At 41.0% G+C, this 72,089-nt stretch overlaps 1 long non-coding RNA gene across 1 annotated transcript; it reads left to right on the top strand.

The window, feature by feature from the left end:
- The first annotated feature begins 929 nt into the window (after positions 1-929).
- LOC131273931 (uncharacterized) lies at positions 930-43,825 on the top strand. The gene is made up of 4 exons (XR_009181097.2): positions 930-1,406; positions 3,654-3,843; positions 28,555-28,794; positions 43,144-43,825. It is a non-coding gene; the product is annotated as an uncharacterized lncRNA (long non-coding RNA).
- Positions 43,826-72,089: the final 28,264 nt, after the last annotated feature.

The raw sequence follows: 72,089 nt of genomic DNA on the forward strand, positions 1-72,089 counted from the left end.
CCCTTGTGTGTCCTCTGGCTTAGTGGTGTCAGCTGGATGTAATGTCTTATTGCCAATGAACAGCAGAAATGGTGAGATGCGACTTCTGAGATTAAGTTATACAAAGAATGTGGCTTCTGTTTTCGCTTCTGTCTTTCTCTCTCTGACTACTTGCGTCCCGGCTGCCACGTCCTGAGAAGCTCCGAGGGGAGGCCTTTGTGAATGAATTTGGAAGCCATTCTTCAGAAGCCTCCCGCAGCCAGCTGAACCCAGAGGCGGATCTTCTCCCAGTTGAGCCTAGAAATGACTGCAGAAGGCCAGGCAGGCCTCTGACTGCTTGAGTCAGAACCATACAGGTGAGCTAGTCCTGATTTTTTGTGTCATAAAAACTCTATGATAATAAGTGTTCATTTTTTTCTACCCACATTTTGGGGGTAATTTAAGGAGCAATGGATAACTGATACAATTTGGCTTACCGTTTGCATGTGTCCAACTCAAAAAGGTATATACATTTCAGGAAGACATGTACTTGTTTTTCACAAGGTGGGCTGTGAGTTTTCATTCATTTTAATATTTTTTTATCACTCTATTGTACTTCACTGCTTTTCTCTGCAGAGGTACTAAAGAGGTGAAATATGGCTCTTGCTCTCAAGAAATTGGTAATATAGTGAGATAAAGCCAAACTAATAGTATTTTATCATCTCAAGGGATTTCATTGCACTGCATGCCTAAAAGACATGGAGAGTTCTGTGTTTTACAAGTAATAATAATAATAAGATGCCTGGGGATATGCAGCTCAGGGCTGGTGTGGAGTCTCTGGGATGCCATAGAGAGCCCTATGATGCCACAGGGAGTCTCGGTGATGCCACAGGGAATCCTGTGATGCCGTAGGGAGTCTCCATGATGTCCTAGGGAATCTGAATGTCTTTTTAGCTCCCTTCTTGGCTATGGTCAGCTCACGGCCCTCTTCTTCATGATGGCCGGTGCGTTCTCCACCTCTGCGCATTGGTCTGGGTTCCAGGGAGGGAGAAGAGGAAAACAGTAGGACGAAAGGTGCATGTCAACTCAGTGGCCTTTCTGGAATAACAACTAAGAAACTTCCTCTCACATCTCATTGGTCAGAACTGTGTTTCATGGCCCTCTTAGTTGCACAAGATGCTGGGGAATGGCATTTTTTTTGGTGAGACCCTGCAGACTGAAACAGACCATGGTTCTGTTAAGGGATTCTGTAAGGAAGAAGGACAGAGAGAGTATTGCATAGGCAGCTGGGAAGTCCGCCAGAAAGATCATACACTGAATGCTCGTTATGTCTATTCTTCCCACCAACACTGCAAAGAGAATTCTACTGTTTATATTATAAAGAAAAGACAACGGAGCAGCAGAGGCTAAGTTACCTCCCCAAGAAGTAACAACTAGAACACGATCAGGTATGGGACTAGGTTTTAATTTCCAGAATATTATAAAGTGTTGCTTTTCTCACTATACTGCTCTAGAAACAATTAAAAAATAATATAATGCCATGTAGATTTGCAATCAAAGACAAGCAGTACAGGCAAAAATTGTTACTTGAATTCAGAGGACTGTTCAATGGGTATATGGAAAACATTGAATGTAAGAGGTCAAGCAAGATATGCCACTGTTAGGCTATCCAACACATTGAAAACGTTCCTCATTGACATATGCTGAAGATGACCATAATGCTGTTTCAGTCCACTTTACTCAGCCGTGACATTTTGAGACCTCATTTGCTTCACGTAAAAACCAGTAAACATAATAATTTGATGAGTTATATGAATATTGGGGACGGCTTTCTTGAAAATGGAAGTTATTATCTTAATAATAGGTCAAACATCAGACTGTGAAGTAATACCAGATAGATTTTATACCATTATCCCCATTGTGATATTAATGTTTTATGAAGAACTTACATGTGCACATTTTCAAAGAGTGTACAAATCTTAAACACAAATACAAACAAATAAACAAAAGTCTCAGCAACCTCTCTTTGTTATTAGCCTAATTGAATTATCTAATGTTTTGATTGCCAATAGGCATCATAAGGAAAGTCTGTTGAAGTCAGCTGAAGGAGAGAAAACTACAACTACCATCTCTGTGCAGACACAGACTCAAAGATATAAAATAACACCTTGTAATAATGTCAATATAATACTTCAAGACTATAGGATTAAAGTTTTATATATGGTGTTTATTGTATGATATCACAGGTTTGCTACATGATAATCTCTTGTTTTTCTCATTAATAATGCTGCAAAGGTGAACAGTACATTTTTTACTAAAACCCAGTATTTCCTTTCATTTGAGAAAGGTAAAATGACTATGATTGAAAACAGAAGATGATCAAACTTAGAATAGGAGATGTTAATAAACATAATTCATCTATGCACACTTGGAAAATTTTGGTCTAATAAAATTTTTACCTTTGGGAAATTTTTGCAAATTTACCAAAAGTTGGAAGTCAATTTGCATACTTACGGTGGAAAGGAAGGAATGTATAGTAAAGTTAACAATCTCATTTTAGCATATATATCTGCTTATGTTTTGGTGCACATCTCAGAAAAAATATAGAAAGATATTTACTTGTGAGATAGTAGTTTCTATACAATAAAGTGTGAATTTTGAATGGATTATTATAGATACAAGTAAATCACTTGAGCTTCCTTGCAGGTAGTTCATCCACTTCCAAAATTCAAAAGTAATTTTTATTTATGATAGCTCATTTGAATGTATTCACTTATGACAGTAATTATTATGATTTTTTAAAGCATCATCACCAAATGTGTATTTTGGAAATAGAGTATTTAGGTTGTTTTATGTATTCACTTAAACTGATTTTCTCCTTGGTCTGTTTACTTTTTAGAAGAAATTAAAAATTTTCTTCTGTATTTTCAAAAGATACAGTGTCAGGAGGAGGGAGGAAAAATAAAACTCAGCTATTTGAGTCTCTTCCAGTTAAAACAGGAGGATCTTTGTCTCCTTAATATAATATGCCTTCTGAAACCAATGAAGTGGAAAGCTTTGAATGCACCCAGGCTAATGTTGAACATTTCCTTCGGTAGCATAACTAGGGGTAATTTTTGAAACCTGATGTGGAATAGATTCAGAGATTAATTTTTCTTCAAAATCACTGCATTAAGGTCATGCCTCTATGGTACAGAAAACACTGGAATTGAGTGGATTTTATCAATAAAAAAATAGTGAAATTGGTGAATAGATATCACAGGGACAACTCAGTTGAATAAAATTTGAACAATTTTTTTCTTTCCATCTTAAAAAAAAATTATTAATTGATAATTTTGGGATCGTGCTGACCTGGTATGAATCTAAGTGTCATAGTGAATTTTAATTTTTACAGCACAGAGGTGCATTTTGATCCATCCTATGAGTCCCATATATCTATTGAAATGATCAACCTAGAGTGGTAGGGCTGGCGATGATGAGAGAATTGACTGTAGCACCGGGATGAATCCATAGCCCAAATCCTGGGGCAAATTTCTTAATTTCCAAAAGCTTCCATTCCTTCATCAGTAAAAGCAGGGTAACTACAGTCCTAGGTTATTGAGAGTAAGCAAGATTTAGGTGTACGTGACTTGCAATAACAATGACCAAAAAAATAAGGACAGGTGGTATCTGTTGTGCTCTTACCATATGCTTAGGGCCCTGGAGACTTCGCATCGTCTTCCACCCTTGGTGAGCAATGCTGCCATCCAGGTACTGTTCTCTTCTGGACCTAGTGGGGTGAGCCTGCGTGAGACTTGGGAGGGTCTCTGGATTTGCTGGTTACAAGCCAAGAGACTTCATTTCCACCTTGCTTCCATATTTTTTATTTAAATAAGACACTTACAGGTAAGTCCTGATTTTATATATATATATATATATATAAAATACTCAGGCATGCATACCCTCATGCACATCTTATTTAGTCCAAATAACAACCTGTGGGGCCAGCACTACTATAATTCCCATTTTACAGAGGAGGAAGCAAGAACTAGAGAAGTTAAGTAACTTGCCTTATGTTACATAGCAACTGGCAGGGCAGGGATTCCAAAAGACTCTCTGGGCTCGCAAAGCCCAGCGCTTAGGCCCTTCTCCTTGCTTCCTTTTGAGGCAAATCTCTGATTGGCTGCACTGCCAGGGACGGGTGTCACAGCCCTTTGCCCCAAGACCATAATGAGAATGAAGCCTGCCACCCAGAGTGTGGATAGGAGCGGGTAAGCAATGCTCCCAAAGTCAAGGGCAGCTCATGAGGTGACCCTGAGTGTTATGAACATAGCAAAGGAGTTAGATGAAGTAGAAATTGGAGCTCCTTTCTCTGTGGAAGATTTCACTAGATTATGGAAAGAAATGAAGCAAGGGTCCAATCCTTGGGCCTCACAAGGAGAGGAAGCGAAGAAATAAGGGGCAGCTGTGCTTTGGAATTTGGCATCCCTGAGCTATTTGTACATTTCTTAGCCTTTTTATCCGTGTCTCCTCTTCGAGACCACGTGTTTTCTAAACCTCCAACTTCTCTCCTCTCCCTCCCTTCTCTCTTCCACCGTCATCAATCCACAATATCACCCATGATGACAGTATATAGCACACGACTTTCCTGGAGCTTGGTGGTCAAGAAGGTTTTGAATCCTGGGAATGGTTGACCAGTGTCGCATATCCTGAGTCCACTCCTGCCTCGTCTTAACTGCAACTGGCCAGGTCTTATGACTTCACGAGGCTTGACTCCTTTACCTCTGAAAAGTCAGAGCAGGGAGTGGATGTGGCTCAAGCATTAGGGTGCCCACCGCCTACATGGGAGGTCCCAGGCTCAGTTCCCAGTGCCTCGTAAAGAAGACAAACAGACAACGAGCAGATGGGGAGTCATGTTGGGGTGGGCGAGGGGTGGGAATTTTAAAAAATCATGACAGGAGAAAGACAATCTAAAGAATGAGCGAAAATATGTGGAAGCCACATATCTGATAAGGGTTTAATACCCAGAATTTGTAAAGAAATCCTGCAACTCAACAACAGAGAGACAGCTGTCTCTTAAAAACAATTTAAAAATGGGCAAAAGCCTTCAATAGACCTTGCTTCAAAGAAAACATATAAATGGCCAATAAGCTTATGAAAAGATGTTCAACAATGTTAGCTATTAGGGAAATGCCAATCAAAACCGTGAGACACCATTTCTCACCTCTAGAATGGCTACTATTGAAAAAAATGGAGAATAAGTATAGGAGAGGATTTGGAGAAATAGGAACACTGATTCATGGCTGGTGGAAATGGTGTGGCCGCTGTCAGTGACAGTTAGGTAGTTCCTCAGAGAGCTAAGTATAGAATTGCCACCTGACCCGGCAATCCCACTTCTAGTTACATACGCAGAAGAATTGAAAGCAGTGACTCAAACCGGCATTGTCCCACTGATGTACACAGCGGCCTTGTTCACAATTGCCAGAAGACGGAGGCAACTCAAGTGTCTAGCAAAAGATGAATGGACAAGCAAGATGTGGTAAACACAAAGGAATGTCAGTCAGCTGTAAAAGGAATGAGATTCGGATACATGTGATAACTTGTGTGAACCTTGAAGACATCATGTTGAGTGAAATAAACCAGACACAAAAGGAAAAGTATTGTGTGATCTCACTGATGTGAAATAATTAGAATAAGAAAATGCATAGAGTCAGAAACCGGAATACAGGTTACTACGGGCTGGGTTAGGGTTAGGAAATGGGTAGTTAGTGCTTAATTGGTAAAGAGTTTCTGGTTGCGGTGATAGGAAAAATTTTGGTAATGGATAGTGGTGATGGTGGCACAATATTGTGCATGTACTTAACACCGGACTGTATATTTGAATATGGTTAAAAGGGGAAATTTAGGTTATATGTATGTTATAAGAAGAAAAATTTAAAAAAAATAGGGCTATACAACAAAAACAGTAAACCCTAATGTAATCTATGGATTATAGTAAGTAGGATAATTCTAATAATATTGTTTCAACACTTGTAACAAAGGTACCACACTAATGCAAAATGTAAATAATAGGGAAAATAACTTATATTAGGGGAGAAATATGGGGACTCTGTATTTTCTCTATGATTTTTCTGTAAACCTACAACTTCTCCAATAAAAAAAGAAAAGGTCGGTACTCTAGATCATTAGCAAGATCTCTTCCTGACGTAAAATCTGGTGGTTCTGTTGCCACAAAAAAATCTTAAATTATGGTGAGCAAATGAAGACTTTATATATCATTTCTGGAAGGTTTTTAACCTCTAGTGCTAGCACAGACCTAGATAGAAAATTCAAACTTTCATGTTTATTTTATATTCCTATGAGGTTTCTCCCCCCACCCCTTTTCCTTTTTTCTTAGGGAGAAGAAATGTAAAATATTTCAAATTAAAGTTCTATTAACTAAAGCTTCATTTACAGAATAAATACTTCTGCTGACATTTGACAGATTATATCAATTTTGAAGTTCAAATTTTAATAAGTTATTTCTGAGCACAAGAATAAACAAGCTAATCAGGCCCAGTTTCCTATTTCCTCCTTTGTATTAAATGATAAGTGAATTTAAAGCTATGCTTTGTCTTATTAATATCTGCTAAATATGGATGAATTACTGAATATATATTTATTCTTAAACTCATTTGGAAGCAAATATTTACAAGGCTTTTTTCTTATAATCTGATTTTAATATCTCAACTGAAACTGATTTATAACATGTGACTTCCAATGTGGTATTAGTTAAAGAGGCCAAAAATTAATTAGCTGATTCTATCAAGGGTTTCTTGAAACTGATTTTGAAAAGGGGGAAAAAGACTCCAATTTTTTATCAAATTTTAATTGAAAGAATTTTCATGGCAAATATCAGAGTCCCACATAAACAAATCTTTAATAATTTTCCACATGCATATATTTGATGTTACTGTTTTGTTAACTGAGTTCGAAACTCACTTGAATGTTTGGTGCCATCCAATGTATGTCATTTCTGGCACACAGTCAGTATCTTCATTATAAATTCTGGAATTAGTCACTAAAGAACTTGGTGAAATTTGTTCCCTGGAAATCTTTAAAATTTGCCAGGTGGGGACACGGTGGGGAGATGGTGAAAGCTGACCAAACATCTCTCCTCACCCACCTGTTTTGGTTCTCAACTAAGGAAAGTCATCCATCTGCCCATTTTGAGATTTCTGAGCTTGCCTCCACTTTGGAGGCACAAGAGGGTATTCAGACCTCTTCCTTCATTTGGGTTACAGTTATATTGTAGACAGAACAAAGCAATTTCATTATAATGCAGCAAGATAATGTAATTAATTGATAAGATTTACTCAAAAGTTCTCACTGAATGCCAGGCAGGGGACAAATCCAGTGAGTAAATCCAGTATCTTCCTCCCATAGTTTTGTACCAGTCAATTGTGTATTTAATGTCTAAATATGTTTTATTTAACAAAAAAATTGATTAAGAATTAATGTATACATTTTAATATGGTATAAGGATTGTTTAAAGATGAGCACACGTTTTTCTGAAGAGAAGTATTTTAGATACTGGCTTTTACTTGTGTCACCAATTCCCGCTTACACAAGTATACATCAACTTGATTCAATATTTTATTTAGAAATCTTTTGTTTCTCTCATGTAGTTCTCCATTTGGCCCAATATGAGAAGAGTCAAAAGGTTAAGAAAAATTGTTATGTGAAGAAATAATTCTTCAGGGGCCCACAATGTCTTCCTTCTCTTCTCTAGGGTGGACTCGGAGGATTTCATTTTAATCTGAGCTTTATTAATTTCCTTTTATCTTTCTTTGAGGATGAGGCTGCCACTCTTTGCCCAAGAAGTGACTCAATTAGATCTCTAGTGATGAGACCATTTGGAGGTGAGAGGAGGACTTGTGGGCCCCCAACAGAGGAGGAATGTGCCTTCCTTGTTGGGATTTCCACTGCTCTGAGTTCTTTAAAGTATATTTTCTGTTCGCGTACAAATCAAATTACATTTTATTTAAAAAATCACAAAGCAGTAGTCAAATTTAAGAGGGCTCCACTGAATCCCAAGGGAGGGCTCAACATTTCATGTACAGGAAGCAGAGCCCTTCAGGGCTTGGTGCCGTTGTGAGTGTCCAGGACACGTCACAGAGTGGATGTTGGTTTCCCTAGAGGTCACGGAGACAAGCTCTGTTTACAATGTGGAACTTGAAAAGTTTGGTTCCCTACATGGACCAACTTAAGCTAGTGCCAGGGGCAGGACATGGCACCTAGATTGTGTTGGTCAAGAGAACATGCCGCTCCCGTCTTTCACTGCAGGGGGCGCCACGCACTATGCCCCACGGTTACTTTGCTCTGAATCCATCACTACATGTGCACCAAGGCTAGGTCTCCCATGAGCTGCTCCCTGCTAATGACTGGACATGGCAAAATACTAAGACAGATCCACTCCTGCAAGATGCAGGACTCCTCCAATGGGTCACTTTGGCTCAAAGTCTCCCCGTGGCTTCAGCTGAAGTTGTTTAATGCACTGCAATCTAAGCCCTTCCTTCCTAATTTCCTCCCTTCCTCCCTCTGTTTCTTTCTTGGTACCATTTATTTCATGCGCAATACCTGCTTTGTGGTCTGACAAGCTCCCAGCCTCTACTGGTTTCCTCCACATTTTCCTTCAGAGGCTTTCCCCCTGATAGATTTCTTGCCGTCTAGTCACATCCTGGTGTCTGCTTTCAGAGAATTCACTCGATGCACATGTGTTGGAGCCTCAAGCCTTATAGCTGGGTGGAGGGAGAGGGAAAACCAGGATTGATCAGGGTGCTCCTGTGATGTGAGTCTCAAGTGCGAGGGCAGTCCTACAGAGGAGCAGGCTTCTAAGCATTTAGGAGAATGCCTGCAGAATCACGAGCACCTGGAGGCGTAAGGCTTTCAATCTGTCCTGCTGTAACTTCTTGCAGCATTGATTTGATGCTCTGTTTTTAAAAGCTTTAGCTTTTTTTTTTTTTGAGGAGAGTTAATAAAGCCTTAAACATCTTTTATACATTTCAGTGACAATATTTAAGGAGAAGCTACTGCAAGTAAAGTGTTGGGCAGGGTTAGGAAAGATGATTAAACTTTGCTCCTTGCCTTCATGCACGTGAGGACATATGAAAGCTTACCAGAACGAGAGGACCACTAAATGAAGAGGAGAAAAAACAAGTGTGGTGTTCTGGGAGGAAAAAAAAATCACAGCCTGCTTTGAAAACAAGGAGTTTCATGGAGAATGTGTCTTTTGAACTGGTCCTCACAGGATGGAGGTCAGGATTTGAAGGCTATTTGAAAGAGAGAAAACAGAGTGAGCTGAGACTGGGGAGCATGGGAAGTTCAGAGGCTGAGAGCTGTTTAGTCTGAGGGGAGAATATTTTATCTGAGGGGAGAAAGAGGAAGTAATGCTGGGAAGGCAGATAGCAGCCAGCCCCCAGAGGTTCCTGGTGCCAGGTGAAGGAGCTGGAGTCAATCCTTGGAGCAGTGTTTTGAGCAATGATGTGCCTGCCTATTTACTTCCTAGTGATCAATTTATAATTTTTAACTGTGGCTCAGGTATTGATCTGACTTATCCTAATGATGTGGCCTTTTGGCATGTTACTCACTCACATCATGTTAAAATGTGGCACATTGCTAATGACACAGCAAGCTTTATTGCGTTACCCTACTTATGTAAGTTTTTTTAGCTTCATTATCTGTCAAATAAGCAAGAATAAGACAAAATAGTTATAATCATGTAACTGGAGTAATGCAAATATAACTGAGTGAAAAATTCCTCTGAAAGGTAATTTGTAAAAAAAAGAAAAAAAAAAAAGACAGGGGGAGATTGATAGTGAATAGAAGGCTAAGAAATCACCCGTGGCAAATAGATGCCTATAGACTATATTTCATAAATTCCCAAAGACAAACATTTGGCAAATGTACCCAAGAAGAAAGTTCTATACTAAAAATGAATAGCAAGTTAAGTAGCAACTACTTCCTACTTTGATCTTAATAAAGCAAAGCATTTTTTTCACTTTAATTAGCCTATGATGCCTAAGTAATCCTAGTTCACATGTGATCTTGTTAATATACGAATTGCCAGGGTGAGCGTGCTCAAGATCAAAGCAAGAGCTTGAAAGAACATAACAATAATTTGCTAACTATTAAATATTACACTAAAATCAACACAGTATTAATTCTATTGTAGTTTTAATTTTATTAATTCGTTTGTGAAGTAGTTCATGGTTCATTATTTAATTGCTTTTTAAAAAACTGAAAATATTCAAACCCACAGAAAATTTGAAAGAATAATATAATGAACTCCCTTATAACTTGTTGAAAGAAACTGCTCCCAGCAATAGCCAATAATCAATACAATGAATTTTGTAAAAGATTAACTGCTCCAGTAGGGAGATCTCGAACCAAAGTAAGAGTGTTCTCCAAATGGTCAGCGAGTTACATGGGCTTAGAAAAGCAATTAGGGGAGGCTGGAGAAATTGGTTGACATTTTGATGACTTCGTATTCTATAGGAAGGTCTTGCAAAGTGGGGTATGACCAGAGATTGGTTATTACAGCGTATTTGTCTATTTCTGATGGGTTGTCTCTGTTGGACTGAAACTAGTTTATTTCCTATTATTGCTTATACTGCAACTTGTGTAGGGTACATTCTGTTTTTTTTTCTGTTTTGGTTTGTTTTTCCCAGAAAACCCTTCCTTTAATTTTTAACTATTTTTAAAGTCCCTGACACGTCTCAGATAGGGGGCTGCTCCTGGCCCCGCCACTGCCAGTGGCCTTTTCATTTTCCTTAATGATCCCTTAACTAGATCCACCGACAGCAGCGTCTTGCCACCCCTGTCCTCTCCCTCACTCTCTACTTTTGCCGAACCATCCAAGAGTAGCTACCATATGTTATGAAAACTCACTCCAGTACATCAGAATTCCTCACCATGACCACCACCAAGAAAATTTTTATTGTAAAGACACGATCCCACACTCGGACCATACTCAAGTTTCCCAGTTGCCATTGTATCAGTTTCCAGGGTTGCTACAAAAAATTACCACACATTTGGCTTAAAAGAACAGAATTTTATTTTCTCACTGTTCTTTTCTTGGGAATGCATGTTAGGAAAATAACACCAGGATATGTCAGCTCTAGGGCAGTGTTGTCCAAAAAAAATTACAATGCAAACCAAAGGTGGGAGCCACCAATGTAATTTTAAGTTTTCTATTAGCCACTTAAAAAAAGTAAAAAGAAATAGATGAAATTGATTTTAATAGTTTATTTTATTTAGCCCATATCCCGGATGTTATTATTTCAACATCTAACTACCATTTTAAAAGTTACTTGTGAAATATTTTACTTTCTTCACTTTTGAATCCTCTGAGTGTGTGCTCTATTTACTGTACACCGCGATTTTGATTACTCACATTTCAAGCCTCAAAATAGCCACATTTGGCTCCTGTTTTCTTTGTTGAACAGCCCCACCCTAGAGCAAAGAAGAAATGTAAAATAAGGTTCCTGTTAAAGAGAATCTGCCTGGCACTCAAAATAGTACCTAATAAATATTAGCTGTTAGTGGTAATATTCCTATTAATAATTTTATTTTCCCCACCTAGGTCTTTAGGAGCTTCTTGTTCCCTGAAAGTCATAAGTATTAACTAGCTATTTTCTGTCTTTCAAAAGCCTATTTAATATTACACAATTAAACAAAAAATAGGCCATACCCCCCCCCCCCAGTAGGTGACCTACAATGACAATTATCTCACTAGGTAACTAGAGTTTATACTCAATCAGGAAAGTCTTCAGGGTGTGAGATCAGTGCAGGGACCCAGGGCCCAGGAAACAGTGATGAGGACAGTCCCGCACTCAGGGGTTAAGGCTTTGCGGTCATCACCTTGGACTTCTTAAACTCTTTGACTCTTTGTTGTGTAAGTGCTGTCGATGGGCAGTGGAGGATATCCTGGGGTGCTCCTGCCACCCCCTGCTGCCTCCCTGGGCCAGGAGGGTTCCAGGTCACTGGCCCTTCTCCATCCCACTGCCCGGCAGGGGTCCGAGAGTGGCCCAGGGACGGGCAGTGCCTCCTTGTCCAGGTTGTCTGCACACCCCATGTGTTTCCTTCCCTCGGCCTGAAGGAGTCCACCATGAAATAACAACCAAACGTACCATGGCAGGTCAAAAGAGGGACCGTGGAACTAGGAAAAAGCTTTTCGTCCTGATTCTTCAACGAGGGCCCCACCCGTTCATTTTGCACTAAGCCCTGGAACTTACGTAGTTGACCTTTGAACTCCTTGTTAGGTACGGTATCTGATTTTATTCTGATTCCTACTGCTATGAACTGTTTCACAGTCATTTCAATTGCTACCATTGTTTTATAAAGGAAAATGGGAAAACTATTTCTCAATAAAGGCAATTGGTTAGGCACACTCTTCGAAATGATAGGATTCATGTAACAAATGGGTCTTTAAGAGGGAAAATATTGGGCACTCTGCTATGGATTCGGGTTCTAAACCAACTAAATCTGGCAACTCAATAAAAAGCAGAGTCATGATGTGGATGTTCAGGGTAGGAGGATGACATTTTTAGGGGGTTTGTTTTCCATGAAATAACCAATTAATTTACTAAAAGTTTCACCATGTTGGGTATTGCTGTGGTATCTAATACACATCATCTGAGTATATAGATTTCTATTTAATGAAACTTGGTATTTTATAGATGCAGGGATTGAGTAACCGGGGCCTTTGGGGCAATCTGTTAAACTGTGATCAGTGGGAAAGAAAATAAAAACGATGAGATACTTTTAATTGATATAATTACTAACCCAACAGGGCCAGGCCTGCATTTTAAGGCCTTTGGATAAATGTGACAACTCCCACGTGTACAACTCCAAGGAGCTCCAAGCAGGCTGGTGAGCTGGGGGTTGTGTCGGGTACCCAAAGGGTCAGAGTGGACCCCAGGGGTCCTGCCCTGTGCTGTGCATCAAAGCAGACCAAGTGCGCTTCTGGCTCTGCTGCTGATGGGGCAGCGTGGAGAAGGGCTCCTTTCCTCACTTGTGATCCCCACACTGGCAACCTGTCAAGGTCCCTTTCAATTCTAAGGTGCTCTGACCCTAAATAGCATAAACAGAAATGCACGGAGATTTGGGTCGCGTTCCCAGGGCACTGATCTACCTGAGTGCAGTATCCCTGCCTGGGCCGTGGAGAAGGCACTCCCCTCCAGAAGGCTCCTGCCGTTCCCTATCTACCCGGGATTTCCGGAAAGGGAACCCTGGGGGGCTTAGTTTTCTTCTCTAGTCTCCATTTTGCTTTCTTTTCTTCTTTTTTCTTCCTCCCTCCGTCCCCCCTCCCTTCCTTCCCCCCTTTCTCCCTCCTTCCCTCCTTCCCTCCTTTCTTTCTTCGTCCCTCCCTCCCTCCTCTCCTGCTTTTCCTTCCTTCCTCCCTCCCTCCCTCTCTCCCTCAGTTTTCCTAACTTTCTCTACCTCGTTTCTCTTACTTGCTGATGAAGAGCTAACTGCCTCCCTTTATCAGCACCTTTAGCTCGCATTCCTCGCAGGGCATCCTGCAGGCGCTCGCCAGGCCGCACGCGGCGCTGCTCCCGCAGCCTGCAGGGCTGCTGTGTGAAGCCGGGGATGCTCGTTTGTTCTGGGCAGCATCTATTATTGTCAGCACAGTCTTAATACAAGCAGATTTGGGGAATCTAAGTATTTTGGTTACACTGGAGCTGAAAAATTGCTTCCCAAGCGAATGCCAGTAAACATCGGCGGGAGCTCTGGGGGGACTTTTCCAGCAGTTTTGATCAACTCGGTCTTCCTGCTGTCCCGCAGCCTTCTCCAACGTGGGCAACTCGGCAATTATTCAAGGAGCGAGTCTAGAAATTAAAGACCAGCTCTCGTTCAGGCCAGTGGAAATGACAAAAACTCAAGGGGCTTGCAGGACCAGACCCAGTGAGTTCCTGGGCGGTCCGGGGGGCCGGGCCGAGACCATTTCCTTCACAGCCTGTGAAGGCTGCAGGCCCGCAGGTACCCGGGAGCCGGGCTCAGCGCACGTTCTCGAGGTTCATGATAGACACAATCCATTTTTAATGCCTTGTGTCAGCTTGTGTCAGGCATCCCTGCTGCCCTCTAACCATTCTTAATCAGAAGACAAAAGTGATATTTTAGGGTAACAGTTAATAAATAATGTGACTTATCCAATCACACCTTTCACTAAAATATTATTATCTTTTGGCAGATTCATTACTGTAGGGACTTCAGAATCTGATGAAACATTCTCTAATTCTACCACTAGTACATTTTCCAGAGTTGTCTTTCTTTTAATTTAATTCTCCTACGCTGAAAGCATACTGTCCGTTGCAATTACTGAATGAGCATTTAATCTCACATAACTAAGGCATTTTAATCTTTTCTAATAGAAAGACGATTAAAAGGCCCTAATATTGCAGGGATGTGGATACATTTGATCCCAACCTAGTGAATACAAGTTTCCTTTGTTCTAATAACTGTAAGTTAAGATGAACCAACTCTCCAGACACTTTGCTGCTATGGTCAGACCACCTTCTCATGAGATGATAAATGTTTCGAAACACAGGCTATTGACTAGAAAGATCTCCAGATCTTTGTTGGGCAGAGGTGAGCCTTGAGGTGGAGAATTGCAAGAGAAGTTTTTAGAGTTGTTATGGTGGGTTGGTTTATAGTCCATTATATTTGTCCCATAGTGATATATCTTGGCAATTTTTAAAAGCTGTGTTGCTAAGTGACAGATGAGATCACTTTAAAACTATAAGACTTGCCTTTGTTATATGCTAACATTTCTATAGCACTAATTTCCCTTTTAAGTTGAAATATTAGTATTACACTAGTATAAAATAAAAGAAAGTTTATGATTTTTAAAAACTTTTTTGGAGAATCAATACCTTCCCCTGGTGCTTTGCTGGCACACAGCACGTAATGTTAAAAGGATTGTATGCCCTGAATGTTTACAGTGTACATAAACCCTAGCCTATTATCAACTCTAGTGAAAACACATAAATATAAATCTGCAGTGTGTTGTTTATCTAAGAAGGTAATTTCCCCAGGCATATTTTGCTTTGCCTCTAACCACTGACGCTGGTCTATTTATTTCAATTGCACTGGTCACCATTTTATTAGGAAAGCCTTCCACTGCATTATGTATTTTCATAATACCTTGGGCTTGGTTGAGAAATGCCATAGCCTCCTTCTTCAACCTCTGTTTCTCAGTCACATCCTATTCATGACCTAATTCTCCCCTTCAGAATTGTGGGGAGATAAACGGGTCACAGATGGGCAAGTTTGCATTTGAGAAACAAGGCAATCCCTGTCTCCTTTTCATTATGCATTTTGTTCCTGAAGGATCATTCCATTTATTTATGGAAAGTTGGTAAAACAATAATTCCTTCCAGACTGATAGCGATCTAGTAATCAGTGTGAAATATATTTGTAAAACAAATAAGGATTTACCTGTTTTTCCTGTGAAAAGGTTCAGATGGCAGAAATAGCCATCTTAATGGTTATATTTGAAATTTTATATTTGATACCCTTTTAAAGGGGAACATGCTTCTTTGATTCTGGTATATACTGCTTTGTTACATTTGATTATGAAGACTTTTAAAAATACATGAAAGGTTTATTAAGTAAATATTTGGGTTAATGGAGCAGACTTAAGACATAAGAAACTATCCATTGATACTTCACTTTTTTTTTTAGGCAGTGATGAATGAATCAGAAATTCATAGAAAGAATATCAAAGAAGTTCTAGCCATACATACACTCATAGGATATAGGTGTACTTTGCTTGCATATTGTTTCTTTATTAACCAAGACTGCTTTGATTATTTGGGCTGTGGTGTTGGCGGCTAGGGGTGTTCTCCTTGATTACATAGGTAAAAGAATATATGTTAAACTGAATAGAAAGCTGATAGCAATGTAGGCTAAGAGCATTTAATTAGTTGCTTATTCAAATACTCTATTCATCACTTCTCCAAAAACAAAATTGGTGTGTGTGTGTGTGTGTGTGTGTGTGAGGGTGGCAGGCAGAGGGAGTTGGTGACATTGGTCACAATTTTGGAGGGGATCCTGGTAAGGGAAGCGACACAATAACAGTTCAATATTTCCAAGGGGGATGGATCACAAGTGTTGACTCTATTTGTCTTATGGCATTTCTACACTGATCATTTAACTTTTCTAGTTTAAAATGCTTGTACTACACTAGCGTAAAATAAAGTCATCCCGATTTTAGCATGTTACTACAAAACTGGAAGAGTTTTGTTTGGGTGAATGTAGGGGTAAGCCGTTCTTGTCCTTGCTTATACAAGAGCCCCTTTAGGTGAAACAGAATTTGGGTAGCAATAGTCACTTGAGGTTTTTAGTTTAGTCTTTTGAAATGTAGAATCTTATTTCATGAGACCCTTGGCAAAAGTAAAGGAAATGACAAGGTAATGAAGATCTGAAATAATGTTGTTTTTTTTTAAATCATCCTTTTACTGAACATGACTGAGGCAGGGAAATACTTACATCATTTTGTAATCTGAGTTAGTCCACTGCAGGGATACAGTTCAGTTGCAAACAATAAAAAATTAAGATAAAGGGATTTGAAATGAAGACAGACCAGACTGAAATCACAGCTCTGTGTCTTAATAGCTGCATGACCTCTGCAAAGGTTTTTAAGTTTTCTGTCCTCTAGTGTGTAAAATAAGAATGGAAATGAAATATCTTCTTCATATGGTCACGTGAAATGGAAAGTTAACATAGGTAAAGTGCTTTGCAGAGTACTTGGTACATAATAATAAAACATGGAGCTTTAAGAAACTCAGGGTAAGAAAAAAGAAATATTTAAGAAAAACAAACAGCATTTGCCATCTCCTTCAAACAGGGCTGTTGGTTTTTATTTTGATTTTTTTGCCTTTATCAGAGAAGTTACGGGTTTGCAGAAAGAGCATGCACAAAATACAGGATTCCTATATACATCCCACCACCAACACCTTGCACTGGTGTCAAACATTTGTTGTAATTGATGATAGCACATTATTGTACTATTAACTAAAATCCATGTTTTAACTTAGAGTTAACTGTTTGCATAGCATGTTCCTTGGAGTTGAAAAAATGTTTATATTCTGTTTCATATATATATAATCTAACATTTTCACCTTTTAATCATATTCAGATATGTATTTCAGTGCTGTTGTGTTCACAGTGTTGTGCTACCATCACTGCCATCCATTACCAAAACATTTCCATCATTCCAAATAGGATCTCTATACATTTTAAGCCTTAATTTACCATTCCCAATCCCCACCCTATCCCCTGGTAACCTGTATTCCAGATTTTGACTCTGCGAATTTGTTTATCCTAATTGTTTCAAACCAGTGAGATTATACAATATTTGCTCTTTCATGTTTGGCTTATTTCACCTAACATGATGTCTTCAGGCTTCATCCGTGTGGTCACATGTATCACGACTTTATTCCTTTTTTACAGCTGAATAATATTCCATCGAATGTATATATCACATTTTATTTATCCATTTATCAGTTGAAGGACACTTGGGTTGTTTCCATCTTTTGGCAATTGTGAATAATGTTGCTATTTGTGAAAATATCTGTTGGAACCCCTGCTTACAGTTCTTTTGGGTATATAACTAGAAGCGAGGTGCTAGGTCATATGGCAGCTCTATATTTAGTTTCCTGAGGACTCGCCAAACCATTTTCCACAGCAGCTGCACCATTTTACATTGCCACCAACAGTTCCTATTCCTCCTCATCCTTGACACCATTTGCTATTTTCCTTTTTTTAAGAAAGAGCTGCCATGTTAATGGGTATGAAATGGAATCTCATCACAATTTTGATTTGTTATTTTCCTCAATGGATAATGACTTTGAGCATCTTTTCGTGTGCTTCCTGGACATTTGTGTATCTTCTTTGGAGAAATGTCTGTTAAAGTCTTTTGTTCATTTTTTTCATTTGGTTGTTTGTCTCTTTGTTGTTAAATTGAAGGATTTCTTTATACTGAGTTTTAAACCTTTATCAGATATGCAGTTTCCAAATGTTTTCTCCCATTGTGCAGGTTGTCTTTTTTTTTTTTTAAAGATTGATCAGCATTAACTTTTTTTTTTTAAGATTTATTTATTTATTTCTCTCCCCCCTCCCCAGTTGTCTGCTCTCTATGTCCATTCGCTGTGTGTTCTTCTGTGACTGCTTCTATCCTTATCAAGGGCACCGGGAATCTGTGTTTCTTTCTGTTGCGTCATCTTGTTGTGTCAGCTCTCTGTGTGTGCAGCGCCACTCCTGGGCAGGCTGCATTTTCTTTCACGCTGGGCGGCTCTCCTTACGGGGTGCACTCTTTGTGTGTGGGGCTCCCCTACGCGGGGGACACCCCTGCGTGGCAGGGCACTCCTTGCTCGCATCAGCACTGCTCATGGGCCAGCTCCACACGGGTTAAGGAGGCCAGGGGTTTGAACCGCGGACCTCCCATGTGGTAGGCGATCGCCCTATCCACTAGGCCAAGTTCGCTTTCCATGCAGGTTGTCTTTTGACTTTCGAGATAAAGTCCTTTGAGGAACAGAAGTTTTGTTTTTTTTTTTAATTTTCATGAGGTTCCACTTATCTATTTTTTCTTTTGTTGTTTGTGCTTTGGGTATAAAGACTAAGAAATCATTGCCTAACATAAAGTCTTGGAGATATTTCCCTACATTTTCTTCTAGGAATTTGGTAGTTCTAGCTCTTATATTTAGACCTTTGAATTCATTTGGAGTTGATTTTTGTATAGGGTGTGAGATAGCGGTCCAGGCTGTTGGTTTCTGCCATAGAGCTACATAGTTATTCCTCTCTAACAAAAAGAAAGGAAAAGAAAGAAAAATAAAAGTAAAGTAAAAACATTTTAGGAATCAATGACCTGTTAAAAGGACAGAAAAACCATGCCCTAACCTTGAAATAGAGTTTATAAATTCTGAAGGGGTGAAGGGAAGCATAATAATTAGGTTTATACCTGTCCAGCCAAACAGTTATTCTGGAAGTCCTGGTCCATCTGTTTTTATAACAACAGCGCCGGTTTGAGCAGGCTGTGTTGCATTTGACCGTGGCACCCAACAACCTTCAGGGAGAGACAGGCGGTGTGCAAGGCCCAAGTCAGCTGTGCACAGTATTTTTCCTTCTCATGCTTGCAGATTCAGAGTCTTTTTGAGGAAAGAAATTTCAATTGAGCTAAACTGTTTGCTTCCCTCTGAATTAGAAATTATAAAGGCTGATGGTGCAAGAATGCCTCCTTCAACCCACATTTTGGGCTTCAGGCTCTATTTAAAGCATTTTGTGATTAAAATCATGTGTATAGCAAATTTTTGCAGACTGGACTCAAGTCTACGTTTGTTTGGCTGAATTGCTGACTAATTACTATGTTCCTAATTCAGCGACTAAGATGTGGAAATAATGGAACTTGCCCAATAGTATAATTTTGTTTGTGCAGACATTATCAAATTAGGAATGATTTAAAAGAAATTCCTCTAAGCCCCACCCTGTTTCCATCAGGCCACTTTCAGGATTCCCATGCATTTACACATCACAACACTCCTTCGAATCTTTAGGAAAATCCAGTGGGCCAGGCTGTCCTCATGTAGGCGCTCATTCCCGGCTTGTTGACTGGCATTGCACTGAATTAAAATAATGTTTCATCGATAGTAGGGAGCCCCTTCAAGACTGTAAGGGAACTAGGGGTTTTTGGCATATGGAGGGAGGGCAATTGTTATCCATTAGGTTTGGGTAATGATTTTTCTCCAAAGGAAGAGTCTATGAAGACTCTTCTGCGGTGTTTACCTGGGCTGTTTTATATTATTTTTTATTTTATTACTTATGTTTTATTATTTTATTATTTATACACCAATTGTGTGTCTTTTCTATGTTTCTAGTTTTTTGGTTTTTTTCCTTTAATTGCAAATGAAGTCAGGATAGGGTTACATTGATTTTCAGCAACATATTTTCAGAGGACCCTGCATTTTCATTTAATTTTTTTCTTTTGAGGCACACATAAAATGTAGAGAAATGATTTCAGAAGGAATATATAAAATGATTTCAGAAGGAAAATATAAAAGGTCACTTTGACTCCAGAAGAAGATAAACGAAATGGACTAGGTACAACTGGTTAGAAACATTAGACCTGTCTCTAACTCTCTCTCTCTAATTAAAATGCCCTGATAATTTTAGATTAACATTGGAAAAACAAATTGATTTCTGGTTTTAGAATGATGGTTGTTATTTACATAGCTTTTCATTATTAGACACCTGATTCAGAAGACATAAAAAGCTGAGGAAAAAAAGATAAAACCTTTCCTTCAAAAGAGCATAAAATGTTAATTGAATTTAGTGCTCTAAATGGACAAATTAGACTTTACTATTCAACTTTTTACAGTATTAAAAAACTGTGTGGGACCCTTTAGGGGAACCTCTCGGTTCGGGGGAAGCAAAACCCACACTGCCGCCCCCTGCACCCACTGCGCTTGCGGGCTGCGGCGGTTTGTGCAGCGGGTGGGGTGGCTGCTGGGGAGTTTTTTGGGGGGGCCTTTGTGTCGTGCTGGAAGCCCCTCCCCATGCTCAGGGTTCTTCGAGGCCCCCCGCCCTTAGCCAGCCATGCGCGCTTTAGGGCGCGTTTCAGGTGATTCCTGGGAGTTGGGAAGAATTTGGGGATCTGGGGTCTTCTGCCTCCAGGTCCTCACCCTCCTTCCCTTTCTTTCTCTTGGCTTCTCCCTTCAAAAAAAGAGAAGCCAAAATGTAATGAAAAGTGGCTTTTCCCGAGCCGCTGGCCCATAAGGGGTCTTTGTGGGGAGGAAGAAATTCAATCCGCTTTTAAGAAAACGAGTTCTTTCTCTATACAAACACGATCCAGCGGGCTGTAGGTGTTCCAGGACAGAACAAGTACTGAAAATACTTAGAAAATCGTCTATAAAGGGCTGAACAATAACCATCAGGGTTCAGGAGATTTCCTGGGGATTAATGAGTAGCTGGGAGGAATTGTGGCCTTCAGCCGTGCTGTGGGCAGTTAACCTCAGCTAGCCAGTGCTTCCTGAGAAACGCCCTGCACCGAGGAGGAGGTGATTGCTATTGTAAGCCGCAAACACAGAAGCACACTTTTAGTGTGATTTTATTTCAATGTGCCCTTTGCTTCTGAAAGACTGTGCAGCATCGTGCCGGGCATTTGAAGGCTAATAACATAGCACTTCTTGCCGGACTATGCAGGCCTTATCACATTAACCAAACTGATTGGAATAATGTTTATGGGCAAAAAAAAATTAATATTTTCTTACGGTAAAAAAAAAAAAAAGTCTTGAAGGAAGCCCTCTCAAATGTTAAATATAAAACCAAGATTGTATTGAGACTAGAGCAAGCCAGGTGATTTTACCACGAGAGTACAATTCTAACATTTCTCTTAAGAGTATGGCTATTTTCTTCCAGAGCCACAAGAAAATTAAAAACAAACGACACTTAAACTTATAAAAAATAAACAAAACACCTTGCTGTCAATTTCTGGCTACACCTTATGTTAGTAGCAGAATAATTAATTAGCGAAAAGATTCATGACCCCAAATCGCTTCGGTTTCAATCACAAAGGGAAAATATGGAAAACTGTATTTAACCCGATGTGCACAGATTCTTCAATTCTTCCACTCACTGTGACTTTCAATTCACTGCATCTTTAGAACACTTATCCTGACAGATTAAAAACTGGCTTTGTCATTTTTGCCGTTTGCATATTAACAACACATTCCCGAGCCAGATTTGAGGTTAAATGCTGGCAGCAAAAGTCACCTAAGAGCCCAGAGGCCCCAGGCCACACATGCTCTGAAGGTTGCTGGCAGCTCTTACCATTCAGGAGAAATAGGGAGCTGGCTAACCTTGCCACTTCCTGCGACCTGGACAGCGGCTCTTCCTTTACTGCATTCCTTTGCTTTGCTTAGAGAAGCCCAGATTCAGGCTGGGAAAGAGATGGATCAGAGGCATGGTTCTTTGGTTCCATTTCCCAGTGGGACTGCCCCGTGGATGGGTCCAACTTCCGTAGGCACTGACCGTGAGAGACAAGACAGTGACTTCTTTAGCCCATCAAAAAGGAGCCTCTTCCAGTTCCAAGACAAATAAGCAGATGATGGCTCTCTGCTGGAGCAGAGGCATTGTCTCATTTTCTAATTCCATTGTGTGAAAACTAATCTGCTCCATTATTAATCAGTCAAGTTCATGTCTGAAAGAGGAGTAGAACAGAGTTATCCACAGAGATAACAGGTTTTGCAATACGTAACGCTTAAGCTGGGAGTCCAAACGCTGTCATGCAATAGATAAATATGTCATCCGAGAGCAAGTAGTATTGCTAAAATAATGCAAATGGCTAATATTAAGTTCAGCAGAAATCCAGCCTCAAATTCCAAGCAGATTTTGTTATAAACTCTTGCAATGCAGCAAAAATCCAAACTGAGCTCCCCCGATGCCTTCTGGTAGCGCTCGCCACAGGTGACAGTTCTACTTGCATTCCCCGACAGGGCAGCGATTTGTGATGGCTTAGTGCGGGGGCTCCAGAGTCAGACCCAGCGGCTACCTGTGAGTTGTGGCCCTGAGGAAATCATTAACCTCTTGCAGTTTCAAACTCCTGGCTCCCTCTGGGCCTCGGTGTCCTCTTCTTTCACTGAGGTGCTGCTTAATGATTTAAATGCCCAGGAGACTGTCAGTTTGCCCATTGATTTTGCCAGTAGTACCTGAGCCGTGGTGCTGCCATCTCTAAAATGGAGATTAAAATATCTTGCAGGGATGTTGTGAAGATTGCCAGATGGTGACGATAACCCTAGCAGCTAGAATCAATTATTTAATCATCACTCTGACAAGGCAGGTACAATTATTGTCCCTGTTCTGCAGATGTAGACACTGAGGCACAGAGACCCACTTTATTAGATGGTGAGGGGACTGAGTGAGATGCCTGTGTGGTGATCTTCTCACATAGTGAGCTTTTGATAAATATTAGCTTTATGGATTTAAGGCAAGAAAATACTCTTTTATAGGAAACATTTAGAAAAGGGCAAGGGAAAGCAGTAAGAGTGTGTAGCTTAGAGGGGCTATAACAAAGATCACAAACCTGGTGCCTTAAAACAACACATTGGTCACATCACAGTTCTGAAGGTTGGATGTCCAAAATCACGGGGTCGGCAGGGCTCCCTCGGAGACCTATAGGGGAAATTCCTTCCTCATCTCTTCCCAGCTTCTGGTGGTTGTTGGCAAACCCTGTCGTTCCCGGGCTGGCAGCCCCAGGCCTCCCATCCCTGCCTCCATCATCCTACGGCCTCCTTTCTCTCTGTCCTGTCTGTCTCTTCTTATAAGGACACCAGTCATAATAGATTAAGTGCCCACCCTACTCCAGGCCGCTTCCACCTGTAATAATCCTATATTCAAATAAAGTCCTCTTCTGAGGCACTGGGGATTAGGATTTTGTCTTACTTTCCGCTAAAACATGTCCGTACAATGGGTTGACTTAAACAATGGGAATTTTTTGGCTCATAGGTTGAGACTAAGTCTGAAATTGAGGCATCAGCTTTCTTCCCAAAGCCTGTGATAATCTGGTGCTGCTTGTGGGTGCCCCTTGGGTCCTTGGCTTTCCTGCCACATGGCAATGCCCTTAGCAGCTTCCTCTCTTCCTTCTCCAGGTACTGTTGATGTGTTCCTCCATGTGGCTTTTGTCTTCCTAAATCCTCCAGGAATAAGATGAACGCCCAACCTCATGCATTTGGCCCATACCTTAACTAAAAATGGCATCTTCCAAAGGTCTATTTCCAACGGGCTCACACTCACAGGAATGGAATAGGATTAAGGACTTCATTTTTTAATTTTTAATTCTGGTATATAATTCAAGTTACCACAGAATTCAGTGTTATCTGACACGATTTAACCCATAAGAGAGTAAGATTAATCCAGTGTGAGTGGTCTCACTTGAAGACCTTAAGCCAGAAGTCAAGCTCTCTCCAATCATGCAGTTATGTTCAGTGCTTAGGCACATAGTTAAGAATGCCGATGACACTGACCTCCCTAAATCATGCAGATGAACCAATGTTGGATGCTCCTTTCCCTCAATCAGAGGAATTTGATTCTTTGAACCTCTTTAAAAATCAAACCTTTACATTGCCCTAGGTCTTCGTTTATATTTTCAGTAATGGAGATGTGCAGGGAATTCTTATGATAAATTGGTTAAATAAAAAAGGATTATTTCTTCCCTCTTCCATCAGTCCACCCAAGACCAAAATCAGTTGTCAGTCTCCCAATTCTTTGTAAAAGGAAGAGATGGTTTGAAATTATTCCACTGCTTTTTTCATGGCCTATCCTGGTGTTCAATATTTGTAGATGCTCCTGAGAGATGAGAAAGTAATGGTTTGGAGCAGCAAATGGGTGGGAAGTCTTGAAAATCTGTAGCCAAAAATGCCTTGGTAAGAATGGAGAAATGTAAGGATGATGCTTCATTCTGTTACCCAAGTCCCTTACCGAATTTCTTCTTTGGGTTTATTGCTAGTTTGACATTCATTGTTTATTTTACTTTTATTCCTGTCCTTTTGACAGAATTTTTTTTCCTTTTGATGTTAATGCTTTCATATGTAAATAAATTCATCTTTTAAATTTTACCCTTTTGGGACACTGCACATTGGTAAAGAGGATAATTAGTCTAAATTAGCCACTCCTGCAACAGGCAGTATTGAAAGAGGTATCTAGGGAACCCAGAGTTACACTTTCCATTGAAAAACTACAAACAGACTGAATGTTAGTGGAAATTTTTAAGTGATTTTAAAAAACGGTGTGTTTCAGTGTTCTGAAGAAATTGTTTTTAATTTTTATCATTTAGCATAGCACAATGTCAAAAACATCAGTGTTGGATTTGTATTTAGTGTCTACTTGTATGGCCATGTTCAATTTTTCTATAATGTTATTCTCTAATTTTGTATCACATCATAGGACATATGAAATAAAAACTTGCTATCTTACATTATCTCCCTTTTTTGTCCCTCCCTTCAATTTACAAGCATGAAAATGTTGACCACACAGCAAGCCCAGTATTGTAAAAAAATTCCCGATCTAGATTGTACTGGTGTTTCTTGTATTACTTTAGCAGAGTTTGACTAGAAGCTTTTAATAATGAAAAATAGATAGGGATTTTGCAGAGAAAGTTTCAAATTCTTGCTTCTACATTCAAAACTTTTTTAAACTTAAGCAAATCTCTTACCTCTCTCTCGACCTTGGTGTCCTCATCTCTAAAATGGAAACTAGAAAGCCTACATCAAAAAGAAAAAAATAATAATAAGAGAACATCTGGAAATTACAACTGACACTATTAGATGCTTAGTCTGTTGTCTAATGATAAATCTTCACAATGTGAGGGTAAAATATATCCCTTCTCCACAACTTCCAGTCTCTGTTTTCTCTTTGGAACATCTTAGGAATAATTATTATGCATAATTACTAATAAAAATAACAATGACAATAAAAAACCACAACAACAATAATAAAATCTAGTATTTCCTAAGGGTTTACCATGTGCCAGGCACCAGGCTCGGGGCTTTATATGAAATCTCAGATCTTTATAATTTTTCAAATGGTAATAGGGTAGATATTATATTAGCAATTACAATTTAAATTTCACAATTTTCAAAACAATTTTGTTTTTTACAGGTATTACAGAGACACACCCTAGTTGTAAAAATAAAAAAACCTTGTTCAATTAGAGATATTTTTAATCTCTTTTGGTTTCTGGCTTGGGTCTTTTAATAGCTTAGTGTTATTGAGCCTGGGCCCTTAGGACCTGTCCAGATAGACAGGATTAAAACAAGAGCAGCCCTTTCTCTGGACAGTTGATTCTCTAAAAGAGGGGGGTTGCAGATATGCTGTGTGTGTATATATATATCTATCTAAATGGAATTAACACGGTGTTTTCTATCCTTTTGGTAATCAGTAAAAGAAAGCAAAGAGGTTCTTTTAAATATAAGGAACAGAACACATGCTGTTTAAAAGAGGGCAAATTCCTTCTTTTGACTTGTTCCCATTTCAGGAAGATTCTGGTACATTGTTGGAAGACTATTAGAGTTTCTGAATTTTGAAGAATAGTTTTTGGTTGCATGTAAACATGACAAAATTTGGATGAGGGAGCAACTGCAGCCTGGCTTGCCGTGACTTGTTGAAATTGAATTTCTTTCTTCTTCTCCTACAGAGCTCGGGGGACAGGCAGAGGTTTACTGGTAGCATCAAACAGTAATACAAATCATGTAGGTATATGCTTAGAAATTCCCTTTCTGTAAGCCATGTTACAAAATTTGATCAAACCAATATTATAGTTCTTTGGTGAGATACATAATCTGAGAATTGAATTTTCTGGTCATCATCAGATTAAGAGTGATCCTCGGGATTTAGGTATTGTATCAGTCAGTATAGGCTAAATTGCATGGTACGAACAAATATCCTTCAAATCTCAGTGGTTTATCAAAATCCAGGTGAATTTTTGACTCATGCTACTCATCCATTACAGGTCTGCTAAGGTTCTGGGACCCAGGAAAAAAGAGGAGCTCCTATCTGGAGCATGGCCAGTGTATGCCAGAGAATAAGGAGAACAGGACAGAGCCACTCATGGGTTTTTAAAGCTTTTGCTCAGAGATTGCACGTATCATTTCCAATCTTATTTCATTGGCCAAAGCATGTCATATGAATAAGACTGGTGTTGATGGGGCAGGGAAGGACATTCTAATGCACGTGGCTAAAACTGACATCAGTGAGATGAAGCTATAAAATTTTCCCACAGGGAAAGGCAGTGATTGTTTTCCACAGCAGTACAATTTATCAGAGATACATAAGAAACAATTATTAATATAGCTTTTTCCTGAACATAGTCAGTAGCTTAGCTTGCAATGGATAAATCAGCTCTATTTGGTCAGCAAAATACCAGAAATCTGTTGGCTTTTATAAAGGGTATTTATTTGGGGTAGAAGCTTACAGTTACCAGGCCATAAAGCACAAGTTACTTTCCTCACCAGTTTACTGCCATGTGTTGGAGCAAGATGGCTGCCGATATCTGCATGGATTCAAGCTTCCTGGACTCCTCTCTTCCGGGGGCTTCCCTCTCTCTGGGTTCAACTGCTCATCTTTGATCTCTGCAGCTGCAAATTCTCAGGCAAATGGCTCGGGGACTTCTTTCTTTCCTCACTACCAGGCTCCTCTCTGTACTTACTTCCCCGGGCTCTAGCTCAAAACTCCAACCTCTCTTCTCTGTGGCACAGTTTCTCTGTGAGTCCCCACCCTCCATATTCTGTGCTTAATGCTTTATACATGCTATTTTATATCATTTAATCCTTACCCACATCCTTGTCAGTATTATTTTTGCTATTTTATTGATTTTGGAAAATTACTGAGGATGAGAGCTCAGATACTATATAGAGCAGGGATTCTTTTTTTTTTTTTTAAGATTTATTTATTTATTTCTCTCCCCTTCCCTCCACCCTGGTTGTCTGTTCTCTGTGTCTATTTGTTGCGTCTTCTTTGTCCGCTTCTGTTGTTATTAGCGGCACAGGAATCTGTGTTTCTTTTTTGTTGTGTCATCTTGTGTCTGCTCTCTCTGTGGGCGGTACCATTCCTGAGCAGGCTGCACTTTCTTTCGCGCTGGGTGACTCTCCTTACAGGGCGTACTCCTTGCGCGTGGGGCTCCCCTATGCGGGGGACTACTCCCGCGTGGCAGGGCACTCCTTGCGCGCATCAGCACTGTGCATGGGCCAGCTGCACACGGGTCAAGGAGGCCTGGGGTTTGAACCGCTGACCTCCCATGTGGTAGACGGACGCCCTAACCACTGGGCCAAGTCCACCGCCTAGAGCAGGGATTCTTAACCTCTTCTGTTCCATGGACCCCTCTGCCAGTCAGATGAAAACCATGGGCTCCTTCTCAGAAGTAGCAGCAGATGGTTTTATGACACTCAACTAGTGTTGTGTCTAACAACTACTGTGATTTTGAAGTATGGATGAGCATAAGCAATTTTTTGAGCTATGCAACAGCTGTAAAGTGATATGAAACTCCACAAATACTGCACAAATACTGCTGTTTTTCTGAGTATTTTCAAAAGAAAAGTTAAAAAAATATACTAGATTGCAGTAATTGACCAAGGCATAAATTTAACTCCTTGAACACCTCCTAGCATTTTTCAATACTACATGCATTCTGACCAGTGTTTTCCAAGAGTTCCTTCTGTAGTTGAGTAAAGACATTGATATACAAGCATATAAGGTAGTTGGTGAGGAAATACCCCAGAACTTCTTTTTCAGAATTATGCAAGTGTTCTGGTTTCTCATTTTCCAGAGGTCTGTCTCATAAAATAAACAATACGTATCAATTAAAATCAAAGGTAAAATATAGTATTGAATATATTTATATGCATTTTCATATCTCTATATAATAAAGAAAATTAACTTGTTTTTTGGATCCATTGGAATTGGTAGGGCAGGTAGAGAACAGCCTCATTATTTCTTACCACAACTTCAAACAAGTTCTCACAGATTTTTCTGCCCCCACCTGGGATAATGTACCGGACAAATAACATTCCTCCTCTGCTCACTTTTCAGTATCAGCCACCAGTCCTCAGATTGAGTGTGTGACCCGAATCAAAAGTTCAGGCGCTCAGCAAGTGCAAAGCTTCTCCTCTGTCCCAAGCTCAAGTTCTACCCAAGCTTGAAAACATCAGGGGGCAGGGAGCATGGTTTGTTTTATTTTGCTCCTCCTTGTTTTCCTCAGCCTCTGTTCTTGTATTGCTCCTTCTAGCTCCTCCAGATTTGGGATGGAGAGAGGAGAGTAGACGTTCTAAGGTAAGTTCTCACCTGGCTTGGGTTTCTGTAATCAGACAGCACTACCTCCTGTGGGGTAGATGTCAAATGGTGGTATTTCCTGTTGTGGGATAATTTTGTTGGTTGTTTTTTTTTTTTCAGATGAACTGTGGGGATTTCCTCTAATCCACTGTTCACCAAGTTGTCCCCTTGGTTTTCTTTCTCACTCTCTAAGGTGCCCTCAGCCTGTGCTCTGGTGCATTGCCCCTTTCTGTGGGGATGCTTGTCCCTGGCAGGCCCGTAAGTCCTGGCATCCTTCTGAAGCTTTGCCCACCCTCAGAAGTGCATGCCTCTCCCGCGGTGGCCATAGGCAGCCTCTTACCTTTAGGTTTTTCCAGGGGCATCATCTCTGTGCTCCTCAAGCTCCAGAGACACCGATGAAACCCCCTCAAGGATTCTCATCATTTCACAGGCCACAGAATCCCTTCCTTTGACTTGGGGTGGGAGTAAATATTCTCTATACCTTCCCCTGAGGTGGCCAATACCCACCAGCCTAGATCTCGCCAAGTAAACTTTACTCTCATAGATAGACGGGGGGCTGGCGGCAGTTAAAGGGGTCACAGCACTGGGATTTGCCCATCCCTTAGCAAGACATGGATGGTGTGGTAGGCAGAATGCCCTCTCCAAAAATGCCCACCCCCTACTCCAGGGAACCTGTGCCTATGCTGCATTTTATGGCAAAAAAGAACTTTTCAGGGGTAACGAAAGTGCTGGACTTTAAGATAGAGAGATAAGCTGGGTATTTCAGTGGGCCCTTAAAAATCAAGAACTGACTCCTGTTGGAGACAGAAGACATGAGGTGGAAGAGAGGGTTGAAGTCTGAAAGGGATGCAAGCTGTTGTTGCTGCTTTGAGGACTAAGGCTGTGACGAGCCGGGAAGGCAGGTGGCCTCTCGAAGCTGAGAATGATGGGGAACTCACAGCCAGTGAGGAAATGGGAAGCTTAGTGCGACCACCCCAAGAACTAGATTCTGACAGCAACCTGCGTGATCCTGGAAGCCGAGCCTCCAGGTAGCTCAGGCCAGCTGGATCCCTGATTTCAACCTTGACAGTCCCTACCTCAGAACCCAGTCATGCCTGCTTGGACGTCTCAGCTACATAACCAAGAGCTAATAGATTCATGTTGTTTTAAGCTGCAAAATATGTGGTCATCTGTTATGGCAGCAAGAGAAAACTAAGGCCAATGGTTTGGCTGCTCTTTTGAGAATAAAGGGGGGCAATTGTCTCCATATTACTCCTCAGCTTTGGAGTCTCAGCCAGGAGCACTGAAAATCTCGTTTAATGTCATGTTGCATATTTCCTTTTCTCAGGTCGGTGCTCAGGCACTTGACAGAGACCTGGGTTTAGCATGAGCAACACTTGGGGAAATATTGGGTGAGAAGCAGGGAAGGTAGGCAGCAGGTTGATGCTTTGTGTATATTTGTTATGCTCCTAAAACCCATGGGTTTTAAATCCAACTTGGTCCACTTCACAAAAACCCTCAGCTGCCTGTATTTCTCTTCTGTCTGCAATTCCCCATTTGCCCTCTGATAAGACCTTGGAAGGCAAGTAGAGGGCATGGGAGAGTAACTACATTATAATTGTTCGATTGTCATCTGATGTAGGAAGAAGTGGTCGGATTGATATTTTAAAATCATCTTTTGGGGGTAAATCTAGACTTTTGGCCACAATATTGAGTCTGGTGGGTAGAGGCATGAGGTGTGGCTCAGGAGCACACAGCAGGTGACTTAAAGCCAGGTATAAATGTGTCTTCTAAATCAGGACTTGGAGGGTAGCAGAACCTATGCACCAGTTGCTAATCTCCCACCTTGAACCATCACCACAGTGGAGGACTACAGCCAGCACTGAAAGGATCAAAAGTAGGGTGCTTGTCTTGGTTCTTAGACATCAAGGGTGTATGGCACTTCTCAGCTCTATCAGTCAGGGTGGTCTAGGGTGTGTAACAAACATGGTATTTTCATGACTTGACCCCATAAAATATTCTATCTCACCAATGTTGTGTGTCCACTGTGGGTCAGCAAGACAGCTGTGCTCCTTGTAGTCTAACAGGGCCCCCGGTGACTTCTGCACATTTGCTTCAGGATCACCACAAATGAGAGGCAGGAAGGTGGTAGATCAGATACAGGTTCTTAAAGCTATCGGCTGTGAGTCATCATTCTGCTTTCCATTCATTAGCCAAGGCCAATCATGTGGCCCTGTCTCACTTCAGATCACGAGGGGAGTGGAATCCCATCATAAGCCTGTAAGACAAAGGGATGGAAATAATTTGGTTTATAGCACTAATTGCTTTCATGACAGAGTAGGAGAATCTTGAATCTCCTCTTGGGATGAAGGGTGGGTTTGGGCTGAAAGAATTGATTTGTTTTCCATATAAATCACAGAATCATTATAAGGTGGCTCTTCTTCATCTTTCTTTTCTTCCTAATATCTCAAGAAAAATATTATTTTGTAACAGTGAAGAGTACCAATGATATGGATTTTAATGAGAACATGGTTAGGATGTGAAGTTTATTTTCTGTCCTTTTTTATGAAAAAATATAGATGTGCTAAGAAATTCATATTTTCCTATTTTTAACCCTCATTAAAAGATACTGCATGTTATTACATATGAAAATGCTAGCAGTCCAAAAATGTACGTGCCCTATTCCCAGCCCCAGAATATTTGATTCCTTATATCTTAGTGGACCCTGATAACTGCATTTGGAAAATAATTTCTCAGGTGAGCCTGAATAGCACTCCTTTTTCAGAAACTTCATTATGTTAAAACTATCAGATCATCAAAGCTTTAACAAATTAAAATTTCAAAGGCAATTAATAATTAAAGGGATGGGGTAGGGTAAACTGCATTCTGAATTTTGATTTAATTTTATTTTTGTTTAACAGCACAGTTTGTATCTATCCTCTTAATGTGTCTCAAAGGCCTGGTCATTGCCTAACCTGTTGGTCACCAGATCTGCACACCCTGGGAGGAGCCTAGGAGGTGGCCAGGTCTCTCTGGTCTTCTGCCAGGTCTCAAGGGGAAGTGGCATTTCACCTCCTGCTAGGATGAGCTGTATATGTCGGTTTTCCTCAAGCAAGTCCTAGCGATGCTCATCAAACGCGCCATTTGTAGACTCCTGTTTCTCAATAAGCCCGTGCTCTAAACCATGCTACCAACCTCTCCTTTAACATCAGGTTCTCAGGACTCCAGAACTTTTGAAGAAGGAGCATTCATTTTGGCAGGGCTCAGGCAAGAATGGCAGCTGGCAAATATGACACGCTGCACTTGCGTGGAGACCCCCAGTGTGCCTGCCAACGTGCCTCACATCCCCACCCCCTTTATGACGTGCTCCTGTCAACTGGACATGGGATTTCCAGGAGAATTATGGGAAAAGGCTAACATCTTTTGTTTTGTAATAGATTCAACTTTTATCATCTGTTACGTAAGAATGAATTTGCCAGGGTGTTCATCTTCTCTGTTATTGGTTTTCTTCACTAGACTAGGGGCTCTAGGAACAAGGGATTGTTGTCAGTTTCATCCATGGTTGAGCTGAAGTGCTTGGCACGAAGGAGGCATCCCATGAACATCTCTTGAATGGAGTAATTTAGATTCATACCTAGGCAAATCCTGAGAAGTGGGACACAGGGCATGCTGGTAATGGTTAATATTACATGGTTTAGGGGAAAAGTGTCCTAGGTTTGCATACCCATCCTTTTCCATAATGTACCCTTAGACATTTATTTAACTTCTCTAAACTTTAGTTCCTCCTTAAAAAGTCAGAAAATCATAGTACCAAACTCACTGTTGGGAAGATTACAAGAGATAATGTCTATAAGGTAATGAGCACAATACCTGGTATGTAGCACATGCTCAACAAACTGTAGATATTATTAATATTAATACCAAGGGGAAGTGGAGAGCAGCACCCCTCTAACAGGCTGAGAATGGGAGAAGTGGGGTAAGCTGGGTTAATGGGAATGCACTGTACTAGAGCAGGGGCAAGTGTGGGAGACCTGAAAAGATCCCCACTGTGTCCAGGTGGCCTTCTGAACTTGACTTTAATGTAGTGCTGAGGCACCCTATCTGCATAGGTATATTTATAAATATCCATATGTAGATATATGTGTAAGATGGATAATGACATTTATATATAGAGACAGATAGATGCATAGAGTGAACTAAAGATATTTGCGTTTGAGCATATTTTGAGAATGCAAGGAAGCTCTTGGGATGCCAGGGGCAGGAGGCTCCCAGAACATCACAAAGCCTGACATAGAACTTGGGTGCTCTAAACCCTGGGCAGTCTCAGAATTTTAAGAATATCTTATCTTCATTCAGCCACAAAGTGAGCTGGGTATGCTGTCTCCTACTACGTTAACTGTTTACTGACCTCATGACTAGTTAATTGATCCCAAACTGAGCACTCTACCTAGAGCCACTGTAGAAAAGCACCTGTAGCTTTGGCTGTGGCTTTGGCAGAGGTCTGTGAAGTTGTTGAGCTCTTCCATATCTGTGGGGAAGGATAGCCATCTGTGCTGTGGACCTCAAAGAGAGAAAAAATGGGAGCATTCTTTCTTCCTAAACTTGTTGAGGCAAACTGGCCTTGCAAACACGCTTGAGAGAGATGACGTTTTATTGACAAGGATTTCCTCAGCGTCCTAGGGGCAAGTCAAGAAATGAGAATTCTGCTCCTGCACTTCCAGTACTGGAGGTATGACCTTTAAAAACAATTCAACCTCCAGTGTTTCACTTTCCCTCCTGGACAAATGGAAGTGATTCCTTTGATGCTGTATTAGTCAGCCAAAGGGTGCTGATGAAAAATACCAGCAATATGCTGGGCGTTATAAAGGGTATTTATTTGGGATAGGAGTTTACAGATACCAGGAAAGCCTAAGTTACTTCCCTCACCAAAGTCTATTTGGAGCAAGATGGCTGCCGACGTCTGCGAGGGTTCAGGCTTCCTGGGTTCCTACATTCTTCGGGCTTGCTTTACTCTGGGTTCAAGATTCCTTTCTTCCTGGTGCTGGCTTCTCTTTCCTCTGGGTGCTAACTTCCCAGGTCTTCAGCATCAAATTCTAACATCAGAAATCCCCAACTCTGTCCCTTACCATGCCTTTTATCTGTGAGTCCCCACCCACCAAAGGGTGGGGACGCAATGCCCTAATCATAACTCAATCAGGCCCAGGTACAGATCAGATTACAAGCATAATTCAATATTTCTTTTTGGAATTCATCAATTATATCAAACTGCTACAGGTGCTTACACCACAGATTACAGTGAGAATTAAATATAGTAATAGATTCAGAAATACATGGCCCAAAACAAAGTTGAAAGCCTTTCAGGACTGTCCTTTCTTCTGGATGCTTTCTTCCTTCCCCTTCTTCTGCCTGCCTTCTCTGTTGGTTCCTTATCCCTTGGGCTGGGGAAACTGGAGAATGTCACAGTCAGAAACCAGGGACTTCTAAAGGGATTGACCTTGCTCTTTCTACTTCAAAATGAACAGGACTGAAGGAACCCTAGAAATCAACTGGTCTGGTTATTATTTAGCTGGAAAAATCATTTTTAATCCTAAACAAATCTTATGTACAAGCTGGTATATAAAACCAATTTTCAAAATGAGAAGCCCTGTTTTAAGTGGGAATGCAGGGATAGGAAGTCAGTCTGGGACCCTCTTTATCCTAAACCTCCACAGAAAATGGCATGAAAGCAAATGATTCTTCCCCAACATCCTCATTTTATGCTTGCGGACAAAAAGATCTGAGAGGTCAGGTGACTTGAGACTAGAGGAAGAATGCCTTGGGAGCAAGCCTGCTTTGACGACTGGCATGGCCATGAACATCACGTTCAGTGGCTAGCGCCTGAGAAAACACAAGTCAGGGAAGGGTGTTTAGAATAGGGACCACATGGTATACCAGAAGGCTGTGAAATCGTCATTCTAGAACTACTTTGTCTAGAGAAACCCCATCTCTCTGAGGCTGTTTCCTCATTTGCAAAATAAAGGGGTTGATGAAATGAGCTCTAAATTCTATAATTTAGGGTGCTTTGGGTTCCCATCTGCTAAAACAAATACCATACAATGAGTTGGCTTGAACAATGGGAATGGATTGGCTCATGGTTTTGAGGCTAGAAGTTCAAAACTGAGGTATCAGCAAGGCAGTGCTTTCTCTCCGAAGGCTGTGGCATCCTAGGACTGGCTGCTGGCCCTCCGTGGTCCTTGGCCTCTCTGTCACATAGTCATGTCTTCCCCTTTCTCCTCTGTGATCACTGACTTCCAAGTTCTGGGAGCTCTCATGGCTTCTCTCTCTCCTGGCCTTCCTATAAGTCTCTGGTAATGGGATTAAGACCCATCCAGATTTAGTTGGGCCACCCCTTAACCAAAGTAACCACATCCAAAAGTCCTATTTACAATGGTTTGACACCCACAGGGATGGCTACAGAACATATTTTTCTGGGATATGTAACAATGAACCACCACACAGGTATTCCAGCTAGCTAGCTAGCCTGCTTTCTTTTCTTCCTCCTTTTCTCCCTTTCTCCCTTTCTCCCATTCTCTCTTTCTCTCCCTCCCTCCTTCCCTCCTTCTCTCTTTCCCTCCTTTTCTCTACTTTCCTTCTTCCTTCCCTGCTTCCCTCCCTTTTTCCCTTTTCCCCTTTCCCCCTTTCCCCTTCCCTCCCTTCCCTCCATTCTCTCATTCCCTCTCTTCCCTCCTTCCTTCCTTCCTTCCTTCCTTCCTTCCTTCCTTCCTTCCTTCCTTCCTTCCTTCCTTCCTTCCTTCCTTCCTTCCTTCTTCTTTCTCCCTCCCTCTCTCTCTCAATGAAGAAAGCTTAAATAGAAACAAAATGCCATGTAGCAAAAGACTTTTGGATAGTCACACCAGATTTAGTCACTGCACAAACAGATTTTGTGTGGCTACTATGTGCCAGTCATTGTTCTGGGCATTTGACATAAATCAGTGAATAAACCAGAAAGCAATTGCACTGCCTTCATGCAGTAGACATTCCAGGATCCTACCAGAGAGCAATTTTTGGTGCCAATTTGTGACAAGGAGGTGCTTTGGGCAGATCTGCCACTTCTGGGCTATTGGCAGTTCATATCTCCAGTTAAAGTAATGATGACTATTTGCTCTCCACTTTTTCCAGGTGCTTTACACATTTTACTCTGATCCTTAGAATCTTGTAAGGTGGATGGCATTGTTTCAATTTTATAGATCAGGAAACTGAGGTTTGGGAGGTTTCCACAAGCTCCTGAAGTTGCCTGACAATGCGGAGAAACTGGGATTATGCCAAAGCCCCTGACACCTCCTCTGTGCCAATGTTCTTCTCCCTCAGTGTTGGATGCCCTCTGCCCCAGAAAGGCCAGCAATATACCTGGACAGAGTCTATTTCTTCTAAAAATGCATTGAAGGAAAACACAGTTAGTTGTCTATTTAGGCTAATGCCACTGACACCATTTTAGGAAGCCTGGACCTGCTTTAGGAGTTGGGCTGAATGAATAATGTATCTTGGGGGATAAAGGAGCCTGAAGACATGGCATCACCTGGTCTTCCAATGTGACAACCTCAACCGGAAACCACTGCTGAGTTGGTCTCTAGTGATTGTACCACTAGCGTGGGATATTAGTTGCCCCAAGCCATGACTTCATCCGGCTGCCTGATGTTCCTGTCTCGTTGTCCCTGAGGTTTGCTTTTGTAGTCCTCTGTGTTTATTGATCAGACCCTGTCATCTCCGACATGGTTCTTAGATGCAATTGAGCCCTCCACCTTCCAGACCCTCCTCCTTGCTTCTCCCCCACCCCTGGGCACCCTTTCACCTGGGCTGTCAGGATAATGAAGGCTTGATTTCAATACTTTCCCTCATTTCTCTGTTCACTGCTCTGCAGGTTAATGCAGATTCCAAACTTCAACAAGCAGCTGTTAAACATGTCATTAACACTGCTTCGGCTGCAAATGAGACGCTGCTACTGGGATTACTCCACCAGCTCTAGTTTTGTGATGAGTTTTGTCAATCACAGCTGACCTGCTGTGTACCGAATGGAACTCAGATTATCTTCTTTCTTCCTCTGACTCTTGTCATTTTTTTCACAAAGAATTACTATTCTACTCCCCGAAAGATTGATTACTTGCACAAATAAGAGAGTCTGAGGCATTAATACAAAATTTACAGGCTTTTCTTTATCTCAAACCTGCAACTCCCTCTACATTTCCTCCTGGTAATTATATTAGAATTGTGTACACTAGGAATTGCCATCTGATTATTATGAAACTAGTTTTGTCATGACAAAAATGAGCTTAAGTCTTGTTTTTTTGGAAAATGATCAGTACAGCGCACTGGATGAGAGAGAAGGAGATTAAATCCAACTTGCTTTCATCCATGAATGCTTTCATCTCTTTTTCAAACACAGGAAATGATTACCACTGCTATAAGCTGCAGTTCATATGAGTGAAAAAGGATAAAAAAATATTGAAAATTCTGTAACCAACAGTAGGACATAATATAGGTCCCTGGCACCCACTGAGTGACACCTACTTTATTTTTCTATGCTGCCAATGTCAAGAGTTTCCTATTTTAAGGGGAGTCTTACCTTGAAGTGTGACCTTATGGACTGAAGAATACACAAACTGTCTTGTTTTACATTTGGACCCTTTACTTCATAGAAGACTAAACAGAAGACAGTATTTACAAATTCTAATGACTACTGTTTATAGACTAGTATTAGTTAATATTTATAATTTAAAAAGAGAGAAGACAGAGCACTTGTTTCATTATATTATATTTTCCAACATGGCATCAAGTAGATTGAAGATTTTTCAAGAGCAGGGACCACAGGCTATTCCCCTTTATATTCCTTGTGCCTAGTATGTTATAGTTACTTGATAGATAATTATACGAATGGATGAATGAATGAATGAATGAATGAACGACTGTCCTGTGGGCAAGTTATCCAATGTCATCCTTAGGTAAGAGAAAGATATGTGCTCTGTAATCATCCATGTAAAGAAACAGTGGCTGTGCCCTTTTTCTCCACTTCCTACAAACACACACTGACATGTGTGCACACACTTGCACACACACATACACGGACACACTCTAAAAATACTTACGTGCAGCTTTACTTCCCAAATGAGTCTCTACAATGAATATAATATTTAGTAAGGGTAGACAGAGAAAGTCTGCCATGTCAGTTGCCCATTGTCATTATAGTGCTGTGTAAAAAATGTGCCATGAAATTTTCAGTGGCAAACAACAAAAAGCTTACATTCCTTATACATCTAGGGTCAGTGGGAGGTTGGCTAAGCAGCTCTGCTGATCTTGGTTGGGTTCAAGCACATGTCTGGGGATGGGCTATTATTAGATGCTCTACATTGGCCTTGGCTTGAACAGATAGGGCAACTTGACATAGCTCCACATGTCTCTCAATTCAGCAGGCTAGTCTGGCTGTGCTCCCCTGGTGATGGCAGAGTTGTAAGGGTGAGAAATTGGCAACTTGCAGGATCCCAAGGCCTTTGCACAGAACTGGCACATCCAATTCATTCTATTGACTCAACCAATACATGGAAGTTAGAGAAATATCCTCTCCCTTTATGGACATAAGACAAAGGGATAGGATGGCGGGGAGGGTGAAGGACTTTGCCATTTTTGCACATTAAACCTCTGCTGTTAAATAAATCCCTTTCAAATAAAAGGGAAATTTCTCACACTAAATTGACTGCTCTTGTGCTTCCATCTACTTCTTTATGACCTCACATTTCAAAGGCAGAAAACAAAGTGGAATTGCTGTGCTCAAAAGAGGTTAAAGGAAGAAATGGGTATTTTCCTCATTGTTGGAATTAAGAGACATATTTAGTTCTAGGCTACTCGAAAACACAAACATCTCCTTCAGACTGCTGGCATTTCCACTGTCATGTAGGTGTGAATAAAAGAGCAACCCAGACAGTAGAAAAGTGAATAGAAACAGAATAAAAGCTGGATGGAGGGTGGGAGCAAAAAAGAAGTAATGGAGGAATGGAGGCCTTTACCAACTCTGAATTCTATTGGATAGAGCAGAAGAGAGGAAAAGAAGAAAGATGGCTTTCAATGGATCAATAAAATGATCACGAAACAAAGACCATGACTCAAGGTTATTTGGGTATTTCATATTTTGACTCATTTACATTTCATGAGCCCCAAATAGTGCTTCTCAGTATTGGATTTTTTTTCTCCATTGATTTTAATTAAGCTCACCATAGGCTAGCAACCCTGATGAACAGGGAGAGTATTTTCTATCAAAAACCTATCTAGTTTGTGAGGCAGGAGTTCTGGGACTCGTCCACATCTTATTCTAAATGTGTTTGCTTCCACCCTGTGGTATGGTTCTTAGAATGTGAAATAAAGACACATTCAGCTGCTGCACCATAAATATTTTCCACTCTGTAACTGTGAAAATTACCATGTCATTACTGATTCAGACATGTCATATGGAATCTGGGATCAGTGATAGCTCTGTATATCCAGGAGCTTCTGTGCAAGATGTGGTGCGGTGGGGCCCCTCAAGATGGGGCATGCTTGCCGGCCTCCAGTTAGATGTCCAATGACCTGAATCCTTTCTCACTTTCCATCATTTTCTCTTCATCTTTAAGATTCCGAATTCTGTGTGTCTGACTAGAGCAAGGCAGGTATACTTGTTTAGTATCTTGGAGTGAACCTAATACATTAATTGTGTTACTTGTTGCAAAACTGCTGCTCTGTCTTTGTGATGAGGAATCTTAACAATCAGGCAAGGTTCCTCTGTTTATGGACTCAAAAGATAGCTTCAAGGGGCAGGTTGGGCTTATTGTTAGAACTATGTAGTCCATAGGACAGAGTTTCCAGCAATACAAGGCTATTTCTTTACTTTCCCTTTTTATTTAAAAAGTGTAAACTGTAGGAACAATTCACTATGAGAAATGACAAATGAGAGTTCAATCCGAGCAGGAGGACAGGGATCCTTTGGGATCAGGCTTCCAGCATACTGTGTGATCCTGCTCAGCCACATTATTCTGGAAAGAAGGAAGGAAGAGGGGAGGGAACCAATCAGCTGGGACTTTCTTTCTGATTATAAAATTAATATGCTTAGTTTTTAAAATGAGAAAAATCCATTGTATTAGTTATCTATTGTTGCATAACAAATCACCCCAAAACTTAGAGGCTTCCAACAACAGACATTTATTATCTCCCTGCTTCTGTGGGTTGAGAACTTGAGTGTCTCTCTGAGCTTGCAGTCGAGGCTCCTCTGGCGGGGTCGGAAGGAGAGGGTGAATTTGTTGCTGAACTCACTCAGGTGAGCCTGGTCCCTCTGCACACGAGCCTCTCATTGGTTGCCTCGCAGTGTGGCATCTGGCTTCCCTAGGGCAAGGCATCAGAGGAAGAGAGGGAGAGAGCCTGAGATGGAAGCAACTGCATTTTTAAACCTAATCTCAGAAGTGGCATTCCATCACATCTGCCTTGTTCTATTCATTAGAAGCAAGTCAGTAAGCCTCCCACATACCTGAGCAGAGCAGATGCAAGGGCCTTCCAACAGGCTGGCAGGAATCACTGGGGGCCATCTTCATAGGTGCCAACCACCCATATAAAAGCACAAAGAAAAAAATGTAAATCACCTGGGAATAGTTATTGTATTTAGGAGTATATATACTTACAGGCATTTTTATATTTTTTCAATGCTTTGAAATACATTTGTATCATTTTTTCCTTATAGAATCAGCTTCATGTTATATACACCATTTGGAACCCTTCACTTAAGAATGGAGTATTTGGGGGTATTTAGTAAAAGGGAGGATTTCTTACTATTCAAGTAATGAATATTTATTTAAAAACAAAAACAAAAAACCACACAAAAAGATTCATAATCTCACTACTCTGATATAATTGCTGTTGACCTTTATAGTACTTCTATTGTTTTTTCTTCCTGCCTATTTACTTATAAATACTTACATATAAACTCAGAGGGTCCCTACTGTCACATCCTTTGGTAACCTGAGTATTTATGTTGCACTCAGTTGGTTCTTTGGCTTTCTTTGTGTCTGATTTGAATTTTATAAGTTATAAAAGGTTGTAAGTGTAAAGAATTTAGATGCACCTAAACATTTTATTATTTATAGACTTTATGATTGTGGGGACCCAGGACATCCTAAGTCTTCAGCACGTAGCCAACTGTATGACCTAGACCTAAGTTAAAGGTTAACAACCTTCCTCAGAGGGTAGATGGTATTGTAAACTATAATCTTCCCAAAGCAGTAAACGCCCTTGGTAAACATCCTTCCTACAAGCGTAGTGAAAACATCACCATACTCCACCCTAGCAGAAACTCTGTTCTCCTACCCTATGGAATGTCCTTTTTCTAAAACCCCTTATATATCACCCCTCATTTTCTCATCTCTTTGTGGTATGCTAACTTGATTCTTCCTTTGACCGACTGCTATCAGAGAGCCCTCCTGTCCGTGAGTCCCAGTAAAGCTCATGCCTGATGAAGTGTCAGGTGTGTTCTTTGGTCTCACAGCCTCACCAACTTGTGACCTTCAGGAATGGGGTTGTAACAATGATATAAAGATTTAATAATGGTTGGCCACTACAAAGCCTTTTCCCTTTAAAGGGGTTATGACGCATTACTAGTACAACGATAGGACAAGTCCTGGATCTAATAAAACATACATTCTGAAAGGGGAGGGTAGACAGACTGTGTGCACACTTGGTTTCCTTGTGTTTGTATGTGTGTTTTGGGAGTATGTGTTTTAAATACTGCTGAAAGACATTAAAATATTAGCTAGTAATAAGTTCCATGAAAAAAATAAGGCAAGTGATAGTTATAGCTGATCCAATGAGCTTTGACTATTCATTCTAGAACCCCAAATCTGTCAGAGACAGATAGACGGGGTCCTCCCGATCGGGTAAGGAGTCGGGGAGAGTAATGCTCAGTAATCTACCAGTTCTGCCATCTGGCTGCACAATGGCATCTAGAGGGCTTTAAAGAAGTCTGTGCTGGGATCCCACCCCCAGGGGTTGGGTTCTAATTGGTCTAGGATGCTCTGTCCTGGGCATTTGCATTTTCTAAATCTTCCCTGAAGCCAATTTCTTACTCAAAGATTTTAGCACTCCACAAGATGGAGTTTGTAAACTGGTTTTAGCATAAATTAGACACTGCCAATCTGTAGCTTAAAACTCTTTGGTGGCTCTCTAAGGCTCACAGTGGGGTTTCTCAACGTGCCTGATAGCAAGAGTTACCTGAGGTGTTAGTTAAACACCCAAATACCTGGGCTCTTCTCCTGATCTACCCTATCAGAATCTCCGAGAACAGACCAGTGGACCATCTCAGCTCTTTTTAAAAAGCAAACCTGGGGGAAGCAGATGTGGCTTAAGTGATTGGGCTCCTGTCTGCCATATGAGAGGTCCTAGGTTTGATTCCCAGGACCTCCTGGTGAAAATGAGCTGGCCCATGCAGCAAGCTGACCTGTGCACCGAGCTGGCCCATGTGGCGAGCTGGCCCATACAGAGACCTGACCTGCAAGGAGAGCTGGTGCAACAAGTTGATACAACAAAGGAGACATAGAAGAGGGACAATGTGAGATGCAGCAAACCAGGGAAATGACATGGCTCAAGTGATTGAGTGCCTCTCTCCCACATCGAACTTCTGGGGATCAGTTTCTGGCGCTTCCTAAAGAGAAGACAACAAGAGAAGACAGACACAGAGAGGGCACAGCTAATGGACACAAAGCGTAGACAACGAGCACAAAAAATAAATAAATAAACAAAAAAATCCACAAGGGGGGGCGGGAATAAGTAAATAAAAATAAATCTTTAAAAACAAACAAACCTGGGTAACAGTGACATACAACATCCGGCAGCGTTTTGTACCCTTCCTCAGGGCTGTACAGTGACTGCTTCCTCACATCCCCTTTAAGGAATTGGGGTATCCACCCTTATCTCCCACCCCTGGACCACATCCAATTGAGTCACAGATTACAACGCACTCTGATAGAGCTTGGGAAGAAAGTTTTGCTAAAAAATTTTAGAGTTCAGTGCTAACATTTTACACAAAGTGGCAAAGGGAATTTTCGATAAGGGTAAGAGGTTGTTATTTTGGAATACATAACGAGTCACTTACGGGTAATTCATTTAGAGAATAGTTTGCAAGATGATGGTGGGTTTGTTCACCATCCTGAGCAATTTTCTGTGCAGACTTCTTTTTATCCTTATGAGTTTTCCATCAACTGCATCCCCTTGATGGAGTTTGTTTGTTTGTTTTTTAAATAACATCTTTTAATGATCTAAGGAACCTCATTTGTAATGATGGCATAATAAGCTTCAAGGTTTTAAATATATATTTTTGTTTATTTAAAGGTTCATTTGATTGTTGCAGTGACCAAGAAAATTGGAAGATTGGGGCCACCTACGTAAGACAGAGAAATTGAGGCAACCTCAGCAGGACCCCAGAAAAAGCCAAAGTAGATACATCCCTAGGTACTGGTTCTCCTGAAGGCTATGGAGAGCCACAGGGTGTATAGTCATGGCAGATGGCTCTGGAGTTCAGTGCCTTGTCAGTGGGCCCTACTTTGGAATTTGTGCTCCTGAGTGTGATGGAGCTGGACTCAGATGTGACTTTTCTACACATGCCTCTTCTGTCACTTTTACTGAACCTGTGGTTGGCCCTGGGGATGGTCCATACTCAGGAGACTTGAATCTCTGGACTGCCCATGTGCCAGCTGGGCCCTGAGCCTCAGCAGAGTGGTGACTCCTACTGTCTTGTTGGTTGGTCTTACCCAGGTCAGCTAACAGGGAGGTGACGATGGTCAACCACCACACCAGGGAATCAAGAGTGCCTACAACTGCAAGCAGAGGAATTGCATCCATCATCCATGTGGAATCTAGAGGTGGAGGGGACATTGCTATCTGAGGGTCCACAGAATGGAGGAATAAAATATAGACTAGAGTGGACTTAATGATATTCTTCTATAAAACTATTGTGATGAGTAATAGAAGAAATTTTAGCATTGAGGTGGAGAAAGTGGCCACAGTATTGCTGAGGGCAGGGAGAGGGTAGAAGAGATGCAATGTGGGGGCATTTTTGGGACTTGGAGTTGTCCTTAATGATATTGCAGGGGACTTTATATATCCTGCCATAACCCACTGAAGGTACTGGGGGAGAGTGCAAACTACAGGGTAAACTATTATCTGTGTAGTGCAGCGGTGCCCCAAAATGTGTTCACCGAGTCCTATGAGTGTGCCACAATGATGAGGGAGGTTGTTGGTGTGGGAGGAGTGGGGTGGGGGGTGGGGAGTATACAGGAACCTCTTATATTTTTAGTGTAACATTTTTTTGTGATGTGTATATCTTCAAAAAAAAATACAATTTACAAAAATGATGTGGTGGGGGTGAGGAGTGGGTTATATGGGAACCTCATGTTTTTTTTTATGTTTTTTACTGTAACATTCCTTGTGATCTATTAACTTTAATTTAAAAAAAAAGAAAAAAAAACCTCATATCCTACCATAACCCACTGAATGGACTGGAGGAGAGTGTAAACTACAATGTAAAACTATAATCCATGCAGTGCAGCAGTGCTCCAAAATGTATTCACCAAATGCAATGAATGTGCCACACTGATGAAAGAGGTGGTTGATGTGGAGAAGTGGGGGTGGGGTGGGGGGTGAGGTATGTGGGAACCTTTTATATTTTTTAATGTAACATTTTTCGGGGTCTATGTATCTTCAAAAAAATACAATAAATAAATAAATAAATAAATAAATTGAGGCAAAACCAAGAGAAATAATGTGGATTGCTCCTAGCCGACCAGCAGCTGAGGGGATTCCAGGTTTCTGTGGTTTCTTATGCCAGAATTTTCATCCTTGGGACTCATGATCTTCTCCCTTCTTTTCACTTACACATTTCCCCCACCTTTTTTCCTGATAGTCCTTACCTCATAACTCATCAATGCTCTTTACCTTTTGCAACTTAAAATTTGGTACTAGGTTTAGAGAGTAATGGAGTCTTTTCAGTAATAAATTGGTGTGGACATTTTTTATTTCATCCTGCCCAATTAGAAATCAAGAGATTTCTTTTGAAACCTGAAGATTATGGAACAACATAAAACATTTTGAGCCAGGGAAGAAAGAGATAAAGTGTTTTTGTTTGTTTGGTTAAACAAATATGTCACATAGATTTGCATAGTCAGATGCAATTTATTTATTTATTTATTTTTTAAACGATTTATTTATTTATTTCTCTCCCCTCCCCCCCCCACCAGTTGTCTGTTCTCTGTGTCTATTTGCTGCATTTTCTTTGTCTGCTTCTGTTGTTGTCAGCGGCACAGGAATCTGTGTTTCTTATTGTTGCGTCATCTTGTTGTGTCAGCTCTCCTTGTGTGCGGCACCATTCCTGGGCAGGCTGCACTTTCTTTCGTGCTGGGCGGCTCTCCTTACGGGGCGCACTCCTTGCATGTGGGGCTCTGCTATGCGGGGACACCCCTGCGTGGCAGGGCTCTCCTTGTGCGCACCAGCACTGCACATGGGCCAGCTGCACACGGGTCAAGGAGGCCCGGGGTTTGAACCATGGACCTCCCATGTGGTAGGTGGACGCCCTAACCACTGGGCCAAGTCCGCCACCCAGATGCAATTTATAATTTCAACTTGTTGTGCAAGATGGGGGAAACCTTTCTCCTTGTGACAGTAGCAAAGGTAATTTCTATCACAGAACCATGAAAAAGAGGGAAAGTAGTAGTTTGGTAATGTCAAGAAAGAACACAACTTTCAGGAGATTAAAAAAAAGTTCTGTTTCATGACTTGTTCACCTGTTTTCACGCATTTTAAATTGTTTTGCACTGATTTTCTTTTATAACTTTATATCCAAAATTGGAATTTTTTTTAATCTAGAAGTGGGTACAGTAGGGTGGAGAAATGATTCACATGCTGTCATACACAGCACACCAAGTAGAGAGAAAAAAATTAAAGCAGACTTTGCAAAGCAGGCTATTTGCCCGGCTTCATCCTTTTGGGGCAGCTGGTCTCAATTCTTTGCCAATAGACGTGATCTAACTAGCCTTGATATCTCTGTAACAGCTCTAATAGGGGGTCTTTCCATTTCCCCCCATGTGCACCTGGCTCTCAACTTTTCCTCTTCAGTTCTCATCTTACGTGTCACCTCCCTGGAAGGGCTCTGTACCTGTCTTTATTATTCTGCTTCAATGCACCCTCCTCTTTTCCTTCACGCTGCTATTATAATTTGTAATCATGTAATTATTTTATATCTCCCTGCTTAAACTTCTGGTCCAGGAGGGCAGGGATCATGGGGTTTATTTTCAGAACTCTATTTCCAGTGCTTAGAGTGATATTCAACGAATGAATGAATGAATGAGTGAATGAATGTCGTCCCTTCTACCTGGAGTACCATGTCCCCATCCTTTCTCTCTGAGAAACTGAAACAAAACTCTCAGTAATATTTTAAGAGCCTGTGCAGCCTTCTTTTGTTCTTATGGAAAGCTTCTGTACTTCCTTCTACCAATGGAAGAAATAATGGTTTCCATCTCTGCTCTTAAAGCCCAGCAAATGTTTCTGTAATTATAGTGCATGCTATAAAGGGTACTATTTTATTTTCCTTATCCTTACACTTAGGATACCCAAACTGTGATCTCCTTCAGAGCATGATTTAGTCTTAGTAACCTTTATATCCCTTACACATAGTGGGCATTAGGTAAATGCTCATCAAAATTGCATATGGATGGGTGGAAGGGCAGAGGGACAAGGGACTCTCAGTGACAGACCAAATCTAAAGTGGATGCAAAAGCAAGGCAACACGGAACTGTTTCCAAGATAAAGGACCTCTGGCTATGTAATATTTTGGAAGAGTGTGGTTTTAGATTTTTCTATATGATTTTGACTTTTGAGAACCCAGATGTACTGAAGCAGCTTGTAGCCATGCTCCAAAGAGCAATTTGCTTTTGAACTAATAGTATTTCTCATCTAATCCCCAGTTCCTCATATGTGAAAGGCTTCATCTGCACCTATTTGTTATGGCAAATATCTCATAATTGGCTGTAATCTTGGACTGTGTAGTGGACTGTTTTCGACGAAGCCAGGAGCTGCTGCTTGTGGCCAGTGATTAGCACCATGCACTCTTTCTGATTAGTGTGTAGTAACTTTATGTGAACTGTACAATGAAGGTTGATTACATTTAGTCTCATAGCAATTGAAGCAGTAACGTTGGCGGGTGCCTCCTAGGAAACCATATGTACTTCACTTGGCTGGCAAAAACATAGCATGGTGAATTTACCCACCCTGGAGCCTTGCGGTAAAACTGCTAGTGCCATCGGGCATTTTATTATAAAGAAGGTCAATTTTGAAGCTCAAATACTTTTAGTTTGTCGAGTACCAAAAGACTTTCTCATGAGATGTATTTCCCACGGCCCCCCTTTGCCTTTTTAAATGTGGTATCCAAACTTAGCATGACGGCGGAGCTTCACCCCCATTCTTAGGCTTCACCCCTTTAGGTCCTTTCTTTCTGGGTCTTGACTCCTTCGAGTTGATCATTACTGCGGCTTCTGCCTCAAGCACTTCTGAACCCCAGTCTGTGTTGTTCTGCATATTTGTTGGAGGCAGAGGGTAGGAGTAGGGTCAGGAGTGGTTAGGGGTGATGAGATGAGAGTCAGGAAGGGCGAGGAGAGATGAAATGGAGCCGGAGCACGTGGGATCTGCCTCTACCACCGGCACACCCAAGGACCTGCAAATGTCCTCTAGACAGTGGGCTTCCAGGCCCTGCCCTGGGGAGCCCAGCCCCAGCGCTGGCACTCACCCTAAATAACTGACCTAAAGTAAAAGTGTTCTGCTTATCATCTTTGAGTCCCCATGGCCCTGGCTAATGAGAGGGATAAACTAAAACAATCCCAATGCAAGAACATTTGGTGGCGAGCACAGAAGAGGGAAAGCACGGATCCGGTCCCACATTCTGGGCCGCCTTTGCATGCTAATGAACAGAAATCATTATTCTGGTAAGCACAGGCCCTCCAAGAGCGACGCTGCACCTGACCCTTTGTTTGAAGCATGTGGAAGTCGGAGCACTCAATTTCTCCTCGCGGCCACCTTTTGAAAATTGGCCTCTCCCCTCCTTGGGATTTCACCGCCGAGTCAGCAGTGACTCTACAAAGCCCCTGCACGTCGCGGGGTTTAAGGCCGAGGGTAGGGACCGGCGTTTTCAGGAGTCAGCGGAATGTTAATGCCCTAACCACAGATGGCAAGAGGAAATGAAAACAGGGACTGCAGCGCTCTAACGCCTCACCTGGGCCAGTGTCCTGAGCCCTCCCGGGTCGAGCGCAACGAGCACGGTAATCGCCCCCTAATTATCCCATGCCAATTTATTTGCTTATATTCCCCGTCCAAGAGACAACGCATCACCAACGTGTCGCAGCCAATTCCCTTCCCGTAAAGGTTGGGGGGCCCCATGTACATTCAGAGCCACGCGCGCGGTGGCGAGCGAGTCGACGGCCACAGCTATTTAATCAGGAGTGTTTGTGGATCTGAGCAGAGGCCCTATGCTGTGAAATGAAAACAGAAAACCAAATTTTCTTGAGCAATCTTGCTGCTCCTGCTTCAGGTGCTAGCCCATTTCACTAAAGCAGCTCAGACGAGAATGTCATTAGTTCTTAAGCCCCAGGTGAATTTGCCACTGTTCCACATGATTAAGCCAGATAATTGTGTGTTGATAGCGAATGTGGTTGGTGAAATACAATTTCTGGGGCCTTCCTAAACAAACACAATGTAGGAGTGAGTCAGAGTGCTGTCATCTCGGTCCTTTGTCACAGGTTCTGCACGGGCAGACATCTCTGCCCAAGGCTGGCAAGTACATTGACGGGGACGGCCATTCCTGGCCTCTTAAAGGCGACCTGGCTTGAAAAGGACATCACACCCCGTTCGTCATTTGCTCAGGGAAGGACAAGGCGACATCTCATTAAAGGGCCAATACACAAAGCCAATCCTACTTGTACTTTGTTTTGGACCCTGCATGTAAAGGATGACTTTAAGTGTATTTTAAAAAGCGTTAGTGATTTCAGCGATCCTTTTCTGAAATGTGTAAAAATACCGACGTCTCCGATGATAAAAACAACAACAACATCTGCCAATGGCAAAATACAGTAAACTTTCGAGGCCAAGTTTTCCAAAGCAGCCAACGTGTTTGCATGTGTGATTTTTTTTCTCACATCTAAGTTTCTGTGGCTACAAAACTATATATTTGTATGTATAAATCAGGTGTCTGTGTCTTAAATTTATAGAGCAATGGCATTTCCCGTACCTAAATATTGAGGCTTTTAAAATTTGTAGTGTGAAGGTGTGAAACTTTCATTTTGATGTTGGTGTTGTTTGGCCTGGGGATCTGGTTTGGCTTTATTATTTGTAATTTTTAAGCAAATCTATTTATTTTTTCCAGAGCGATAGCTTTTCCTGTCAATATGAACATTATTTATTTCCCCATTTCCCCCCAAATAAAAAGAAGTGATCATACCTTGTATTTCTATAGCTTTTTTTTTTCATTTACAAGGCATTCATTTGATCCTTACAAAGACTCAGTGACACTGAAATAAAAAAGGCTAAAAATAGGATGCTCAACTATAAGATGGTGAAAATAATAGCACCTTCATTGGTTTGAGAAAATGCATTTCTATCAGAAGTGTGTACACATGCTCTGAGCCGGGGCTGGCTACTAGTGTGGATGGTTTTTGGTGCAGAGTATGGTACTGTGAAAGATGGACTAAACCCCAGAGCTTGAGCGTTCAGGGAGGGCTGCCTGCCCGCGGCGCCCGGGCTCTTTGCTCCCACCCCTGCTTGGAGCACGCAGCCACAGGGCCGTGGGTTTGGATGCAGTAGACTATGGTAGGAGGGCAGCCAACCCCTGGAGGAGAAGTGCGTTTGCGTGTAGAGCGGGGCAGTCACTCCCAGGCCTTCTGGGCTGCAGGCACCACCACCACAGGCTCTACTCCAGTGGCTCGGGCCTCTTGAGCGTTTTCCCCCGAGTGGGTCTGTTCTCTCCGCCATCACTTGTCTTTGTTGTTGTTCCTTCTCTTGAGGAACTTGAAAATGTTCTGGAGGTTAAACTGGAGGGTGTAAGATATGAATGGGTCTATGGCAGCAGGTCCCTAAGGGTGACCCCCATGAATTGCTGAGGAAAAGTTCTTTCTTCTCTTTTTTCCCAGTTATAATCATCACAATGGATCAGCTACCAGCATAGAAGAAGGTGCCACAGTTGAAAGACCATGGCTTCCCATTGTGCCCAAAGTTTCTCCATTCATCCCTCCTTCATTTAAAGCACAAAGGCACTTCTTAAATAACCACACGCTTGCTTTGGAAAGCTGCCTGGCCTTATCTGTAAGCACTTACATGATCATATAACTACAAATGACTATTCACTGGGCAAGACTACGGAAGTCACCACCCTTGGTTAGAATTCACATGAGCGTGTATGTCACTGACAAGCTCAATGACCCTGGACAACTCACTCCATCAAGAAGTTCTTCATACCCATGTGGAATCTAAGCCCTCACTTGACATAGGTGTGCAATGGACACAACCAATCCAATGTCCACAGAGAAAATGTGGAATGGGTGTGGGAACGGTAGCCATGGGGGCTGCTGGGTTTGGGGAATGGGAGGAAGAGATGAGATGTGGAGGTGTTTTCGGGACGTGGAGTTGTCCTGGATAGTGCTTCACGGACAATTACGGGACACTGTAGATCCCCCCAGGGCCCACTGGATGGAATGTGAGAGAGTCTGGTCTATGATGTGGACCATTGACTATGGGGTGCAGTGATGCTCAGAGATGAACTTACCAGGTGCAATGGATGTGTCATGATGATGGGAGAGAGTGTTGCTGTGGGGGGAGTGGGGGGCGGGGGCGGTGGGGTTGAATGGGACCTCATTTTTTTTTAATGTAATTTAAAAAAATAATAATAAATAAATAATTAAAAAAAAAAAAAGAAGTTCTTCAGTTTCCTTGTTTGAAATATGGTCAACTTGGATGTGATTATCTCAAATGGATTTATCTGCTGTTAAGTCTGTGGCAGATTGAATTACGTACCCTAGAAAAACATGCTCTTAATCTTAATCCATCCCTGTGGGTGTGAACCAGTGATAACTAGGACCTTTTGACCTGGTTATTTTTAGTTAAGTTGTGGCCAGCGCAATCAGGATGGGCCTTACTACTATGACTGGAGTCCTTTATAAACAGAGTGAAATTCAGACACAGAGAGAAACACGGTGAGAGGAAGCTGGAAGCCAGTGGAACTCAGGAGGGAAAGCAGAAGGCTTCGGCATGGGCGTGGCCATGGGATGGAAGGATCTCGGCAGCCAGCCTTGAGCGCCACGGCCTTTGGGGAGAAAGCCTTGCCTTGCTGACACCTCAGGTTGGGGCTTCTCCTAACCTCAACACCATGAGCCAATAAATTCCTGTTGTTGAAGCCAACCCATTGTATGGCATTTGGGCAGCGAGGAAACGAAGACAAAGTCTGTAAATGTTTTAATGTAATAGTGAGCAGTTGAGCTTTGGTGGAAGTAGAATGAAGGATGGGAAAGCAGTGGAAACTTGGGGCAGGAAGCACAGGGGCTTGGGGGCAGAAGAGGGGCACAGTGTCCCAAAGTGAGATTAAGGACAATTGCTGCATGGGGCACAGCATGGGCTGTTGAGGGGTAGAGGAGATTCTGGAAACAAGGGCAGCCTAATTTCTCTTGGCTGATCCTATCGGCTAGGTGATGCTGATCCAATCCACTTCACACACTTTTGAAACTCAGCAAATTCAACGAGGTAAGGTTTGGTGTGAAAAAGAAATAATGAAAAGGTCCAGCCTAAACCCTACAGAGATGTAAGGGAGTAATTCTGTAAGGCAGTCTAGACACCTGACAAGCATCTCACTAAAGAAATTTATTCTGTAGGTGAAGTCGGATCTGAAAGCATTCTAGCAGATAAACTGGAATCATTTTACACTTTTAAAAGTGGGGTGATTGAGAGAGCAAGGGTCCTGTTAGCCATAGGAATGCTGCCTAGCATTCTGGAGTGGTGAAAAATTCCCCAGAATTTTTTTACCAGGCCATATCAGACTAAGTATGAAGACATTTGAGAAAAAGTAAATTAAAAATGTTCTTAAATAAGACAATAGATGAAGGAAAGCAGAAAGCACTAAAGGATCAGTTCTGCAACTGGCTTTAGGCATGCTTATGTGATTTGTTCAGATTTATTTTCATTTTCGAAACACACATTTAAAAGATCCCTCTGTCTCTTTAACATCCCATGGAACTTTTCTGTTAATGGCTAGTGCTGTGCGGGCCTCTGCCAGCAGATGGGACGAGGCAATTGGCAAGGCCATTTCCTCTCGGAATCTTGAGCCTGCCCTTGTCAGAGGACAGTGCAGACTTGCTGCCTGCCACCTCCACGGTCAAGCTTGTGCCGGAGCAGAATTGCCTGGACCAAATGGCAAAGTCGAAGCCGGAGCCAAGTCCCGGTCCAGTACCTTGGCTGCTTCTTTTCACAGTGTAACCCAGGTTTCCTGTGAAAGGAGAAGGATGCGGTCATTCTCTAGAGAAGAGTTGTAATAGGGCAAGCTGTGGGAGTGTTCTTGTTCACTGGGTGGCTGGTGCTACAACCACGCCATTTCTATGGACAGAAGTGGCAGGCATGCTGTTAAATCCCATGGCTGGTACTGAAAACCTTTCTTGCTTCTCTCACCTGTCCACTTTGTGCCCCCCTAGCCTCACCCATATGCGGCTATTAATGCCACTGAACTAGGACATTTGAAATTTAGGGAAATGGTTGCAATTTTCCCCCAAAAAGGATCTTCAGGGGCCTGTAAAATGGAGGCTCTATGAGTCTAAAACCCAACCCCATCAGAATGATTAGCTTCTGTTCTGCAAATACCGCACTGAGCATCACTTCTGTGAGTCCTTAGATGTAATTTTTGTGGTTCAGAAATGCTTTTCTTTGTTAAGTGATTGCAGCAAAAGAAAAGGAACTGTTAGTGGCAGCCAGCATTTTAAAATGAACCATTGTGGCCCTTAACATTTTATAAGTCATCATAAATTTCAGCTGACAGCTTATTTCTTGATTCCTTTCTAATTAGAGACTTAATAATATATATTTCTTGAAGGGGAAAGTGGTCTGAGCTCTTATGACGCCAGAAGCTTTGTTAAAATAAAACAACTGAGGCCAATGTCAAACACATGATGGAATCACTGCATTGGAGAGTGCTACAAGAGGTCTGGGGCATCGTGCTACTAAATTTAGGGATACCAGAAGCATGTTTTAATAATTTAAATAATTGTGTCCAAATAGCCCTGTTCACTCCTTAAACAGCTAAATCTTTTTAATGCCTCTCAAAAAGGGTTCCAAATGGATTTAAATGGGTTTGATGAATGTGAAATCTCTCTCTCTATTTGTAATATTTCCAGAAATATGTGCAATTAATTTGATTTGCACATAGGAACAAATCATTAGTAATTTGGGCACTTGTGTTTTAAAAGGTTTCAGTCTTAGTCAACCCTTTCAAATAAATGAGTTTTGGTCAAAAATAATCATTCTGAGGAGTTTGAGTATTTCTGAATATATCTATAGTGGTCATCAACCCCTAGTACAAGATTTCACTGTTTTTTTAATGCTATATGCCAGAAATTTCATTTAATCTTCTAATAACAGTCATCTCCTTTATCATAAGATTTTTTTGGTGCACTATCATGAGAGCTTGTCATGCTATTAACTCTTCCCTAGGTCAAAGGCTTCAGATTCTCTCCTGAATTTTTCTTTTTTTTATTTATTTATTAGAGTCACTTCTTAAGGAAGCTTGCTTCAAGATTTAATTACTTAAATTTCACCAAGTCTCAAATATTTCTCCAATAATCTCTTTATGATTTGGTTCAAGTGGACCCTAAAAACTATTCTCTAGAAATTAAGGTACTGTTTGAGGCTTGCTGAGGATTAGAAGGTGCTCCTCTGGGAAGTTTCGAAATCTTTTTGGGAGAAGTCTTTGTCACTGGGAAATACAAGTAGTTAAAGTTTACTGTCCTAAGCAGAGACTCAGATATATACCTGAAAACACAAACTCGAGGCCATTTTCCATGATCTTAAATGAGAAAAGTTATAATGCCTTAGTGAGAACACAAAATTCCCAGCCAACATCCTAAGCTATAACCAACACACTAAAACTTCAGTAAGTATGTAATAAAATATTGTATTCAAAGGCAAAAGTCTTAAAGCTGATTCTAGATCACCAAAAGATTGACTTGGTTGTTAACCCACAGTCGTTTTTTGTGCAGTTTCAAAGCCTCATTTAAATCTAGTAACATTTGAGATGCACATCGTTTTTGCTGATACTTTTGAATTTCAGCACAAGTAGCCATGATTTTACCAGTTGTATATGGAATGTAGCACCAGCGTTTTCCACACATTGTTTTGTTAAATATGTTTTATTGAGTTTGGGGGACATAAATATAATATTTCTATATAATCATCTGCCAGAAAATCGTACTGGTAGACACAGATATATTATGTAAGTTAAATATTAAAAACCAAGAGGAAGATGACTTCCCTGGCAATGTGGGAGTAATGAACCTGCCTCCATGCCATAAGCAACTACAAAAAATAGATGAAATGAGTTTTTTCAATTGGACCACAGACACTACAGGACTGAAATCCTAATGGAAGAGAAACAAGCAAAGTGAGTCCTGTGATCACCCCAGCTGGCTGCCTGGAGATACTTCCCGCAGTGCAGAGAGGGAGAAAGGGGGAATCCAGGCAGAGAAAATCGATCTCATTGAGCTGAGCAGACAGAACCTGGAGTTCAGGGATTCTCCTGTGGCTGGAATTTGCAAAGCAGAATACCAGGGCGGAGAGAGCTAAACACACACACATACACACACACACACACAAGTGCGCATGCACACATGCACACACGCGGAGAGAGGGGGAAACCAGAAATCTTCACAGGAATCTCTTTGAGACTTTAACTACTAAACTGCACATAATTAGAGTGAAACTCCATGAACAAAAAATAACTCCCAATCAGTTGTGATCTGAACATTTTCCAGAGCCGAAAATGGCCTGCCAGACAGTCATGTTCCAACCTGCCAGAGTCTGGAGATTTTGTTGACTATCTAAGGTATTCAGTGGAGATCCCAGAAGTGTCAGACCTTAGTAGCAGACTGAAACTAAACCCTTATAAAGACTACTCTAGTCCACCCAAATGTAACTTAAAAATAAACTTCCAAAAGATAGAGGTGATCTGCAAGTTATGTAACCACCTGCCAGGACAAAGCCCAATGCTATTTAAAGACACTGCAAGGCAGCTGCTTTACAATATAACATTCTCAGTGTGCAACACCCAAGAAAAATGACTATACATTTAAAGTATCCAAATGTATACTGTACATTTGATCCATAATGAAGAGAAAAGTCAGCTAAAAGAAACAGAAGTAGAAATCATGGAGATGACGTAAATAGCAGACAAAGAACTTAAAACAGATCTTATAAATTATATGTTCGAGGATTTAAAGAAAAACCATGAACATAATGAAGATAGAACTGAAAACAATAAAAAGGAAGCAAATGGAAATGTAGAAATGAAAACATAATATCTGAAATGAGAAATTCACTGGATGGGATTAACAGCACATCAGACAGCATGGAGCAATGATCAGTGAAACTGAAGGCAGTGCAATAGAAAACATCAGAATTAACACAGAGGTACAAAAAAAAAAAAAAAAGGAAAAAGGTTGAACAACTGAACAGACCAGTAGGACAATACTAAGTAGCCTTCCGAGTGTTAGAAAGAAAAGAGAGTGAATGGGGCACAAAATAATTTAAGAATAATGGCAGAAAAAAAGCACAAAAACTAAAAGGGGGCTTTGAATAACCTTAGACCGACAATTCCAGTTAAGCTATCATATATTCTATTTCTAATTATGTTTGCATGTATTGTGTGAAATAAAATAATTGTTGAATTTTAAAAAAGAAATAATGGCAGAAACGTTTCCAAGTATAATGAAAATTATAAATCAATTGGTCCAAGAAACTCGATGAACTCAAGCAGGACAAGCATGTGGTAAACCACACCAAGGTACATCATAGTCAAGTTGCTGAAATCCAGTGAGAAGGTAAAAATCTTGAAATCTGCTATAAAAAAGCCACATTATGTAATGGGAGCAAAGTTAAGAAGGACTGTCAATTCTATTCCAAAAGCACAAGCCAAAAGTCAATGGAGCAACGTTTTTTAATGTGAAAGAAGAAACAACAATTAAGGTAGAATTCTTTCTTATATAAAGAGTCCTCAAAAATAAAGTTGAAAAACACATATTTTAAGACAATAGAAAATAGCCAAGAGAATTTGTCAGCAAAAACCTGCACATCAAGAAATATTAAAGGAAATTCTTCAGGCTAAAGAAAAATAATACTGAATCACAACTCAGAAAGAAGAGTACAACAAAGGAATGAAAAGTGCCAATGATAGTACATATATGGGTAAGTATAGGCTTTTTTTTTTCAGTTTCATAGTTCTTTAAAAGATAATTGACTGTCTAAAAGAAGTACTAACAATGTATTCTGGGATTTCTAACATGTAAAATAAGGGACAACAGCACAAAAGTTGGGAAAGAGAATATGGCAATATATTGTTTAAGGTTCTTACATCATGTGATGAGTGATGTAACATTAAAATAGGCTGTGATAAGTTGAAGATGCATATTGTAACTCCAGAGCAACCACTGGGGAAGAAAACAAAAAGATATAGCTAAGAACAAGAAAAATAAATGAGCAAGCAAGAACCAAACAAAAACTGTCAGGTGATCTCTCTCCCCTTCCGTCTGCTTTCCTGGTTTCTGCTGATTTCTGACTTCTTCCTGTTTGGCCTTCTCTGACTAACCATGTCAGAAACTCTTCTGCTCATAAACAACTCCAGTTATAACTACAAACATCTTCACAAGTTCCTGTTACACACGAGCTCACACCCAGAGGAACACAGATTAATAGTAAGAGCTTGTTTTATTTGGTGTCTGTAATTCGAGCTACCATGCCCTTTAAAACATAAAGAATGTGCAGTTCTCAGCTACCTTGTTGTCTTCTTTATTTCTTCTTATTGCTTTTTTGCTTTTTCAGCTTAAGTGAATATTGTCTCAAACTATTTTCTGCTCTTCGTTGTATGTCAGCAGTGCTCCAAACTGAAGCCCGTTATGTCATCATACCTAGGAACTGAATAAACTCTCACCGCCCTTCTAGCCAGATCTCCCTTTGTTTGTAAATTTTCCTGGCAGGAGACCAGTGGAATGAGACCGGGTTGAGCAGTGACTCAGGATCAGAAACCAAGTGAGTGTCCATCCGAGACTAAAGCTGGTGTATTGCATTGAATAGTATTACTGAAAAATAAAATTAAACACTTCTGACTTTTCTTATTTAAATTCATTTCTAACTCAAATCAGCATAGATTTTTTTATTTGCAGTTACTTTTATTGTTTAAAAATGCAAATTTTAGAAGTGCTCTGTCACTTGAGTTTCCCAACCCTTATCTTCTCCAGGGAATGTTTACTGGTATCAGGAAGCAAAAATTTGTGAAAGGATTCAGTTTTCAGTCTTGGCCTCACTTCCCCAATATAGTTACCTTTCTAATAAATGACTAAAACAAAACAAATCCATCCTTTGAAGCTCAGAAAGCGATGCTTCTAAACCAGACTTTCCTTTATAAGCTTTTAAAATTTATAAGCTTTTTAAAATTAAAATATTAAGAAATATTTAATCATTTAAAACTTTTCCTTCAGGATAATTGTTCTACAACATGAAAGAAAGATCTTATTCAATCTCCATAAAAGCTGAAGCAGTTGCGCTTCTCCAGAGTGAGCCCACCCGACAGGACAGTCTGGGTGGTCATAAGTGACCCACCACGTATTCTCTGGTCGTCTGGAACCTTCACTCACCAGCCTCTTGGGTGTGAGCACGTGGCAGTTGCCTGCATTTGTATCCCTACAGACTTTTCCTTACACCTTAGAACATCAAGGAAACTAGTGGGGGATTTAACTTCCTCCAGAGGACTACTTTAATTGCTTACTAATGTCTGGTAAGAGGTGTTCAAGATATAAATTTTCTTTTCAAACTGTTTATTTGTAAGACATAGAATTATAATCCCCTCCCCTCCCCTGCCATGCACATTTTCTGTGTCTCTAATTTGTTGACCCTGAATTACTTCACCTGCAATTGTTTGTTAACATTGGCAATGTTGTGGGATATTGTAAATAATAGAGTGACCAAGTAGGTCTTAAAGTCTTAATGTCATAAAACGGATTCCCTGGTCAGGGTTAGGTTTTTATGCCAGGCCATAACATGGTATAGCACAGGGGTGTCTCCAGATAAACGGGTAACGGCAGCACCTGGGCAGGCGCTTGACTTCTTGTGAAATGCACAAGGTTGAGTCTCCTTTATGATTACAAACGACATCTTCCCGTCGGAAAAGGTCTTCCACCATGATGGAAATATTAAAATATACACGGCAAGAACATATGTGAAACTCTTTTCCGTTCCCAAGCATCGCCTCTGTCAGCAGTGGTAGGTCAGAACAGTTGTTTAAGGAAAACAGCAGTGGGCAGTGGCTGCGCCCAGCCCTTGCTTTGGGGCATTACTTCGCAGGAAATGCGTACATCCCTTGTTTCCTTTCTTGCAGTGGGAAAGCCAAGGAGAGAACAAAGGTTTTATTTTTTTTCCTCTTCCCATCTCTAACCCCCCAAGTTTTGGTCCACATCACATTGTTTTGCAGAAAAAAAAATCTGTGCAAACCCCCCAGGAGACAGAGAGACACGAAGAATATTAAGCGAGAGAGAACACTTTTGAGTTGAGCGGGCAAAAGCCACTGTGTTAGCTGCGGGGGAGCAGATTAAAGCTGTCGAAACACTTCATTTCCCTATGGGGCCCGAGCGTCTGAGAACAATTCAAGGTCCAGTGCACTGAGCGATGGAACTTCCCTTCCTCACCAGCCTACCCCCTATGGTCCTTATCAAATTTAAATGAACTGTGCCCACCATGACAGATCTACGGAGTTGCGCCTGCTGTCTAGGTATTCCAGGTCTTCGATGCTGGTAGGCTTTTTATGCATGAAACGATGGATCCGTAGCCCTGGATACAAATTATATTTTAATATTCTCTATGAGATTTTGAGTCAACTCCCCGGGGTCCTCAGCTTTGGGGCTTTGACATGCTTTAGAGCTTGGAATCTTGAAAGCTTTCACAATCCATCTTCCAGTTCCAAGTCTGTTGGAATGGCCCACCCAGTAAATTGTCTGGTCAGAATAGGCGTGATCTGCAGGGTTCAGTGAAGCATCGTCGGCCGCCTGCCACCACGTCACAAGGGCACATGGCTCTGGGCTGCGTAGGGGCAACCTTGTTAAAATACTCGGTCCAACAGGGACACTTCGTCCAGTCGTGAACTCTTCCCTGCGATCACTCACTCCTGGTGGATGCACTCTTCTCTCTGGGTTGCTACATTTGGGGATATCTGGATGCCCAAAGGATACATGACTAGGACATATGAACATCCTTTTCATTTTCCCTTCATTTCCCCCGATTACATTCCCCTTGGCAGGGGTCCTGTAGGTGGCAAGAGGCCAGTGTCCTGGCTGGAAAAGGTTTTAGAAACCTCTTTGGAGCTTGGGTGAAGGTGAAAGCTGTCAGGCTGTGAAAAATGGCATCAGCGTTGGCTGGCCTGAAATAGGGCTGTAAGTTCTATTCCTCACAAAGGCAAGATATATTATTGCTGTAACGCCATTATTCCGCTCCATCACTTTTAAACCTTGTTCCCATTATCTGCAAGTTAAATATAACCCTATGTAAAAACAGGAAGGACAGCACTAAGTTGTCCGGCTTAACAGCACACACTTAAAACATAATAGAGCACTTGTTACTGTATTTTATGGAACGGAAACTCCAAATGTAAAGATGTATTAAGGAAATATCTCAAAGTTATTAGGGAAGGATATTTACAATTACAGATTGCTTTATATTATGCTTTTATGAACATCTCAGGAAATGAAATAGCCCTCAGCTGTAGAGAGTGAAGAGGGAGGTAATTTTCCTTAATACGGGTGATAAAATTAATCTGATTGAAATCGCTAGCGATTATTTCCCAGAATACTGAGTGGCAGTACAATCACTTACACTCTTTTATATTTTTTTAGTCAAAGCTCGTGTAGATGAAAGCTAATTACAAAGTAGTGATGTGAAGCGCTAAGGAAATAGTTTGTATAGCATAGAACAGGCACAGCTAATTGGGGTTTGTGATTACACAGATTGTTGTTAAGGAGAATTAACTACCAGCAGTCTCTCCTGCAAAGCTTCTCATCAAGGCAAAGTAAAAATAGACACTGGATCTGTTATTTATCTAATTATGCCTTGACTATTTTCACAAGCACGTTACACGCTCTCAAATGGTTTGTGGTTCAAAAACTTTCAGTCCCACGCTGCTTGTGATCCAAGTGTTGAGATGAATTTTTTGAGCCCAGTCTCTCTGGGATCACTTTCACAGGTGAGGTGCACTGAGCACTTTGGAGCTGGAGGGCTGTTTGGGGATAACTACATGTGCTGGTCAAGAGGATATGATGACAGGAAATGGCCCTGTTTAATAGAGCTTGACGGATACTTATAGGCTACCCGCTCAGGGTGTTTATATCAGAGTTAACTTTGTAGCAGGAAAAAGACACCTCAGAGGAGCTCAGAGGACTTCAGTGAGCAAAGAATGAATGGGTCAGAAAGGTGCTGGAACTAGCACCGTGGCAAGGAATTCCTGCCTTCAGCTCATAGTTGCAGCCCTGATACTCAAGTGTACCTGAATCCTTCTTCTGTAGGATATAACAAAACATCTCTTCTGGATCCCATGGAAGAACTCATTAGTCCAAATGGCCACCTACTAATCAGAATCTCTTGAGTTGAGGATCGGGGCACTTGGACCAGTGCAAGGCGTGTGTTCTTCTGAGAGGTGATGGAATCCCATCCACAAAGAGCTAGACAGCTATTGCGGGTGGGTGGGGATTCAGGTGGGCATCCCATTCCACCCACATTATCATTCCTTTACCCTTTCATCCATCACTCGAGAACCATTCAGTCCTCTCTTCCATTGCCAATTTGTTCATTGCCCTTCCATTTCCGTTCTCCCTCAGATATGAACTAACCCACTTCTTCCTTTGTTTAACATTCATTGAGGACCTCCCCTCTGCGTGGGCACAAAGCTCCTCACCAAGAGGAGCTTTCTCTACAATCCTGGAGATCTGAGCATGTTTTCTCATCACTGCAGTGGTGAGGGTGTTTGCAGGATAATGTGAGCTGGTGAGAGATGTGTGGAGGGAGCTCGGCTAGAAGTCTTGAAGGCAAAGAGGCATGCATCTTAAACAGCTGGAAGGGCACTGTCTTAAGAACACCATTCTAAGAGACATTTCCTAGACTAATTCTGCAACATGTGAAATGCAAATTTACTGACGAGGTGATATTTTCTGAAGACAAGGTGTCTTCTGGAGGCCTCATTTGAGTGGTGATGAACACCAGCTCAGGATATTAGCAGGCACGAGTGCATGGGCTTGGTGAGAATGTTTTGCTACCTGACTTTGGTGATACTCTTTGGCTGCATGAGCCAAACATAATAGCTTCACAAAAAGCATTAATAGATCTAGCATCAACCAGTAGCAGACATCAGTGAAGCAACTTATAGATTTCAACGTACTTGCTTTCACCTAAAAAAGAAAACCAACCAAAGAACCCTCTGTCTGCTATTTGTTTGATCTTCATTATTGAAACGATCAAGTTGCTGTAGGAAATTACAAGCACATTCTAATTTTGAACATGGAGGACAGTAAAGAAACAAGAGGACAGGAGAAAACACACAGGCTCCCTTTCGTTTGCTCTAGCTGGCATCTGAGAAAGTTCTTTTGTGGATAAATATAGCCAGTTCCTGAAATTGAATTTCCTGCATTATTATTATTATTATTATTATTATTAACACTTTGCTACAGCTAATATACTATGCAGCAGGCTGTGGATGATATCTGCAATTTCACTGCTTTTCCAGGTGAAAAGAAGATAAAAATTATGTTATATGGGTGTATGCAAATTATGGAGGGCCTGGCCTTGTGCTCCAGTAATTCTTATGTGCGCCTCTACATTGTCCACTTGGACTGACAGGCACTGAAAATTAAATGGTTTCCAATAAAAATCCTGTAACCTGAAACGAATCCCCACAGAATAATTAGAATATCTCACCCATAAAAGGTAATCATGTGTCTTCCATTTTTTGAAGAAGCCTCTATCCCTGATGAGCATCAGTGGAGCTACGGGCCGAATAGATCTTTAATTCTTATGAAAGAGACGTAACACTCAGCCTTCGTAGGGCAGCCTTCGTAGGGCAGCCTTCTGGTGGGGCCTGCAGCCTTAAGTCGTCACAGTTTTCAGGGGTCACAACAGCACTCAGTGTTTGATACGCAAGAAAGGGCAAAAATGGGAAGTGGGATAGTGTCTGTGTAATTTTAGACACCCAAGAAAGAAGCATTGTCTTTCCCAGCTACATCAAGGCGGCAGCCGCAGCTACGTGTTTAGAATATCATGTGTCGGTGCCACCGTGTCACTGCTTTTCCCACTGACCACACCAAAATGGGACCTTTCAAGGGAAGAAGCCTAACTTCTTCTCTGCAGGTGTGTTATTTCCCCAAATTAGAGACAGGGCCAGGCTTTGGGCATAAGAAACCAGATACAAATCCTGGCTGCCCCCCTCCCCCCACTAACTGGGATACCTTGGGCAGGCTATTATTGTCTCTAGCTCCGTCTTCCCATCTGCAAAAGGCTGAATTATAAGAGCGCTTTCCAGGGCTCACGTGAGCTAATGGCTTCCCGCTGACTGCAGGCCCTTTTTGTTTGGTTTGCTCAAAGGTTGGGGATGATTTTAGACGAGAGCCTGAGTCACCCTCAAGGTCCCACATCACTCTTAAATGTAGGCAGGACAGGCCAGTGGTAAATGTACCCAAGGCAACGAATTTGGAAGAGAAGTCCTCTTCACAAAGGACAGGGAAATGGAGATGTGCTAACAGAGATAGAGGCAGTACTGAACATGGAGCAAAGCTCCTGAGCTGTGAGCCCTCCAAATTGTAGGCGTAAAAGAGAATAATGGTGGTTTCACTTCAATTTTCTGTGATATATTTATAATAAGAAGATCCCCCCATCTCTTGTTAAAAATATACAAACTACTCCTAAAACACAAATAACAGTCACATTAAGAGGAACAAATTATAACACTGAAATATGTCCTTGGACCAAAGACAAGGAAACAATGTGAAAGTGGAACTAAACACTACCAAAAACATGGCCTAATGATACACATTAAAATAATTACACATAGTTAGCAATTCTCAGATAACTCATTGAACTTGGTCCCGTGACTGTGTATTTTGCCAGTTCTCTGGATGTTTCTCAGAGGAGTTTGATATTGATGCCACTTTTTTTCCCCTACAAAGTGGGAAAAGAATCCTGAGAATGAGGCATTTCAAAGTGATCCTAGGACAAACAAGGAGCCTGTGATTCAGGCTCTCTCTAGGTTGATGGGGAAGAATGCCACCAGCTCCAGAGCTGTGGCCACCCTTGGAACACCTAGGAGGAGCCTGCAGAAGCACATGACATCAGAGGGCTGGTGAGAGGTTTACTGGGAACCTTCCAAGAGGGGACCTTTATTCTATACCTGGAAAAATGAGTAGGTCCTGGCTAAGGACATAAGGAGAGGAGCTACGTTTTAGGCAGAAGGCAGAATCTGGGCAAATTCTCCAAATTGTGAGGGAGAATACGATGCACCTTTAGGAAATTCCACATAGTTCCATAGAAGGATAGTACAAAATGGAAATGCACAAGTGATGGGAGGTGAACCTGGAAAGCCAGGAGGAGCTGCATCATGAGACACCCTGATGGTTAAGGTCAAAGTATAGTAGTTCCTAAGAGCAGCAACAACCACGAGAGAATTCTAGAAAGCACTTAGCATGGCTGGCTACTTTGGCTGTTGTTAGTTTTAATAGTTTACCATCTATTTAGCTAGCAAGTCAGCTCTATTCTTAACAAACACTGAGAATCTACCACATGCCAGGCAATTGTCCAGACCTGTGGTTACAAAAGGAAATTCTTGACAAATCACTAAGCACGATGGTCAACTTTGAACTCTGCCAGGTTTTGTGAGGACAAAGACATCTCATACACAACCTTGTCCTGAAGGCACTGCCATAATAGCCCCAAGAATTCTTCCCATCTAATTTCTAAGTAGAAAAATATCTGTAAGGTGTTCTTAAAAATAATTCTTGTCTAGTCATGAAGTACTGCAAGGGAACTGTAGAAAGTTGGAAAAACAGAATAGCAGAAAGGATGTAATACTAGCTACTGTAATAGATAAATCTAAAAAGCAGACTGTCTTCAAAGAGTAGAAAGTTATTTCTTCTTCAGTCCAATGAGGGTATTTGGACAACTGCCTTCCATGCAGAAATTCAGGGACCCTGACTCTTGCCTGGTCACACAACTATATCCCTGCATCTGAGCAGTGCTTCCCTCGCACTGGCAGGCAGAAAAGAGGGGTGACGTGTGGCAGACAAATCTGTGGTCACCATGTACCATTTCTTTCTCTTTATTCCTGGAAAGCTACATTTCTCCACCCATCACCATTCTGTGGTGTTGTATGATCCGTTCTGGCTATTTAGATATGAGTGGGAAAACATGTGCCACTTCCAGGCGGAAGCACGCCTCAGTTCTCCAGCCTCTCTTTTGCCATCGTGGATATGGATGCCTCATGTTGAGAAAGCAGAGCCTTAAAGCAGATTGGATCCCCGAGCCACCAGATGGAGAATAGCTGCCCTGGAACATTTCCTGGCTGCACAGCAGAGGTGGGATTAGTGAGAAACAAGCTCACTTTATAAAGCCACTGAGATGTGGGGTTGTTTGTTGCCACAGCTAACCTAGCCTCTTCTGACTCAGCTACGTGAGGAGCTGGCCAACAGGTGGCAAGCATCTCTTGCACACACTTCTTGAGGCTGAGAATTAATCCCTTGACCCTCCTAGATGTTCTATTTTTCAGGACAGCGTCTTTCTAGTAACTTCTCTGTACTATTGCATAGGCTAGGGTGATAACTCCTCTACAGGCTGCCAGGGGTATCAGCTGCTTTCCAGCTGGGTCTCTCTCTGGGCAGTGCCTGTGGCTAATGACTGGTTGAAGAAGGGATTCACAGACCCTGCCCTCTTGCCTCAGTTTGGAACAACTCCAAACGGCCCTTCTAGCACCAGAGCTCCCAGTAAACTCTACTGAGAACTCAGTTACAACAGCAAGGTGTGGTAACACTTCTCCCTTTACTGAATCTTGCCTTCTCCTTTATAATTGTATGTCCCAAGGGCATGCTCCAATAAAATGTCTGTACCCGGTTCTTTCTCTGAGTCTATTTCCCAGGAACTGAATATAAGACAACCATGCAGGCAGAGCATAAATCTTCATTGGACAGCTGTCTCTGTCTCAGAAAGAACTCAAAATCTTATGGGATTGGTATATGTATATTCTTCTAGTCATTATAAATATATACCTAAATATATAATACGCAAATATTTGTTTCTAGGTATAGGTGCAGAGGAAGAAATGTATTTGTTTCCTTATTTAGAAAAAATGTTTTTTTCAGGCTTCTGCTGCCTTCGAGTGAAGACGTGTCCGGGGGTTTAGAAGGCTGTGGCTTGCTGGCCACTGCCACAGGTGTGAGCAGGCCACATTGGAAGGAGAAGCTGGGGCACACCTGGCTGAACTGCTCTGTGCAGATAAAGGGAAGGGGAGGTGAAAAGTCCGTTTAAAAGTTCAGGAGAGAGGTATCAGGAGACAGCAAGGAAGGGAAGGTTAGGGACCTTAGGGGTGTGGTGAAGATGAGGTGAGGAGAAGTGTCGAAGGGTCTCCAATTTGCTTTCTGCATAACATGTGATATACAACGTCTCAACTACTCTCCCAACGGGACCCTCAGTAAATTCTGCATTAGAGACTCTTTGGCGGCATCCTGAAGCGGATGATAGGAGAGGACGGTGTTTCATTGTGCCCGCATACATGCAGATAAAAAGCAAGCGAGACCACCAACCAGAGAGCCTCATTTTTATTTTTTATTTTTTTAGATTTATTTTCTTTTTCTTTTTATTTAATTCCCCTCCCCTCCCCCAGTGTCTGTTTTCTGTGTCTATTTGCTGCGTCTTGTTTCTTTGTCCGCTTCTGTTGTCGTCAGCGGCACGGGAAGTGTGGGCGGCGCCATTCCTGGGCAGGCTGCACTTTCTTTTCACGCTGGGCGGCTTTCCTCACGGGTGCACTCCTTGCGCGTGGGGCTCCCCCACGCGGGGACACCCTTGCGTGGCACGGCACTCCTTGCGCGCATCAGCGCTGCGCATGGCCAGCTCCACACGGGTCAAGGAGGCCTGGGGTTTGAACCGCGGACCTCCCATGCGGTAGACTGACGCCCTAACCACTGGGGCCAAAGTTCGTTTCCCGGGAGCCTCATTTTTAAAAGCCATTGTAAACAATGCTCTAGCAAACATCCTAGTGGTAAACTTTTGAACATACATATGATTAACTTCTTAGAAAATTTCCTAGAAGAGGAATTACTGATGAGATATAGTGAAGCTTTTCAAGACTTTTGATGCTTTTGTGCAATTTATGTTCCTGGAAGTTTATGCCCATTTATTAAATTGCCCATGTGCCTGACCTTTCCCATTTATAAAGAACTGCATTTGCCAACTGAATAGGTTACTCCGTGCCACATTTTTTTGATTGCTAAAGAGACTGAATTTTCTATAGTATTGGCTATTTTGTATGTTCTTTCTTTCTTCTGTTCTTTCTCTTTTTCTTTTTTTTCTTTCTTCCTTTCTTCCCTTTCTTTTCTTTCATTCTTTCTTTCCTTATAAGTCCATCTCCTTGATCCATTTATTTTTATTTGGAATTTGTCATTAATCATATGAAATCTAATATTGCAATTATTTTTCCATTTTTGTCATTTACCTCTTTAATGGCACACACATAAGTGTATTTTGATGCACAGGTATTTTAAATTTTATGAAATAGCAAGACAGTCATTTACTTTGTAAATTCAGCTTTGTCATTTGCTTAAAAAGTCATTCCCCATTCTGATATATTTAATTTTGGAATTTATCAGATTCATCCCATAAAATTCATAAATCCTTTTTTAGTTGCCTTGATGAACATCCTGAACTTATTAAAATTTGACCCTGGAGATATATATATATATATATATATTTATTTATTGCTTTGTGAAACATTTTCATGGGAGATAGTTAACTGGTTAGCCAGTTGCCATAATATCTTTTCAAATTTTTATTCTTTCTCTAGTGATTGGAAATGCCACATTTGTCATTACTATGCATTGTTACTTACTAGGACTTATTTCAAGGCTCTCTATAATGTTCCATTAATTATTATCCTGTGTATTAGAACCACATTTATAATTTTATATTTTATACAGAATTTATGATTATGTATTCCTTTATAGTTTTATACATTTTATAATTAGAAATATATCTGGAGATAATTGGCAGCTTTGCAAAGCTGTGCTTTCTTATCAAGAAAAATGGTACATTTACCTCTTTTCTCACATCTGGTCTCATTTTTCATAGTAAATAAAGCATAGTTTACTTGATATAGGTCTTATACTTTTTAAAATTTGCTCCTGGATATTTTTGGTATTACTTTTTATTTTATTTTATTTATTTTTTTAAAAAGATTTATTTATTTATTTATCCCCCCTCTTCTGGCTTGTTCCATTCTTTGCTGTCTCTTCTCTGTGTCCATTCGCTGTGTGTTTTTTCTGTATCTGCTTGTCTCCATTTGTTGCATCATCTTGCTATACCAGCTCCCCGCAGTGCGCAGGCCAGCCTGCTTTTCACAAGGAGGCCCTGGGATGCAAACCCAGGGCCTCCCATATGATAGACGGGAGCCAAACTGATTGAGCCACAGCCCTTCCTGGTATTACTTTTTAAAATCTTGTCTTACTGTTGAAATTTTATATGTACATAATTGGGTTTGTTTGTCTTCTTTAACATGAGAATTATTAATTTTTAAAAATGGAAACATTTTATTTCTTCTATTTAGTTTTCTAGTCTTTGATTTATTATTACATTTATTACACTGAGGTTGCTTCATACCCTTAGGAATTTATTGACTCATATTTTGTGGCCCATAAATGAATGAGTTTTATAATGGTTCAGGATGCCATAAAGGCAGGTAAGTTCTGTCTGAGGATTGTCACGTGTAATATATATTAGTAATTCCATCATTAATTTTATTTTCACATTGTCATTTACTTCTCATTTATTGGTTCAGTCAATAACTGCTTCTTTATGTCTTCTAATATACTTGTTTATTAATTCATTTCTCATTGTGTTAATGGCAATTTATAATTAATATATTTTAATAAAAATATACGTGATGCCTACATGTTTACGGCAATTACATCACTATTATGAATTACACCTTTTGTAAAAAATTATCCTTTGTCTTTTTCTATCCTTTGCCTATTTCGAATTTCTATTTTGAATTCAATTTTCTTTGATGCTACTTTTGCCATTCCTGATTTCTCTTTATTTGCATTTGCTAGCTATACCTTTTCCTCTCTTGCTCCTCGGCCACCCACCCATTTTTTTTGCATCTCTCTGCTTTTGGTGCGTATTTCCTAAAGAACTCTTGTCAGAATTTGGCTTTTTCCTAATAAAGTTTTTTCTTTATTCCTCAATAAAAAAGTTAGTTGATTTATACTTATTATTATGTTATATCCAATTTTACTTGAGTCTTTTGGGCTGATTTGTGCATGCACTTGCTTGTTACACACTTTTTTGCAAAGGCATAATGATTTTGTTGCTTTTATCTTCTCAAGCATTCTGAAAGTAGATGTTCTGTTTAAAATTCTACCAGGTTTTCTATTTTTCAATTTAAAAAGTATTCTTCAACTTAAAAAGCTGCACTGCTAGTACTTTGTCTTTGGATTCCAGTTCTTGCATTCACTAACTATGAATTCACTACTTGCCCTTTTTAGTCTTAGTTTCTATAAATAAGAAAAATAGAAGATGATTAAATGAATGAATACACATAAAATGCTTTGAAGAACTACAAACACATAGCAAAGATCAATAAATATAATGTTTCAATCATTAATATTATTGTTGTTGTTCTATTTTACTAAAATTCGAAGTGAAGAACAATATGGTATATTTTGAAGTCTCTCTGTTCAAGGATACCTCCTGTGGAAATAGTTTAAATTAGTTTTGCCTGCAATAAGGTTGTCAACTGTAAGTCAGCCTGGCCAGGACTCTTTCATCTCTTTGATTATTGCTTTTGATCTTTTTGTTTTCATCTCTTCTTCATTAATAGAAATGATTTCTGTACTAATCAGACCTTCTTTCTTTAAACTTTCTTGCGCTCTGGAAAGTCTTAAGTTTGTCCTGATTTGATTCCCATCTTAGCTTTTCTAGTCTTTACTGTATCCGATCTGGATTTTAATTTTAGTTTCCTTGTAACCCTCCTTATAGAATTCCTTTCCTTCTTCCTTTGCCCTGTTTCATTGGCTCTTGTTACTTATTTCTCTTAGACTGTGCTCTCCTGGCTGTACTGTGCTCTTGATTAAAAGCGGCCTGTTTTCTTGCTTTATTTTGAGGATTTGTCTTGGAATTTTCTTCTAGTTTCTGCCATGTATCATTTTCAGTGCATCTTCTTCTGGATGTTGCTCCATTTCCCTTGTCCTTCATTCCTGTCTTTGTTTCTCCCCTCTTCGCGAATACTGTTTCTCTTTCCTATTTAATGATGCCAAGAGGTGGTAACCCACCTCAACACGTTCGTTCCCAGTGTGGCTTTTTCGTATCGCTTCTCTCTACCCACGTGTGTGATGATCCAATCTCCTCCCAGGTGTGCAGTGGAAGTCTGGTTGCTGAATAAACCTCCTGCTCTGATTTCTAGCTGCAGCTGGCGCCTCCCTGATGCAGCCTCCACTGCTGCCCCGGCGATGGCTCTTACCTGCTGAATGGTTTCCTAGGAAATCTGGGCTCAGCAAAGCACGGAGCCCTTTGAGGGATTCTGCTCTTCCTGCCTCTGTTGTGTTACTTTACTTTCAGGAACAAGATTTCTGTAGCTAAAATGTGAGCCTGTGTGTCTACTCTGCCAGTCAAGCCTCTTAGCTTTGCACTTATTTCCTGGGAATCCCAATTTCTGAATGAATTTAGGCAAATGGTTGGAGGGAGGCAGAAGTCAGTCCTCTGACCTGTACAGAAAGCACCAGGAGGCAGAGCCTGAGGACTTGAGGGTTCCCTTACCCTTGAGAACCAGTGCCACTGTCAATCTTTGGACTCCAACCACAACTGGACACCAGAATTGCAGGGAGAAACGGATGCAGAAAGAACAGCAGAGAACAACATGGAGGACACCTGATGGTACTGCTGAATTGCTCAAGACTGGAAGTTACACGAGACTCTTCTTCCTACATACCCAACATTCAGAGTGTGCTGGTGTTAGCTCCTTCGTCTTTGTTCATTTTTCCCCTTTCGCTTTTTTTCATTAGTTTTTGAAGTTTCCTAACTAACTAGACTTTTTGTTTGATGTTTGTCTTGTTGCCTCCTTTCTTCTCTTGAGGTAAAGAAATCATTCCAAAGCACATATAGAATAATAGTATGTATTTACTTATAAAATTCTACAACTCCCATACCAAATGGCTTAGGGCTGTATTCAAGGACCACCATTATATAAATCCTGCCTAATTTTCTAATCTTATTTCTCCAGATTCTTATAGTCACCAGTAGGTTGGTAGTAGATGAATTACCAGAATTCTCACGAGACGTATTTAAAATTAATATTTTGCATTTAAGTCTTTATTTTACAGATGAGCTGTTTTCATGAATCACAGGACAGTTCCCCCAAATTTTAAGCATTTTTAAGCCTTTAACTTTCATCATCTTTCATCAGAATTTTCATTGGCTTTTTGAGTATTTTCTGTAAATATATAGTAGGTCAGTTCTACAACTTTTATGTTTAATTATAATTTTTTTGAGGATTGCACAAATATTTTTTACTTCAGCTTAAAACAATCTACCCAATTCTACTTCTTCGTCAATGAATTAACTATATATATATATATATTTTTTAAAGATTTATTTATTTATTTAGTTCTCTCCCCTTCTCCCGCCCTGGTTGTCTGTTCTCTGCGTCTATTTGCTGCGTCGTCGTCTTTGTCTGCTTCTGTTGTTGTCAGCAGCACGGGAATCTGTGTTTCTTTTTGTTGCATCATCTTGCTGTGTCAGCTCTCCGTGTGTGCGGCACCATTCCTGGGCAGGCTGCATTTTCTTCCACGCTGGGTGGCTCTCCTTACGGGGCACACTCCTTGTGCGTGGGGCTCCTCTATGCGGGGGACACCCCTGCATGGCATGGCACTCCTTGCGCGCATCAGCACTGCACATGGGCTAGCTCCACACGGGTCAAGGGGACCCGGGATTTGAACCATGGACCTCTGATGTGGTAGGTGGATGCCCTAACTACTGGGCCAAGTCTGCTTCCCAATTAACTATATTTTAATTGTTGTCTCTAACTTTATATGAAATATCTAATGACAAATGAGCCTAAAATAATTATTCCAACTTCTGCTTCCCATATTGACAAATGCTATTTATTCTAGGCTATTATTTTTACAGCTTTCTTGTAGGATTTAGGACATTTTATTTGCTTTCTAAATTATGTCGCCTTAAAGTTCCTTCACAGCAAATAACACCTAATTTCCCTCTTTGGTCATATTTTCAAATGAAAAATTAATTCAGTGACATTGATAAGAAGCATTACAAAAAAGACTATATAAAGTTACAGCCCATATGAAAGATAAATAATATTTTCTGTTTGCTATTATTTGAGAAATACTCAGATTATTGGAAAATTTTAAAACTGAAAATTAAATAAAGTGGAGTGAACATTCATTCAGGATAATATCTCATTAAGGCATCACTCTGAAAGTTTACTTTTCTCCATAAATATAGAAAGAAGTGTTAGACCCTCCATTTGTCCAATAATCATTTATAGGATAAAATGGCTATAACTGGGTAAAATGGGAAGTCAAAATATACAAAAGTAGCAAAATAAGTTAGGAAACTTACCAAAAGGAAAATAGGTTAATAAAAACTCCTACAGGAGCTTTGGGCAACATAACGGCTGACCTCTGAAACTGCAAAAAGCAAAAACAAAACAAATAAACAACTCCTCTTGTCACCGAACACAGAATTCTAAAAGA

Source organism: Dasypus novemcinctus, chromosome 17 (assembly GCF_030445035.2).
Source record: "Dasypus novemcinctus isolate mDasNov1 chromosome 17, mDasNov1.1.hap2, whole genome shotgun sequence".
Lineage (NCBI taxonomy): Eukaryota > Metazoa > Chordata > Mammalia > Cingulata > Dasypodidae > Dasypus > Dasypus novemcinctus.